At 39.9% G+C, this 72,089-nt stretch overlaps 4 protein-coding genes across 4 annotated transcripts; 2 read left to right on the top strand and 2 right to left on the bottom strand.

Annotated features, from left to right (window-relative positions):
• Nucleotides 1-15,810: 15,810 nt before the first annotated feature.
• On the top strand, nucleotides 15,811-22,907 carry LOC128718338 (uncharacterized). The gene is made up of 5 exons (XM_053811968.1): nucleotides 15,811-17,913; nucleotides 17,950-19,095; nucleotides 19,207-19,419; nucleotides 19,549-19,893; nucleotides 22,896-22,907. The coding sequence occupies exons 1-5, from the start codon at nucleotides 15,811-15,813 to the stop codon at nucleotides 22,905-22,907; spliced, it is 3,819 nt and encodes a 1,272-aa protein (XP_053667943.1).
• Nucleotides 22,908-23,837: 930 nt separating this feature from the next.
• LOC128718337 (uncharacterized) lies at nucleotides 23,838-27,720 on the bottom strand. The gene is made up of 4 exons (XM_053811967.1): nucleotides 25,027-27,720; nucleotides 24,374-24,573; nucleotides 23,998-24,244; nucleotides 23,838-23,879 (listed from the first exon to the last, which is right to left on the bottom strand). Exons 1-4 carry the CDS (start codon nucleotides 27,718-27,720, stop codon nucleotides 23,838-23,840), a joined length of 3,183 nt encoding a protein of 1,060 aa, XP_053667942.1.
• A 14,854-nt stretch (nucleotides 27,721-42,574) lies between these two features.
• LOC128718336 (CLIP domain-containing serine protease HP8-like) lies at nucleotides 42,575-43,806 on the top strand. Its single transcript, XM_053811966.1, is given in 4 exon segments — nucleotides 42,575-42,623; nucleotides 43,061-43,482; nucleotides 43,484-43,741; nucleotides 43,744-43,806. Coding segments are annotated over 4 exon segments (792 nt in total).
• Nucleotides 43,807-57,288: 13,482 nt separating this feature from the next.
• On the bottom strand, nucleotides 57,289-66,585 carry LOC128718335 (uncharacterized). Its single transcript, XM_053811965.1, has one exon. The coding sequence runs from the start codon at nucleotides 66,577-66,579 to the stop codon at nucleotides 57,289-57,291; it is 9,291 nt and encodes a 3,096-aa protein (XP_053667940.1). The 5' UTR covers nucleotides 66,580-66,585.
• Nucleotides 66,586-72,089: the final 5,504 nt, after the last annotated feature.

The following is a 72,089-nucleotide window of genomic DNA, read 5'->3' as shown; positions in this document are numbered from 1 at the left end:
GCCCCGAACACGGTCCAGCCAAGCTTCGTCTTTGTGGCGAGCGGTTCACTACTTCTTCCTTCTGCATACTTGAGGGGCCTCCCTAGACTCCAGTTGTCCACTCCAATCAATATGCGTGGTCTCGCCTTACGATACGAGGCAATGGGCAGTCCCTTCAGATGAGTATACCTCTCACCTAGCTCTTCCATGTTTAGCGATTGTTCTGGAAGATACAAGTCATTAATAGAATGCACTATTTTTGGGTGAAATGATTTTGACCCATCGCGCACGTCTGCAATGCGAAGTGCCGCACGGACTGAGCCAACTTCCTGCCGAGTTGTGCCTCCCGTCCACCTCAAGCTCAATGGATCCGGTCTGCTTTCAACACCTAACTCGCCAATCAAACTATGTTCAATGAAGGTCGCCGTTGACCCTTCATCGAGGAGGGCGTATGTCCTCACCTCCTTGTCGTTGCCGTAGAGGATCACCGGTACATAGCGTAGTAGGATGTTTGCATCTGTGCTTGAGTGTGTGTTACATTGTTTACCGTTACGTGTGGCGCCTTGTTTAGTTTTGTGCACTCGCGGCTGGTGGATGGTTCAGATGTGTGTACGGATACGTGAGCGTTTCGAGTTTTCGGCAGCCAGTTCGATTCACGACGGTCAATAATCGGCCCTCGTTTCGATGGTTTCGCCATTAATCTGGCCGCAGTTGCGATCTCTCCTATCCAAGTGCCAAACTCGCTGACTGTAGCCTCCGACAATTGTAGCTTGTATCGTGCCCACTCTAGTAGACGCTCCGGGGGTAGCTTTGCCTCCATCTCTTCGAGTAGTGCGACGTCGCAGTTGTATTGCCGCATCCCCGATATCTGGATCGTTGCGCACATCTTCTGTACGCTCTTCCCGAAGGCTGCTATGGTCTCCAAACTTTCCGCCCTAGGTGCGGGCATCTTCCTCACCTTCTTGATTAGACTCTCCACAATGAGCCCCGGCCTACCGTATTCGGATTTGAGGATGTCCAGTGCCTTTTTCAGTCCCGACGGCATTAGCAGAATGTGGTCGACCGAATCCAAGGCTGGACCTCGCAAGGCTCGTTGTAGCCGTAGTAGGTTTTCCTCCTCGTTAAAACCACAAGCTGCAGACGATCGCTCGTAGCTGGAGTAAAACATCGGCCATTGTTCTGGTACCCCGGAAAAGGTAGGCAGCTCTCGGCTTACAATCTTTCGTGCCGCCTTTTGACGAGCTGTTAACGTGTCATCCTCTGGGGTAACATCCAACGGCCTTGCTACCTGGAAAGAAACATCACGCTCACCTGCTGTCGTGTTTCCGTGTTTCTCTTGTTGTCCGTCCTGCGTCCCACGGTGCGTTGCAAGGGATTCATCGACCGCGCGACGCCACTCCGCGTATTCCTGGTCTGCTGCTGCGGCTTCATCGATGACCAACGTTTGGTCGTAGCATGGCGGTGATGCGGCTATCGCGCCCTCGAATGGATGCCAGCGCCGTTGGTTGACCGCCATCCTGTTGCTGTTTGGTTGCGCCATTCGCAGTAACGCCAGAATGTCCTCGGGTGAGAAGAAAAACGATCTTGAATTCGTGTTACATAAGCATTGTGAAGCCTACGATTATGAACACGGTAAGCACTTGCCGCATATTTATAAAGGCGCAAATAATAAGGATTACGGTTGCGATGGTATAGATGAAGTTTACGTTTTTTGTCCGATTTTAAAACTCTCAACGATCTATTTGACCACGGGGGATAAGGGCAAGACCTTAGGAGAGGGCAACATAAAGGGAATGCCGCAACGGTAACATCACAAAACATGGAAACAACCTCATCAATATCGCGAGCTTCTTCAATGAACGACCAGTTGGAGGATTCTATGATTTCCGAAAATCTCCGAAAATCCATCCGTTTAAAGTTGAACCGTAGATGACGGTAAAGGGCTGCGTGTTCCCTCGGTGGTCGGGGAGCCGTAGGAATAGTGAGGGACACCTCAAGCACAGGGTGATGATGATCCAGCGGGAGCAAAGGCAGTGTTGAACAACAAACGTAGGGACGAGTCTCAATCACAGCCTCAACAGCAGTTAAAGTACAAAAATTAAACTTTTAATCCCATTCATTTGAAATAAGAGTTAATGTGTACCCCGTGCATATTCTGCTCGTATCGTATGCTATTTCGAAATTCTACAACGCCGGAGCACATGTTTTAAACACAGCGCTATTGTTCCACATACTTTTTCTTTTGAAAGAAACTAATTGTTCTGCTGATTGCTCCAAATCGGGCGGTCCGAAAAGACCTCTATGTATCAAAAGATGTCGAAGGAATGTCTATCGATGCTGATTTTTCGTCCTTTTATAAAAAATGTACTGCCGCTCCTTACCGAAGCCAAATACCTGTAGTTGATCTTCTATCGTTTCTAGTTATCGACTAATTTAGTATAAAAGGAAATGCAAAATTGCTTACCAAATTGATCACGATGGTTTTTTGGCTGGTTATTTTCTGTCAAATCGCGTTTGACAGATGTTTGGAGTGTGTTTGCAGACCTTTCTGTATTTAGGACGTGCGCTGCCGGGCTGGCGTTATGGTGATGTTGCCCGGTTTAGGTGTGACGAGATAAGAGAGCTCTGTGTGGCGTACGCAACTTATTTATTATGTATCCTAACACTAATACTAGATTCTAATTCTCTATACCTAGTCAATTCTATTCCTTACCTATACATACATATTAACGGATGCCATAAAATTACTTAGCTACAGGGTGGCTCTTACCACACGCCTAACCTTTTTTTTTCCTTTTATATAGTTTGATCCTATTCTTGTGCACCATTTCGTTTTTATTGTTAATTTTCACTATTACATTTTCATCTTGGATTTCTATTAGTTTGTATGGCCCATGATATTTCGCATCTAGTTTACCTGCAACTTCGTTTCGTATCAGAACAGTATCTCCTTTGTTTAAAACTTTAACTTTACATTTCCTATCATACGACGTTTTGCTTTTCATTTTTCTTTGCATTTTTTTCTGACGAACGTCTTTGTGTACAATATGCAGTTTCGCTTTCAGGAGATTAGCGTAGTTCTCTAAATTGTAATCAATTCTAGAGTGTTTGGTACTATTTACTACGTGGGACGGTACATTGGCTTGTCTACCGTAGACAAGATAGAATGGTAGTCGTAGAGTGTACGGTGTTGTTGTATGCGAAATCGTAAAATTTCACCCATTTACACCAGTCTAGGGAGTTATTGTTACTAAATATCCGCAGAAAGTTCCCTAATATTTTGTGTGAATTTTCCAATGCTCCAATGGTCTCGTGGTGATAGGCGGTTGAGTTTAATTTATCTATCCTGAGTATCGTACAAATATCTTTAAATAACGATGACATAAACTACTCAGTACCACGGTCTGTACAAATACACTCTGGCACTCCATATTTAAGTATAACGTTTTCTACGAATGCTTGTGCAACTGTATCAGTTTGTTTGTTTTTTATAGGAGTTGCGGTGATGAATTTTGTTAGGTCGCATTGGGTAGTTAAGATGTACTGAAATCCTTCTGAATTAACGAATGGCCCTACAAGATCCAAGAATATCTTCTGCATTGCTTTGGTGGCTATTGTGGTTATCTTTAGTGGTATTTTCGGTTCATTCACATGCCTATATCTTTGACATTCGTCGCAATTCTTTATCATCTTCTTAACATCCTGATCGATCCCTTTCCATGTGTAACGTAGTTTAATTGTTTTCAATGTGCGTTGGATCCCGGCGTGACCCACAGTGGGCAAAATATGGTAATCATTCATTATTAGTAGCTTCTTCTGTGACTCATTCTCTGGTATAACTTTTACATCCTCATTCAGCACTAGAATTTTGGGCATTCCTTTTAACAGGTTGGCTGATAAGTCTCCGGTCTAACAAAGAAAAACACATTTTTTTTTTGTCAAAATTCGTTTTTATTATTCAACATAGTTCCCTTCAAGAGCGATACAACGATTATAACGACCTTCCAATTTTTTGATACCATTTTGGTAGTACTCCTTCGGTTTTGCCTCAAAACAGGCCTCAGTTTCGGCGACCACCTCTTCATTGCAGCCAAATTTTTTCCCTGCGAGCATCCTTTTGAGGTCTGAGAAAAAGAAAAAGTCGCTGGGGGCCAGATCTGGAGAATACGGTGGGTGGGGAAGCAATTCGAAGCCCAATTCATGAATTTTTGCCATCGTTCTCAATGACTTGTGGCACGGTGCGTTGTCTTGGTGGAACAACACTTTTTTCTTCTTCATATGGGTTGCTTCAAAAGTTGCTTGACAAAAGACGCTCTGTCTCACAAACTAATTAACATACAGACGTCCAATTTTGACACGAATCATTTGAAGGTTGGTACTATATAAAAATAATATGCATTTAATACTAGCGGCGCCATCTATGTGTCAGACCGGGGACTTATCAGCCAACCTGTTATATTGAGTGTTTTCATTTGTTTCATAAACTCTGTAGTATGTTGATCTTTTTTCCTTACAATTAAGTATACTTTCTTCTTCAACTCTTTAACATGACCTTTCATCTGCGTCAAGATTCCTCGTAAGCGAATCAAGCTATTGATGTGAGGTACAGTTATTTTATCTTCGGTTATTGTAAGGTTTTGTGTATTGGGACTCAGTAGTAATTCAATGTATTTAACTTTACTAGCTTCAGGCTGATCCGTAATCTTTTGATCTTCTTGATCTTCATGGTGTATTTTTGCTCGCGTAGTTATTAATGCATCTGCGCTCATATCTTTCAACTCCTTCACTGTTAAACGTGACAATGTGTCAGCTACAACGTTCTCCTTCCCTTTTTTATAAAAAATTGAAAATGAATATTCTTCCATAGCTAAGCGAAATTTTGTAAGTCTGCTAGATGGGTTTTTCATAGAAAACAGATAAACGAGTGGTCTATGATCGGTATATATTTCAAATTCTCTTCCATAAAGATATGGTCGATAATGTCTAATAGCCCAAACAATTGCTAGTAGCTCTTTCTCGATTGTTCCGTAGTTTAGTTCAGCTTTGTTCAGAGCCCTGCTTGCGAAAGAAATTGGTTTATTGTTTTTATTACTGAGGACCGCACCGATGGCTGATCCTGATGCATCGGTATGCAATATGAAAGTATTACTTTCTCCAAAATCGGGAAAATCTAGGATAGGTGGATTAATAAAAAGATTTTTCAAAATATCGAACGATTTCTGGCAAGCTAGACTCCATCTAAATGGGATGTCTTTTCTGGTTAAATAATTCAATGGCATACAGATTTCAGCAAAGTTTTTGATATGTTTGCGATAGTAGTTTGCAAAAGCTACAAAACGTTTGACTTCTTCTGCATTTGCAGGTGTTTGCCAATTTTGGATACATTGTATCTTCTGAGGATCTGGTTTGACGCCTTCAGCTGAAATGCAATGACCTAGATAGATCAATTCTTGTTTTAGAAAATGGCATTTGGCTGGATTTAGTTTTAAGTTAACGTTTCGTAATCTCTCAAAAATACATATCAAATTTTTATGATGTTCTTCGATTGATCTCCCAAAAACGATAATGTCGTCTAGATATACAAGGCATTTTTCAAGGTTTAAACCAGATAACGCAACAGTCATCATACGTGAGAAAGTAGATGGACTTATGTTTAGACCCATTGGTAATTTTTTCATTTGGTATTGGCCGGTAGGCGTAGTGAAGGCAGTTATTGGTCTGTTTTCTTTTTTTAGTTGACATTGATAATATCCCTGGGAGAGATCCAACTGGGAGAAATATTTCGATCCTGAAAGAGAATCGATTACCTCATCTATATTGGGTAATGGGAATTTATCATCCTTTAGAACAGTATTAACTTTTCTATAATCGATCACAAGCCTCCATTTTTTAATATCGGTTGATGATTTCTTGGGCACTAATAAGACTGGGCTGTTCCATTCGGAACATGCTTCTTCAATTATTTCATCCTCCACTAGTTTAGATATTTCATTATCTAGTTGAGTTCTTTGTGCATAAGGCAGTTTATATTGCTTGGAATAGATGGGTAAAGTGTTATCGCGAACCTTCAATGTTGCTTCATAAATGTGTGTTGTGCTTAGTTTATCGTTTTTTAGGCAAAATATGTCATTATATTTTACACATATTTCTGAAATAGCAGATTTATCACTATCAGAAAGGTGAGTTAAATCTAATTCCTTTAATAATTGGTTAGAATGTGCACAATCACGTTGAGGCGTATTTATTTTAGTAATAAAGTAATTGGTTGCAGGTTTGATAGTGGGTTTTAACGATTTAATAGTAATGGGATGATTCCGAAAATTGACAACACGAACCGGTATTGTACAATTGGACGGATTCAAAATTGTGTTAGCTATGTAAACGTAGGGTTGAATGGCTTCATTTAGCACTACACATGTATCAGTGAACGTAGTAGCAACATGTACAATAACTTCTGTTCTTGGTGCTATAACAAAAGAATTATGATCATTCATAGAAATAAATTTCAAACTGTTTTCATTAAAATTCAGAATTGCTCCATGTTCCCGTAGAAAGTTAGCTCCAATTAATCCGACTATGTTGGATGGAAGAGTGTTTACGATATGAAATGTTATAGGATATTGTTGTGAAGAGAATGTTATGGTTGTTTCAACGATCCCTAAAGCTTGTGTTTTTCCGTTCAGACCATTAATTTTTAAACGTATAGAATTATTTATGGGGATATTAGACGGCAAGTATTTTTTTGTTAAGGATGCAACAAGTGGCACCTGTATCTACAATAAGTTCAAAATTCTTATTGAAAATTGAAAAATATGCCTTCACACTTTGATTTGTTTGTGGACTAGCGAAATAAATGTCCAATATCGTTTAAATTATCTGAAGTTTCTTGGGTTGGAAGAGTCTCGGAGTGAGGTGTATCGGCCAAATTTATATTATGAGTGTTATTAGCTGGTTGATTTCCTTGCCGATAATCTCTTGAATTTGTGTGATAATTGTTGTTATACGATCGTGTTCTATAAGGACGTCGAGCTCTATTGGTGTATGTCCTTGGACGCGATTGGTACGCATTTCCTGGTGTTTGTATAGTATGTCTGTGTCGTGGATAATTCCCATAAGATCGATGGTTTGGTCTATTGTAATACAAATCATGTATCATGTCAAATAATCTCTTCGGTATTAAGTTTGGCACCAGAAAGACGAATCATTATTCGATATTTTTTCACTCGGCTCGCACTCTAAAGCATCAGAAACTGCTTTGTTTAGCGTAGTAGGATTTCTCGCTTGTAGAAAAAATCGAGTATTAGGATTTTTCAGTCCATTTACAAAAGCTCGAACCGCTATTGGTTCTACAATGTTTGTTGCGGCTGCTTCGCTGGAAAAAGTACCGGACAAAACGTTTGCTGCTGCAAGTTTAGAAGCAAGTTTTTCCATTTCAGAGCCAAATTCGGAAATAGATTGTTTTGTTTGCTTTTGAGAATCAATTTCCTTTTCGACAGCAAGCGGTGTTAATTGTATTCGGAATCTATCGCGTAATAACCTAAATGCCTCTGCAATAGTAGTAGCACGGTCAATCGTTCCATGAGCACTGCCAATTAAAGTAGTTTTAAGAAATTTAAGAGTATCTGTTTCGCTTACTCCTTCTGAATAATCTTGTAATAATTCCACTTCCAATATAAGAATTCAATTCAAATGCGGATCCATTGTAAGGTTTCACGATTTTTAATGCTAAATTAATATCTAGCTTTGGAGCCATTTTAATTTCTTCTTCAATGATGGCGGGTATGCAAAGAGGTTTTGTATTTCCTCTGCTAGATGTTCTGCTCGCTCTTCTCATAGGTAAAAAAAATTTTCTTAAAATGGCGCTTCAACACTTGCACTGATAACTTACGCACATTTAATCACGCAATACACATTTTTAATAAATCATTAGAAAAAAAGAATAAATAAATAAATTAATAAATTAACGTAAAGTATCTCAATAAAGAATGAGTAAAATTCAGTGGATGAGGAGCAAAATTTAGTAGGAGACTTTGCACTATTTTTTTTTCTTCACGTGGGACGCATTTGCGCACTGTGTAAATCACTGGCCTTTGGCAAATAAATATCTTTTAGAAAGATTTTTTTTTCACATGGAATACACTCTACCTAATATAATTATACCCTGCTTTCACAGTTATTCTGATATAACTACAAATTTTTTTTTTTTTGTTACGCACACACATGCTCACTCACCGGGATTGCAGCATTCAGTTGCCCTTTAGTATCTGGTCGGATGCAGCTGCGATGACAGATTTTCGGCGTCGTTCTCTGGACACAATACGGTTGCCCTTACGAGGATTTCTTCATCGGGTCATCAGGCTGCGCTGGGTTACTGCTCTTAATTCGTACGTTTTGCCTCGTGCGCATGTGGCTGCGATGTCGGATCTGCGATAGCGGATCGGCGACGGCGTTCTCGTGATGTCTTCTTTGGCGTCTGTTCGAAGTTCACTGCGCTGGATCGGTGGTTTGATTTCGTACCATCGTTGTTACATCAAAACGGACTGGGATGGCAAATCTTTGACGGTGTTCACTCGATGCTACACTATTGTATTCTCGACACTAAATTCACTGCGCGTGTCACTTGTTCTGAGGTCATACTTTTTTTTAGTGGTGTGCCATCTGGAGATAACGTTCTAGAAGCTTCGGCTGTTGACCTCCTGGCAGGATCGCCATGTAGTGTGTTTGCAGACCTTTCTTTATTTAGGACGTGCGCTGCCGGGCTGGCGTTATGGTGATGTTGCCCGGTTTAGGTGTGACGAGATAAGAGAGCTCTGTGTGGCGTACGCAACTTATTTATTATGTATCCTAACACTAATACTAGATTCTAATTCTCTATACCTAGCTAATTCTATTCCTTACCTATACATACATATTAACGGATGCCATAAAATTACTTAGCTACAGGGTAGTTCTTACCACATGTTAACCAACCCGTAAAAAGACATTCAACATGACCAATTCTTTTTTGCCATCGGATGGTTTTTTTGGATGGATGGATGGTGTCAAAGTTTAAACTGTGTGTAAACATCCACTGTTTGGTGTGGGAATCATCGTCATCATCAGGCCGATAATTTCAACAGTGATGCTTCGTTCAATTAGATGTGAATGAACCATGCTTTTTGTTTTAGAAATAAATTAATGACAGAAAAAACCTTTGTGCCAGGCTCAATGTATTACACGGTCCAGGTTGAACTTTGCGTCAAAGTGCGGATTTTGACAGAAAATAACCAGCCAAAAAGCCATCATGTAATACGGCCATAAGCGTCCTTCATAGCGCAGTGATTTGGGTTAGGGAAAGCCTTACAAATGTTTGCAGCGCTTGCAGGATGATTGCGTTGATTGTTTGGCCGCTAATTATTAAAGTTATGAAGAGTAAAAAGCTTTTCCTTGTAAGAGGCAATATTTAGGGATATGTACTGAACAAATATATCAAACATTCGGATGTCAGGTAGAAAAAAATTAATGAAATCACGCTATTTTCGGGGATGCTTCTAGCTATGGCGTTGTTTTGTTTGGGTTGTAAGGTTCTCGGATGGATGAAAAATATATGGTTTTTTGTCGAATTGTGCCATGAAACTGACAGTAGTGATCAAAAAAATTATCAAAATAATGTTCGTAAAGCCTGGGTGGTGGAAATCTGTCGCGAAAGCGTGATCTATTTGCATCTATTTTGATGACGACGTTACTAGCAAGGGAACAGTGGCGACACCAAGTGGATGATGGTATAAAGCTGCCCAAAAGGTCAAAACAGTAGCGCCACGTAGTGGTCAAGGGCATGAAGCTGCCTCCTGAGTCATAAACTGGCAAACTGTGCCGCTAGTGAAGGTGAAACTGCAGATAGCGCATGCGAAGACAGAGTTCATCATCATCTGCAGCCACAAGCAGATTCAAGTGGCATCAATCATGGTTGGTGCTAAGTGCATTAGATCTGTCAGACACCTAAAGTACCTTGGGATCACCATTGATGACCGCTTGAGATTTGACGAGCATCTGAAGCGGGCCTGTACCAAGGCATCAAACGCATTCGCGTCATTTATGCCTAACATTGATGGTCATAGCAGCAGTACGAAACGCCTCTACATCAGCGTAGCCACCTCAGCACTGAGGTACGCGGCGCCAGCATGGGCGCACATTCTTGCACAAAAACAATATCAAGCTGCTGCCAACAAGGTACTCAGGATGTTGGCAATGCGCGTCGTAGGTGCTTATAGGACTATCTCCTATGACGCGGTGTGTGTGATTGCTGGTGTGCTGCCTATTTGCATCACCTTGTCGGAAGACTCAGAGAGCTACTGGAACGCACGTACGGGGGAACCCAGCGTGGGGAATGCTAGGAGCACTGCGAAGGAGGACGCCATGAGAAAATGGCAAGCGGATTGGGATAGTTCGGAGAAGTGGCGGTGGACCCAGTCTCTGATCCCCAACGTGGCAGACTGGGTAGGAAGGAAACACGGAGAAGTTGACTTCTACGTCACACAACTTCTCTCTGGACATGACTGATTCCGAGCCTACCTGCACCGGTTCCATCATGCCTCATCACCCCGTTGCCCGTTGTGCTCCGATGAGGACGAGACAGCAGGACATGTGCTGTTCGTATGTCCAAGGTTCATCACAGAGCGCCAGCAGCTGAACGACAAGTGTATGTCGTTGTTGCTGTTGAGTGCTGACGTTTGGGAAGCTGCAGCAGATGCAATGCAACAAATCGCGTCGAGGCTCCAACGGCAATGGAGGAAAGATCAGCGAGAGGGAAGCATTTGAGCGAAGAGATAAGTGTTTAGTGTATATTGTCGTAGTGTAATGTACTGTGGCGTACTTTCCTGTTTGTGCGTGTTATGTGCCGACGGCACATACACAACATGCCGACATGTTGTGTGTGCTACAGATAGAATAAGTCCAGCTCAGAGCCTCATCTGTGAAGTAATACCGCGAGGTGATCCCGGGGATGGTGGTTACAATACTGACTGGTTCAACACCAACTGAGTTCAACACCGAGGTTTGCTGTTTGGTAAAGGATGGTTCGCTTTATTTTAACTGCTTGCTGTGAGGGTCTCAAAAAAAGGCTCATCCAATTATTACGTAACGCTGGTAGGGAGGGGAGGGGGTTAGTACCAGCGTTACGATTTGTTGCATAGGGGGGAGGGGAGGTTTAACTTTTTGTTACGTAACATACAATAAGATGAATCTTTGATTCCCCGTAGTTTATGTATCAAAAATTTACTTATTTAAGGAATTTTTATACCAAATCCATGTTATCTATCTACTTGTTGACGTTTAAAGGACAAGATTCTCTTCAAGGTCAATAGAGTCTGCTGATACCCACCCATTGATAATTTCTAATTTCCACTCAGATCGTGGTTTTGGATTCAGGTGTCACATAATAAGCATCGTCGACTCATAAAAACAAATCTCGAGCTAGAAGAGCTCTAAGCAGTCTCAGAATACTCTTGTGTTTAAACATCAATTTTTAAATCAACTGGCATATATCCAACATATTGCTCAGAATTGTAAGTGCATTGCCTTTTCATGCATCCAAGATATCTGCTGTCTTAAAGAACTTCGGTTTTTATCATACGTCAGTTCATTATTCAATATCATACCGTGTTCGGACGATCATTCTCGGAACAATGATCAATTTTCGATAGCTTGATCGTGCAGCATCATGATCGGTGCTTGTACGGCCGTGTTTGAAGACACCATACCTGGTAAAACAGTTAATTTTAATGTTACTGAATTCCACGATGCTTATCAATTCAATTTAACCGTATTTTTCCCATCAAATTGTAATTTTTCATTGACATTCTAAATTTCTAATGTTATGTGTTCATGTGCTCTAATGTTCCTTTGGGTATTAAATGACAGAAATGAAGTCACTAAAACTACATTATCAACCTATCATCTTTTTTTTAGAACCTTAAAATTTTTGTTTTATATGATCTGTGAAGTGGTGTGAGTAGTAGATTTAGTAGGCAGTATGTTTGTATCATTTTACATATGTCCAAATACGATGGGAGCAAATGGATTACCTAACCCGTTAACTATTCAGCCCGTAGAAAGTAACGGGATACAAAATCGTTCCACTGAACGCGATAGTTGGTTTGTTGTACTGGGTCAAAGCAGTACACCATTTTATTTGATTCACGTTAAAAATATAGGGTTATGTAAAGATTTTGATTATCTAGATGTTGATTTATCAACATTGAGTTATGCTCGAGGCAAATTTAATAAATGGGTGACAATTTGAGGACCGAGTATTTAAAAGGTTAGCACAACGGCCAAAGGGTTAGACAAATTTAAAGTTTTTTTTTAAGCGAAGGGGAGGGGGGGTAGACAGTGTTACGTTTTGTTACAATAGGGAGGGAGGTGGTCGAAATTTGGCAATTTTTACGTTACGTAATAATTGAATGACCCCTAAGAGAGCTATTTCTTAATTCTAAAGTTGGTTTACAAAATTGTGGAAGAAGGATGGGAAGATGGGGAGGTCATGATGATACCCGACAGTACGTGACGTATGGAATGTGCATTGTCGGCGTAATGTCGGTGGTCCCACGGCCAAGGTGGTCTCTGCTTGCACCCTAGCCTAGCTGACGTTCGGAATGTATCCCACGGTCAAGGTGGTATCCTGTTGCTCCGTAGCTTAGCAGACGAAATGTGAATCGTCTGCTGGTGTCCAGTTATCAAACATTCTGCATGAATGTGCAAGCATGTTGCAGAATGATAACTCGCGCCCGTCTTAGCGCTTACCACACACATACGACGACTTTACGGTCCATCCCACTTCTGACGCCAAATGTAAGAATGTTCGATATTGGATAATAACTGTTCCGCACGGAAGTTCACAAGACTCGTTATTATTGTTTATTGTTTTTATAGAGACTTTGATCTGGGCAGCTTCATTCGCCTCTTATTTTGTATGTGATCAAAAAGAGTCTTTCCAGCTGAGTTTGTGTTAGCCCAGTCCGAAGCTCTATTACGAGCATTGAAATCACCACAAGTAATAGTGCTAGTTTATATCTAGGTAAGCTCGTCACATCTGAAAAACAAAAATTCATATTTTTGTTGGTACCTGTAAGATACGGCATTCCAATTGGATGAAGGCTATCCCTAGTCAACCAAATCTACTAATCAAAATTCTACCTGCTTATGGTCGGTTTCAAATGTTCCTCATATTTTTTAGCCGGCATGACAGTTTTTTTTTCGTTATTTTGAAATTTGACATTTTGCGCGGTACCTTTGCTTGCATGGTCCAACCATGGCTTAAATTACTTCCTCATAGCTGTTAAGGTGAATTTGGCCGTGGTGAATTGTTACTTGTGTGGGAGTTTCCCATGATTTGTGGGAGACCAAAATGACAGGAACATAGCTTACCTTTAATAAATGCTCGAGCTGGGGAATCCTCAACGAAAGCTCTTATGCGTACGTATATTTTTATATTTTTTACGTACGTACGTTTTTTATGGTTGATATAAACTCCATTTTCTAAAACATGGTTCATATCTGTTGCTAGGGGTCTCAAATACTCTTCTACGTTATTTGGCTTCCCCGTGCCACAATATGTCCCTATCACCATGATAGGAACTTCCGGCAACTCGTGAGGCTGGATCATTATCGGTCATAGTTGAGTTGGACCACTTTGATGCAGTGGAAGACCATCTACGAACAAGTTAATTGAAATCTCATTCACTGCAGGAATGAGAGATCTGAAATGAAACGTAACAATAATGTAACTGTTATAAATGTTGTATAGTTTGAAACCACCAAAACGCTTATCAGTACAAAATATTATCTAAAATGGTACTACAAAGATTTTTCAATCCCTTCGTTCCAAAGTTGGCCACCATACGCCGTAGACGGTGCCTTCCCAACATCAATGGACATTTTCAAAAAAGTCCTTGAATCTTTTGGAACAAAATAGTCCGTAGATTCACGAACAATCGCCAACAAGTCGTTTAGAGCGGTATGCCGTATACGATGCGATAGAGCCCACATTCGAAGTTTTTTTCCGAACTTCTCGTTTCGCTGAGCTTCATCATCGTTTCTGAAAGTAGGATGATCTTCTTCTTCTTCGTCGCTCTCCATAAAAGATTGTTCCAGCCATTCTTCCTCATACTCGTCGTCCTCTGGTACACCAATATCGTCGTCCAAGAAAATCTCCTCCACAGAATCGTCAACAGGAACGGAAGGATCAGGACCTATAAAAAAGCAAAACGAAACACTTATTACACTCAAAAAACTACAACAGAGTCACGAATGTAACATAAATGCTATGTCCATGTCCATAAGATAGCTTTCGGGCTGTTTTTCACACTCGAGACCTAAACCACTCATTTATCGTATAGCTTCAATGAAGTAGCCTTAATACAGCCTTTCGGCTGTACAGCTACATGCGCAAAAAGTACATTACATGTTGATTCGTAGATAAGTTAAACACGAATGACCCAGGCATCACTGGTATATCTTGGTCACGGTGATCTCACTACACCAAGACATTATCTACAGAATATGTACGCACGAACGGGTTTCCACTACAGATAGGCACAACACATATTTGAATATTGAAGAAAATCGCTGGTTCACCAATCAAAACCACAGATCAGTTTTATGCAGAACACCAACTAGTCACCACAACCATTGAGAAACTACACGAATATTTCAAGCCAGACAATCACATCATGATTATTTTCGGAGTCTTTTGGATTACCTACCTGTTGGCGTCTCTTGGCGTCCGCTAGTTCCTGGTTGGTTTTCTGCCTCCCATTCGCGTTCGCACTCTTCCCTTATTTTCCTGCCCAGCTTACTGAGCATTCCACTTTTCTTCATACGTCTCACATTTTCCATTTTTCTACAATTGTTTAAAAACAGATCGTTAAAATGAATAGAACTCAGAACACTTGCTTGAACTCAGATTGCTTGCTGGTTGCTTGATGGTGTAGATTTGTTTATGTTTACAGTTCCATACTGTCATAGCATAATTTCTCGTACTTTCTCTTTCTTTCTATGTTCTTTCTCTTTTTCTTCACCGTTCAGCCACAAAGTTGGGTGATTTTAACTCAACATTTACCCCAGACTTCAGGTTTCCACATTTTTCATACCCTATTTGTCCACAAGATAGGTGTCAATCGTTACTTGTTACGTTACTTGTTCTGTGATAGTTAACAGAACAAAAAAAAATTATCGGTTATCTTACAAGGAAAGGTAATGATTTAATGATGAGGTGTTATACTATTTTAACGCTATTTGTGATGTGGTGAAAGTTGAGGATTGCGAAGAAGAGAAGAAGAAGATTGCACAATCTGTATTTCAAATGTCCGTCAAGTTACCCATTGTGCAAAACGCCATCTGGGGTTTATCTCTTTTGATTCCTGTATTATTTTCACTGGTCAATCTGCTGTCATGTTGTTGTTATTTATTGTTTTTATAGAGACTTTGAGCTGGGCAGCTTCATTCGCCTCTTATCTGCTATCATCAGAGGAGGAAACTGTGAACAGAAACGCAAATCCGCAAAATCAATTAACATATTTTGTATTTCTAGTAAATCGGTGAACCAACAAAACATAGATCGTAACGTAGCATCTTACAAAGGGAACCGAAGTTTGGGATCTAAACGTTAAACTTTTTTACAAAGTTTAGGTGAGTCACAGCTTCATTGTCCGATTTATGATATTACTGTCGGCACAATTGCTCTTGTAGTTGATTTCTAAATACTATTTCAAATTCACTTTTTCACTATTGTCATGTCCTAATTAGATATTGTGCGTCTTTAACTTTAAACAAATTTATTGTTTTAGATATAAAATGATTCGAAAAGCCGGTAGTGACAGTAGTCACGAACAACCATCGCTGCCAAGCGTAAGCGCAAACAACAAACAAACATCAGCGCTAAAACGATTTGACCTTGAAACACGTACACATAATGCCGAATCACCATTATCGGATCATGTAAGTACCGGTGAAGGAAGGTGCACAATGCATGGTGAATCGTATGCACTGCGATTGGGGTTGGTGATCATATTACGAGGGTTCCGTATGTATCAGGAGGACCGTGGTTTTGAGTTTACGGTCGGAATGGAGGATCCAGTTGGAAAAGATTTCGATGACATCATGTATCACTACGGTTCGTCATCAAAATCAACAGGTACCGTCTGTGTACAGGCAAAACACAAACGGAACAAAGAGTTCATACTTACGGAAAGTATGCTACTTCGTCCTGCAAACAGCAGTAATTCCGCGTTTTCGATTCCAAAATACTTCCGTTCATTTTTGGAAGTTGACGAAAAACTAAAAACTGACACCCACACATACGTTTTGTGTACTAATGCATTGTTGGATAAAAGATTAGAAAAATGGTTAATGGTGAAACGAAATCATGTAGACGGTGGATTACAGTTTTGTGATGACATTGAGGCAACCTGCTACCAAATCAATCGCAACACAGCACATGCGATATTAAAGGCAGCTATAAAGAAAACTGTATCCAAGCAAGATAATGAATCATTTTGTTCTGCGATTTCCCAAGAAGAAAATTTAGACAGTAAACTAGAGAAGTTCTATGAATCATTCGTACTTGTTTGCAATTCTCTTAACGACGATGAAGTTTATGATAAGGCAATCGATTTGCTGCCTAAGTGGTGTAGCTCTGCAATAATTATAGACAGGTTGCATACGTTATTGTTCGATGCAATGAAGAGTATGAAAACAATCCCAATTGATATTGCAAAATTAAAGCAAATGTTTGTAGACAAAATCCTTTACGACAATACTAATTGTGCTCGATGGAGCAGTTCCTCAAAAGAATACCTTGAGTCGCTACACCTTAAATATTCGGCAATTGAAATAGATACGCAGAGATTAGCACGTTCAACATTGGCTGCATTCCTTGGGGAGGTAGATACTGACAAAGTGTATGAGTTTAACAGTAATCTTGATTTAACAATAAGCTCTCTTATTGTAGCTCAAACCTTATTGTTATTTGAATGGGAAGCATTATTTGTTGATAGTACAACATTTGATGAAAATCAAGATTTAATCGATACTCTGCAAGATTTGTGTTCGTACATTAGCGATGTTAATCATCCTACTATCAAAGTGATAACGCTCGTAGGAAAACCAAACCGAAGTTCAATCGATACAATTAAGAAATTATCAAAAAAATTTAACCAAAAGATCGTTATTGTAGAGAAGATATCAGAAAACCAACAAAAGGACAATAACTGTGCGAAATTTTTCGTGCACGATCTCACGCACGAGGCTTTGCGTCAAGTGTATGAAGGTAATAAACAAAGAATGATATTTGGAACTAATACCCCACTTAGACAAATTTTGGACGAATCCGATGATTTGTGCTTTTTGCTAGCTTTGCTAGAAAGTTATAATCAATCGAGTGACAAAAAAGAAAATCTAAACGAATACAACTATGAACAGATTAAACACTGGTACATTCATCGTCATTACGAACCCATTGACAGTGAAATGCAGTTACAGAACATGGCACAACATATGAACCACAATAAAATTGATTTCCCATATTCTGAAAACGAAGGTGTACCTTTTGAAGAAATGGCCAAATTAATCGATTATAATAGTAGCACTTTTTCAGAGGTACATCGTATCTTGGATATGAGTGAGGAAGATCCCATTCCACCTGGTTTCGAAAAAGATGATATTGGCAAAGTTTTTATTTTCCTAAACGATGCAGGTCATGGGAAAACATCCTACTTCACATGGTTAGCCTGGCGTTTGGCGAAATTGGATCGTGCTCTATATGTGGTTAAATTGAATGCAATAGAATATATGTCCGATTTTGAACGGTTGGAAAACATTGGCGTACAAAACATTGACGATACAGGAATCGTGAGACTATTGTTCCGTCTTGTTCATCTCGCACTGTTTGTTCGAAGTGTAAATAAACGAACAATGCAGGAAACCGACGATCAGCGTAAGAAGGCCGATAAGTGTGCGGAACTGTTGACATTTTCTAATGGCAAAATAGTATTGGATGAGATTAAAACAAAAGAGCTGCCCATGAGACAGCTGATCGAGTTGCGTTTGTTTCGAGCGAAGTTTAACGAACAGCAGTTTGTATTAATTTTTGACGGGTATGATGAGATTGCACCAAATCATGAAGATGTGGTTATGCATTGTTTCGCACGATTTGCTCAGTTGGAGAGAATTCGAAACATTTTTCTTTCTAGTCGACATTGCGATTTTGAGAAAAAGATTAGAAACACTTTTAGCAGTTGTAACATTAATCGCTTGAAGCCATTTTCTCGTGATAATGTAATACTTTCGCTGCACAAATTTCTTCTCAATAATGTAACCGACTACAAAGACTGTGAAAAGGAACAATGCACGTATGTCTTGACTGTGCTGTATATTGTTATTGTCAAAATTCTAAGTGAGTTAACAACTGTTCCACTGCTGTTATGTCTAGCGCAAGACAACCTCTTATCCACGGTGAGGGAGCATATAAATTTTAAGTTGTACACAATATCGAAACATTGGTTGGCGAACGCAAAGCTTGACACTATGCAACTGGTGGAACATTTCATTGATCGCAAATTGCACATTTTACACACAGATAAATCTGGTACGACTGATACGGCTATTAAGACACCAGCTGCAAAGCAAAGTGAAGAGTGTTCAATCAAATTCCTGAAACATCGCCACGTTCTGTTGGCCATGTGCGTTATTTTCGACAAAGCCGATAGGGAAAAATTGCTGTCCCCCGAGGAACAGGAGTGTGTCACAGAGTTCATCGAGGACGTGATAAAAGGGGACGAAAGCACAGGCATTATCGAAGGGATTAGAGACGGTGTGCCTCATTTCGTACATAGGATATTTGCCGAATATTTTGCCGCATGTTGGCTTAGCAAAAATAGGAAACGCTTTCGAAACGAGAGCGTTTTTCGATCTCAAGTTATTTGGACGCACTCTTTAGAGAAAATGCGCGATTTTTTCAACCGTATGATACTGCGGGAAAGCGATGGTTGTGATTTACACTGGGCAGTATTGAACCAATCCTCCCAACAATTTGGCACAATATTGCGTAAAAACCCTAACGCGGTTCATGACAAGGATAAAGTTGGTCGCTCTCCGTTGCACTTACCACATTCATGTTTCATGTATCAAATGTTTTTTCTTAATGAAGCAAGTATTCTTTCAGATCTTGACCATGCTGATGACCTTTTCCAGTGGAATGCTTTAGATTATGCATTTATTTTGAACGATGGTTTGGCAATAGAATATTTGCTGAAATTAGGCGTACGGTTTAATGAAGAAATCTTGTTCAAGCAGTTGTATTCCAATGATGTAGATAATTTATACTATCAAGGAACTAATTACGCCTACTTCCTAGAACATCAGGGAAAACAGTCTGATGCGGCCAATGCAATGCGCTCACGATTGGTAAAGCATTTAATTAACGATCGAAAGCTAAATATTTATTCACCTCGTAAGAAATTTGAATCATTATCTATGCTAGAATTTAGCGCAGCTTGGAATTGTGTAGACATGTTTCATCAGCTAATTTCACAGTCTGGTCAACCGGTGCATGTATTGGATGGATTGGTTGATCGTTTGTATCAGTTGGCATTCGAGAGAAAAGCTCACGATATTATAACTTATCTTGCTGAGCAATGCAGCTTTCCCCTGCCTTGGATTAGCGACACGTCAGGCGTTGTCAGATGTGCCAAACGTGCAATAGAAAAAAATCAACTGAAATTGTTTAAAACAATCTTTCAACAGTTATGTATCCGATATAAGCTTGAACATGTTGCAGAAAGCGAAATTATAGATGAAACTGATGCGCTAAAAGAAAACAATACGATTGAAATCGAGAATTCATTCGAAAATGATTGTTGTGTATTAAGCAGCAACAAGGTAAACCTGTCGGTACCGGAATATTCATTGTTGGATGACGTTCATGATAATATTGCTGAAATAGTCATAGAACATTTCTTAACCAGAGCGATCCATGTCGGTAGTGCCCAGATAGCCAGTTACATACTGCAAAAGACGAAAATGCCCGTTACTAATCGATTGATTGTTACGATTATGCGATTATTCCCGAAATCACAAGATGTGTGTCACAAAAAATCTATGCCAGCGTTCAGGTATCTTCTCAACAAAACGGTCGATTTGCGCAGTGTTGATCAAGAAGGACGGAATTTATTTCAAATGGTCGCTCAAAATGGTTGCCTCTACATGTTACCTTGCTTGATTGCTCACGGCTTTGATTCAAAGCAGATCAATGTTCTAAATCATTGGAATGGTTTTCATTATCTTGCGTCCTGTGCGGATAAATTTCGTATGCGAGTGCCCAAAGCATTCGCTTATTTTCAACATTTGGAATATGTGGATGGTTTTGAAACTTTAAGTATGGAAGGTGAAAGTGTTTTTGATATTGCAATTACAAATGAGCATTATATGGCATCACAAATGCTAGTTCAAACACATTACTATAATTTTTCCTACTCGAGAAAAGTGGATGCAGTGATGAATATTTTACAGCGAATGCTTTTAAGGTATGACTCAAACCTTGTTTTGTGTGTTTTATATACTTGGTATAATAACTCAACTTATAATAATCTAACCAAAGATCAGATGTGGCATGAAGTTTATTTCGATATCGTTTCTTGTATACCGATTGTTTGATGTGGTTTTGTGATTGGGATAATTTTTGTTAGTAGTACGAACATTTGTAGCATGTTTCAAGTGGCACAATAAATATTACATGTCATTCGATCCTGGTCGATCCGCCGTAGGAAGGACTGGCTGGCTATCCGGCTATATGGTATAAATATAAATAGAAAGCCAATGATAGCAGGCAAAAGTGGTGTTTTATGTAATGTAGAAGAAAAACATATTATTTGTATGCATATAAAAAAGAAAAAAAAAACGCGTTTTTTATTCGTGGTGATTGTGCAGTTAGTGTTTTTAGTTATTAGTTTTTTTTATAGTATGAACAACCAGTACTAGTGTACTATTAAACCTATGTTGCGAACACTTTTACGAATGTATTAGATTTCCTTGTACTTAATAAATGTTTTGAATGCTTATTGTTATAAATTTCTGCAATTTTAGTAAACTATTGTGGTACGACTGAGTATGGTAAATTGATATATTTTTGAGTACGTAGCCAGTAAAAATTAAGTTCAATAAATGTGTAATAAAAAGCTTGCTCTTATGCTTATGTTGCTCTTATGTTGCCGTAGTTGATTACATTGCTGGTAGCAACGGTGTCGAATATATTGTTATTTTATTATTTTGGAAGGTTCTTTACTTCTCCCAGATCATCAAGTGCATATTTTTCCAGATTTGATAGTGAGATTGTTATTGGTGTTCCAGCAACTCTTTATCTCTTATTGAATATTTAAAATGACTTAAGCAAGGCTGTGCAGAATGGTTGCAGAGCGGGACAAAAATGTTTTGTTTTTTTCGTTTTTTGATAATCGGTACTCGCAGTGTTTTAGAATTAAGGTATATAATTATACATTCCGAAAGCCAAAAAAAAAAAAAATTAAGCCCAGTACCGTCGGAGTAATTTTTTTCCAAGCTCACGACATTTATCAAATTAATGCAACAAGTTTGAACGATAATATTTCCTAATACATGTCGGGACGTCAAAGTCTCAGGTTATTTTAAATATCATGCCTAATATTTTGTTAGCTCGTGAAATAATGTCATCATGGTGTTACGCGAACTTCAACTTTGTATGATGTCGTCATTAGGCGTGTAATTTATTTTCACACGAATACGAGTACGAGAGAACGATACTACAAAACACGTTTGAACAAAGATGCCTAGCTTATTATGACTAAACCTTTTACTGAAGACGTTTAGAACATTTTGTAGATTAGAAAAATGAGCTTCGTAACGGGGAAATAGATATTCGATCTCTTATACTTAATAAGACATATAAACGATGATTTAAAGAAAATTCGAGCTACGTTGATTTTCGAGAAACGTCGATTTCTTTGAAACGCATTATCTGCGTATTTCGGGTATTGACTGTAGAGTAAAAAATTAATAAAAAAAATCTTTTGAAAATACGTTTTTTTTAAATGCGCTAAAAATGTTAAAATATTTCGAGTTTTGTTTTATCTAAAAGGCATGAGGCGTATTTCGTTGGTTCTTTAACTTTAGCACATTGTTGTCCACTGACCCGACCAGAACAATACTCCGGCTTTTTTAGCTTTTGATTTGCGTTTATTTTAGAAATATATACGCTCCGTACAAATATGCTGCGCTAAAAATTCGTCCGCTTCGTTGGCCGGTCGGGATCAAAAAGGAAGCTCCTTATCAGTGACACCTCCTGAACGTCATTCTTCGGGTCCTGGCCGAAAGCGTCCGAAGTAGCGCCATCTGCGGGGAGCTAGCGCAACTTAAACTCTAGCGTTCTAGCGTTCTTAAAACGATCGCGCGGTCACAAGGTGACAGTCCACCAGCGTTTTGACGTAGTTAAAAGGAATTGCTTGGCGCGACGTTTAATACTACAACTTTTACTACTGGCCTTTCTAGCGTTGTTCCTCGCGCTATCTTCACTATGACTCGACGGACGGCTCCGTCCCTTGATGGTATGACTCGTTCTACCCTTCCTCTCGGCCAACAGTTTCGTGGGCAGTTCTCGTCTACGATTAGGACAACGTCTCCGGGTTCGATCGGTTTGCTTGGTTCAAACCATTTTGTCCTCCGTGTTAGCGTTGGAAGATACGTCTTGATCCATGTCTTCCAATATGCGTTAGCCCTTGCCTGCACAGCCTTCCAATTATGTTGCAAGTTTGCGGGCGAGTCATCGTGCTTAACCAACGGTTTCATTCCTGCGGAAGAGCCTAACAAGAAATGATTGGGAGTTAATGGTTCTTCATCCTCACCATCAACAGGAACGTGGGTGAGCGGCCGTGAATTTAACATATTCTCGACTTCGATGAGAGTAGCCGTTAGCACTGCTTCCGTTGGATGCCTCTCCATGAGCGTACGAGCTAGCATTCGCTTGACCGATTGAATCATTCGCTCCCAGGATCCGCCAAAGTGTGGGGCTGCCGGAGGGTTGAACTTCCACGCTGGATCGGGAGGACCGAATTCGCTGAGGATCGCTGTGTTAACACGTTCTGCTGCTTCTTTTAACTCTCTATCGGCACCTACAAAATTTGTGCCCCGGTCAGAGATGATTTCGGTTGGTATTCCGCGACGCGCCATAAAGCTACGAACAGCCATTAGACAATCGCTTGTACACAAAGATCGCACCACCTCGATGTGGACGGCTCGGACCGTCAGACACGTAAACAAAACGCCCCAGCGTTTTTCCGTTCTTCTACCGTTCGTCACCAACAGCGGACCGAAGTAATCGACTCCCGTATAAGAGAAAGGTTGTGAAAAGGCAGCTAGTCTGGCAGCGGGCAGTTCGCACATTTGCGGCGTTACCGGTTGCGTGTGTAGTAACATGCAAGTTCTACAATGCGAGCGAACGCGTCTACACACCGATCGAAGCGCTGGTATATCGTATCGTTGCCTCAGCTCGTTTACTACCGTTTCCTGGCAACCGTGTTTGTATTTACGATGGATATCATCTACTATCAACTCTGTCACATAGTGCTGCCTGGGTAGAATGATAGGACGCTTCGTCGACGCATCCACAAAACGGCAACGATCGATCCGTCCACATAGCCTCAGCAGGCCCTCCTCGTCCATGTAAGGGTTTCGTTTAAATAGGGAGCTGTTTCGGGGTATCAGACCCTTCCATGACGTCACAGTAGGATTATCCCTATGTTTTTTCAATAGTGCGTACTCATCGGGAAACACGTTTCTCTGTACGTCTCGCACGATCACCTTTTCGGCCGCTTGTACTTCTTGGTGAGTGAGTGAACCTATCGCAAGAGGATTAGCGTTGGTAACAATGTTTACATACCGGCACACATAGGCGACTGTCCGCACGAGACGCGTCCAACGTGAAAATCTCTCGTAGGCGATGAACTCCTGACGCACTGTTTGAGTTCCAACTAGCTTCGGTAGCTTTTTCTTCCGCATCTCTTCGCGGGTCTCCGATGGCATCCGTTGCGGGATGTCCCATTCTGCTTCAGGTAGGTGCAGGAACTCAGGCCCATGGAACCACCGCTTCGATGCTAGATGATTCTTCAGGTTGGTCCACTTGGTCGCTTCGTCGGCTACATTCATTGTGGTTGGGACCCATCGCCATTCGTCCTTGGAAGTCGTCTCCAGCACTTCAGCAATCCTGTGTGCGACGAAAATCGAATACTTGCGATGGTCCGCGTTTATCCAGTCAATCACATCGGTCGAGTCCGTCCAGAAACGATAACGTTGGATCGTCTGTCGATGAGCATTTGCTATAGCTGTAGCTAACCTGCATCCCATGACAGCGGCCTGTAATTCTAATTTAGGTACCGATAAGTATTTCAGGGGTGCGACTCTAGCTTTCGCTCCAACCAGGACCACTTCTATTTTTCCTTTATACTCAAAGCGGAAATATGCAACCGCCGCGTATCCATCGGAACCCGCATCAACGAACACGTGAAGTTGAAGAGACGACTCATGTAGTGGCACCTGTCGATAACACCGAGGTATTACGATGTTCTCGAGCTCCGGCAGTCTTTCCATCCACGATTCCCATTTAAACCGAATTTCGTTTGGGACTTCGTCGTCCCAGCCGAGCTGACAGCGCCATACTTCCTGAAGAAGAACTTTCAAATAAAATAACACACTAGCAATCAGGCCTAGAGGGTCGTATATCGACATTAACGTTTTTAGCATTTGTCGCTTGGATAACGGTTTATCTCTGCGTGCTAATTCAAGGTGTCTTACGCGGGATAGCTTGAAACTAAAACTGTCTGCTGTGGTGTCCCACCACATTCCCAGCACCTTTTCGGGTTTTAGGCACGATTCAAAATCCATCTCCTTTCCACCTTCCCGATTGCCTTTTACTGCTATAACAACTTGGTTGCTGTTGGAAAGCCAATTATGCAGGGAAAAACCGGCATTTGAATGAATGTGGCTCACCTGATGCGCAAGTTCGGTTGCTTCTGATTCCGTTTCCACACTCGTTAGCAGGTCGTCCACGTAGTGTTCCTCCGTAACGCATTGTACTGCTCGAGGATATTGCGAGCGATACTGCTCGGCATTCTCGTTCTTTACGTATTGTGCTGTACATGGAGAGCACGCTGCACCGAATGTCATTCTTAACATGACATATTCCTGCGGTTCCACGTTGGTGTTTCCCCATCGCCACAAAAAACGCTGGCTATGTATGTCATCGCCGTCGATTTGCACCTGATGGTACATTTCCCTAATGTCAGCTGCCACGCCGATTTTGTATTCACGAAAGCGAAACAGCACAGCTTGCAGTGGGGTCAGCAGATCTGGTCCGGTCAGCAACTTCTTGTTAAGTGAGACACCCCTCACCTCAGCAGCAGCATCCCAGACCAATCGGATTTTCTTCGGCTTGTTTGGATTAGTGACGGGAAACACAGGCAAATACCACTTCTTCGGATAAAACGTCTTAAGTTCTTCATCCGTTACTTGTCGCACGTAACCCTTCGTTACGTAGTCCTTGATAATTCTATTAATTTCCTCAGCTAGATGCTTATCCTCATTCATTTTTCTTTCAAGGCACTTTAGTCGAGACAGTGCCATGTGGCGATTTTCCGGCATGAATACGTTATCGGCTCGCCAGAGCAAACCTGTCGTGTACCGCCCATCGATATGTCGAGTGCTGGTTTTAAGTAACGCCATTGCCCGTTGATCCTCCTTTGAGAGTAATGGCGGTTTTGCAGGACCATAACCTTCAACCTCAAAATACGCTGCCATCATACGATCTGCCTTTGATGTGACTCCTTGGCAATCACAGATGTGGTAGCTTGACTCAGGCTGCACTATATTCGCTTCGTTATCACGATCTGTGCACATACCGAAAATGAGCCATCCCAGTCGCGTCTTCGTTGCGGTCGGTTGTCCTGACTTTCCTTCTATCGTCTTCAAAGGGCGCGTTAACCTGTAATGGTCAATACCAATTAGCATTCGAGGTGAAACATCTTTGTATGATGGTGCCGGAATCGCCTTCAGGTGTTCAAACTTTTGCTTGAGCTCGTCCGTGTTCACTGATTGGCTAGGCAGTGATAGCTTGCCGACTGTACGCACGTTGGCCATCGGGTAGACAGACGCACTTGCTTGAATACCGGATACCTTCACCGTCACTCTTTCCAATTCACGTTCATCTCGTCGCTGTCCGGCACTGTATTGTAAGCACATTGGATCGGGAACGCCGTGAACTCCCATTTGTCGGGCCAGCCCCTGCTCCATCAGCGTCACCGTCGACCCTTCGTCCAGCAGCGCGTAAGTGTAGATCGGACCCTTCTCTCCATGTAGCTTTACCGGAACGTATCGTAACAGCGTGTGGTCCGTTCCCGTTCCATGATGGTTCACTTCGGCTTTCCGCTCCTCACCGGTAACGCGATGCAATTTACGGTGATGCTTTGCAACACATCCTTGCAATCCACATTCGTCGTGTACGTGGCAAGAGCCGTAATGCTTGCCTAAACACCTTTTGCATAGTTTTAGACTACGTACCTTGTCCCACCTAGCTGAAACACTCAGTTTATTGAACGCCGTACACTCTCCAATCGTGTTACACGAGTCACTGTCGCAAATCATGCATGCACGAGGTTTACTGTTCTGGACCACGTGGCTCTCCACGTGTTGCGCGTGAACCTGTCGCGTGGACGCTTTCTTCTTCGGCTGAGGGGGAGTGACCGCCATTGCTCCATCAGTTGCCTTTTGAACCCAGGCGCTGAACTCTGTAAGCGTGATGCGCTTTAACTCCAAACTATGCATGCCCCAGCTCCAGCGAAGATAAGCCGGCATTCGGTCCACCAGCTCTTGCAACAACGACGCGTCGTAAAGCCGTTCAGCGTTCCCGCTTGACTTAACCGTCGCGCAGATTTCTGCTACCAACTCACCGAATTCAATAAAGCTATCAAGTTTCTCAGTTTTTATCGGTGGCGCCTCACGAATCTGTTCAAGTAAGGTGTTAACGAGCACGTCCGCTCGTCCATAAGCCTTTTCCAGCGCGTCAATTATTTCATCCAGGTGGTCCGTGTGGCGGAGACGGCTTTGCACCATGCGTAAAGCCTTTCCGCGCAGGGCCGATTGCAGCCGAAGGATGTTTTCGTCTTCGCTGAAGCCAAACGTTCGGGTAGACCTTCTGAAAGTAGATAAGAATAACGGCCATCCCTCGGGGTCTCCACTGAACGTAGGAAGTTCGGATTTTACAGCTTGGCGGGCTGCTATTTGGCTCTGGCTCAGTTCACAATCGTCGGTCACTGAAATCCGTTTCGCCGTTGAGCTTGGAAGCGGTTCCCCTAACGAAAACGAGGTTCGCTCACGGCCGTTACGAAGCCGAGCTAGTTCCGCATCCTTTTCCCGCAACAGTCTAACCGCACTTTCCGTAGTTGCTTTGAGAGTCTCCATGTCCTGCCTCAGGCGCGTCAATTCGTCCTCCGTCGCATCGTTAGCCACTTTGCACTTCGCGTCACAACCTGGACACCACCATGCCCTCGTTTCCGCCATTTTGTCCACATTCACGCACTTGTAGTGAAACCACTTATCGCAAAAGTCGCACTGTATTGCTGGTTCATCGTTAGACTTTGCGCACGTCGCGCAGGTAACATTTGAAACCGTTTCACTAACTTGTTCCATTACGCACTACGTTTCGGATACTTTGTGTAAGTGTATGCTTGTGTGTGTAGCTCTTACCAAGTTCAAGTCCTTTGTTCGTCACCACGTGGTTTCACGATGCGATGTCAGCACGAGATAATTAACGAGGAAAGTTTTAATAATCAGTTACGAATTTTTAGAATGTTGTCCACTGACCCGACCAGAACAATACTCCGGCTTTTTTAGCTTTTGATTTGCGTTTATTTTAGAAATATATACGCTCCGTACAAATATGCTGCGCTAAAAATTCGTCCGCTTCGTTGGCCGGTCGGGATCAAAAAGGAAGCTCCTTATCAGTGACACCTCCTGAACGTCATTCTTCGGGTCCTGGCCGAAAGCGTCCGAAGTAGCGCCATCTGCGGGGAGCTAGCGCAACTTAAACTCTAGCGTTCTAGCGTTCTTAAAACGATCGCGCGGTCACAAGGTGACAACATCTTAAAACTATCCGTTGAAATGACAAACGAAGTACGATTGATCGTACAGCAGTGAGTAAAGTAAAAAACGTGTAAAAATAACAGTTTTGAAGAAAACGCAATAAAATTTAAACAAAAGCTACCATATTGCTTGGGCACACACGATTGTACTATCTTTTTAACTCTAATATAATGAAAAGAAAAACATTGTTAGAATATAAAAATCGCCCTAAATTATGATTAATATTAGTTTACCTGTGACATTTTTTTTGCGTCCAAACTATGAAAACATTCTCTTTTTATCTCACCGTTTGTATGTGTTGTGTCGTCACTTTCGTAAAAACGTACTCGCAAAATTACTCATTAAAACTCGTTTATTACACTAAAAGATAACTAACACGATAACGCAAAAACGACTGTCTCCAGCGGACGCCCAAACGAGAAAGAAAGCGTAAGGATCGCGAGAGCGATCGAGTAGGGCACGTGCGAGCAGTTCTCGGCACATCGGATGCTGTCGGTTCCCAGACAGCAACGAGTGATTAACTGGTTGCGTACGTGATCAAGGTGTACACAACAGTATGGATTGCGTTCAATGTGCAGTGTAGTAATTTTGAAGTTCCCTTAAAAAAAATCTTACGTTAATTTTCCGGTCATTCCATGTTCAAATGTTAATCACATGGGGGCGTCTAGTTTTTCTTCCAATCAAAATAGAAGTCGATATGCACTACTTTCATAAACTGCACTGGTGAGCTCTCCACTCCATTCATGAACTCCATTTATTCGCAATTTGCACACACTGGTACTAAAAAAATCCTAACCAAATCAACCTGTATCCTAGAAAGTTGTTGTATACATACTTCGAGACATCCGAAAACGTCAAACCATTCATTATTGTATTGAGCACATCATTAGTCTCTTCGTTTTACCATTTGATGCCTTCCGTGGATACATCACAGAGCTTTATCATGATGATGATGATAATGATTTGATGACGTCGCTAAGATAAGTAAATTATTTCTCTCTTTCTTTCTCCCTCTCTCTATATACATATATGTCTCTATCTCTCTCTCTCTCTCTCTCTCTCTCTCTCTGGCACTTCTGGAATACTGGACTTAATTTTACCACGTAGCCCGATAGTCAGTCCTTGCTACAGGGGTTTTGGTCTGGAAGGGGTTTTGGACCGGTCCTGTCGTGTGAAGACTGGCGCCGCTACCAATACACTTCCGAACCGTGCCGAATGATTTAAATGATTTAATAGGCTCATTATTCGTTTCTTATTGAAATAAATGCTACAATGAAACTAAACCATTGCTGAGTATCCGAAACCGTCGTTAGTGTGTAACTCATAAATAATATGTGTAAGAGATTGCAGTGGGAGCGTGAATAGTGCTCGCATAGTGCATCTATCCAACCGTTCGTGTATAGTTGCTGATGTGTACATTTTGCGACAAGGTAATAACAGAGAATGTACTGCAATACAACAGCCACAATTAGTGCCCTAATTGTCGGGTCCCTAATACGACAAATTCCACTTTAACATTGCCTCTTTCACAATGACTTAATTATTGGTGATGTGCTACAAATTAACAGCATCGACCATCAATGCTATTTGCTATGTTTACATTGGCTTATACTGCGTCATTACAGATGCTCAAAGTAATCACGTGCGCGTATATATAACTGCGTTAAGAGTTTAAAAATTACTCATTTCTTTTTATGTTGCATGCGCAAAATGAGATATAAAGCGCTGTATGATTTTGTAGTTTCGATAACATTTTTCAATACACAGAAGTAAAATTCGAAGGTCATCGATAGAGATTTGCTCTTATTTAACAATGTGCCGTATGGCAAATGAAATTTACAACAATGTAGTCTAGCCGTTCCTGGTGAAATAAAAACGACATGGATAAACATGGTTATTTTAAATAAAAAAAAATAAAATTTTTCAAAAATTCACTTAATTGAATGTTAATCTTTTTTAAATAACATTATAAATAAACGCTTATACGAATTACTTGGAGACAAGCATGGGTACAACAAACACTGCTGCTGCACAGGTTTGCATTCTACTGGTGTTTCGTGTATGATATGTTTAAAAAACCAAGAGATAATGATACCAAAAAATTTAATGTGCGTGATGTGTGGTGCATTAGCGTGATTTTTGTCATTTAATAGAAACGAAATGTTTGAACTATGTATTGCGTTACAGCTGCAGTATACAGAACATAAAACGCCTATTGTCACCGTGTATTTCAATACAATGCAAGGTTGGCTTAGTATATCTGGGCAATGGTGGCTGTCTTCGTTTGACTGTCGTTTGTTCGTACTTCAAACGCAATTTCGTTAATATGCATACGAGGAGGAAAATCAATCCTGCGAACAGGAAATAACCCACCGGATTATCCGTTATCCGATTATCCGGAACCAACAACGCAGTGCAATTCAAATGACAAAAAATATTCTTGTACTCACAACGAAGTTTCGATAAATGGTAATGGGTTATTCGACGGCATATCTGATGTTTCTTAAACGTTTTACAATCCCGAAAGCTGTCAAAAGCGGTTTGTAGCATCAACATGAAGCATAACTACAGGCCCTAGAGGTAGCGGCGCCGGTCTTTACACGACACGACCGATCCAAAGCCTCACTCGGACCAACCCTCCGTACGCAGGACTGACTATCGAGCTACGGGTAAATAAAGTCACTGAAAGCCAGAAATGGCAGCCCTAGAACTCTTGAGGTTGTAGTTCCGACATCGCCCTATGTCATATGCGTTGTTTTGTAATTTCATTTAGAACGACCTTGGTTTGGACTTGGCCTAGTTCATTGGCAACAGTCGTCTTTGTTTGTTGTATTAAACTTTACATTTATTATATTCTTATTAATCGTTAATCAGCAAAAATCCCTAAATAGATTAACCAATGTCCAAAACCAATTAATTCTAAATAAGCCTATTTTTATCTTTTTTGTGTTAAAATCATTACAACAGGGTTGTGATATCGGATCAATGCGTCCCAGAAATAGTTATGTGCTTGGACGAACGAACGAACCTGTAAACCTAAAAGCAAAATAAAAATCTGCTCTAAACTGGGTCATAATGGGATTGGGGATTCAGGTGAAATACATACATTGCACTTAACCGGTTCGATTCTATGATAAACAGAATGGCAAGGAATCTTTGGGAGAAATTAACCACGGGCCAATTTGAGAAGTAAACTTCGGTAATTGGGTTCAATAAACGGTAATGGCTTATGCGACGGCGTATCTAATCTTTCGTAAACGTTTTACAATCCCGAAAGCTGTAGCATAAACAAGATGCGTAACTACAGGCTTGAGTTTATCTCTATATTTGATAATGCATGTAAGTATGTAATATGTATGTAATGTATGTATGAACGTGATAGGAAATTCAGTGCATTATTTGAGTCTTCGACAGCTCAGTCTCGTTGTTCGTTCCTATTCCTTTCTCTCTTCTTTAAATGTGTGTGGGACAGGTATGTAATCAATTTGAAATTCATCTTGGGAACAATTTAACACGTTATTCATTATTTTTGCACAGCTTCAAAAAACCATTTTATTAATTTCGAATCAATTTGTATTACGGTATACATATGGGTGCAGCTTGTAACTGCTGCTTGTGATTTTCCTTCTTTGCCGGTATCACAACCTCTGGAAGTCTAAGACTTTCACTTGTTCTACTTTATTTACCCATAGCTGGATAGTCAGTGCTACGTACGGTGGATTGGTCAGGATGAGATTTTGAAGCGGTGTTGTTGTATAAAGACCGGCGCCGCTACCAAATACACCAATGGGCTACTCAAAGCTTGTAACTTTACTGTCATTTATTTTACCAGAATGTTGAAATTGGAATTTTTGTACCTGCCATAAATTTTATCTACACTTAAAATATTATTTAACACGTTTAGATCGATCATGTACGTGCTATACGCGATTTCGCACCACGCGATGTTTTGGAAAAATAACAGCTCAAAGATAATCAAAGGAATTCTGCAAACGGCAGTTCCAAAAACTTGGACACCCAAAGAAAATATAGAACAAATGGAAAGTTTACTAGTTATTTTTGTAAAAAAATATGAGAAACACGCGAATTCCTCTTAGTTCCACGCAATGTGATTGCGAAATTTTCTGTGACCTATTATACATGTCTATGTCTTAGAAAAATTGTTTATGGCAAAAATTCGATATACGCTAAAGCGGTCCCAAACATTAGCGTAAAGCGGGGAGCTGCTGTATTTGCATTGTTGGTCATGGTTTTTTCAACGTTAGGTTTTAACTTATTTTTATTCGAAGCCGATCCCGAGGTTCACTATCGATCAGGCGATCGCGGATCGATCGCTTGATGCAACCAAAGTCCAGGAATCGATCATAACCCACCGTTTTAAGCAGGACAGGTGGGCCAAGGGAAGTAAGGTAAGGAAAAGCCTACGAGGTAATTATAGGTGTGGGTTTTCAAACTAACAGGTATCGGCGACCTGGAACACAAAACCATTTCGGCAGTCTGTGCCGAGGCATCATAAAATAAATGTGTAGAGTGAAAGAATCGAGTTGTGTATTTAGTGTTTAGCTGCTAGTGAAATATACCTCCAAAACCGCTCATCTCGGTCGGCTCCTTATACAGTGGGGACGTTGCAACAGCAACACTTTTTTTTTTAAAGTAAATATATAGTAATAAGTCGTGGGGGTCTCTTTTATTAAACCAGCTCTTTATACCTTTAAGATCAGATTCGGACTGTCTGTAAAAAAAACTTACATGAGCTACTGAATTGTAATTAAAAGGGGCCAATGGCTCTTGCGTGAATTTGGGCTTGTGCTAGGTATCAACATGTGCCACGTTGTAGGATAGAACCACACAGAATGTAAGTTGCGCTAGCGCCCAGCAGAGGGCGATAATTTGGACGCTTTCGGCTGGGAACCGAAAGGTGACATTCAGGAGAAGGCGCCTACGACTAGGATCTTCTTTTGGATCCCGACCGGCCGACAAAGCGGACGAATTAGTACGCTACTTTTTCCAGAAGCCCCTCTAGCATCTGGAGAGGGTTAAAGCGGCGCTTTTCGGGCCCATTTCTGTCACAATTCATACAGTTTTTCCTATTAAATAGCTTCGGGCCCCCTACACTGCGGGGGGCCCTAGTCGGTTGCCGCCTACCGTTAGAACCGCCACTGGTGTTAATCATGAAAGCCAGGTGTTCTGTTCATTCGACCTCAGTTGCTCCGGAGTTTGCTCCGTGTGCGACAATAACACTACTAACTAAATACCGCCATCGCGGCCAATGGCCTGGTGCACCCTTTTCGGGATTGTTACTAACTGCTCTCCTCTCTTTCTCTCTCTCTCTCTCTCTTTCTCACTCTCTCTCCCTCTCTCTCTCTCTCTAACCCTCGGTCGCTCTTTCTTCGGATTCGCACCGCACAGCACAGCAGTACCCCTTCTAATATTTCATCTCATACATATATAGAAAATCATCGAGAACTCAGCACGAGCAAGGTAGCTCGGTAATATGCTAAAACTATTAAACACATTGCATTCGTGTGCACTGAACTCGCACGTAAACTTATCCACATCCTAATGCACACTTTAATGTCAATGTAAATGCTAACTTCCACTGTGGATAGAAAATATAGGATGGTTAATACTTGTATTCTGCAAAAAGTAACTAAAATATCTAATATAAAAAAATCTCTTTCCGGAATTACAAACGTACCCATGTTAGTTGAATACTGCCGGTCAAACTAATCGTACAACTGATCCGTACCGCTAACCAACTATTGGTGGCTATGAGAAATAAACGTGCTGTAAATCCACCACCTTCATTTGAAACAAGTGGACCTGGTTTTGCGGTCCACGGGTTGTTTTGGGCAGTGTTGGATGTGAAACACAAAACAACATTCCATTGACCAGAATGTTAGTTTCATGCTCACGGTGCACTTATCACGGATGCACTTTGCCAGGACACGTACACTAGTTAACAGGTTCGGACCAGAACGGTTGGGACAATTTTCATAAAAAAATCGCTGTTGAATGGTGCATTGTTAAAGGTGTCTATATCCGTAGGTAAATTGTACACAAACCGCTTCGGTACATGATGTGATAATGCTTCCCTCTTTTCAACTCAAAAACGCCGTGGTAACGGAACCTTTTGGTCGTAAAATATCCTTTTGCTAGTTGAACTAAGGCTGAACGCTATGGGATTTTAATTGTGGTAGATTCTGCTAGATGTGGGAGGCTTTCGGGAAAATGTATTATTTTATGCCTCCTTAATTTATGAGGCTCGGTGAACGACGGTCAACCGCCACCGTTTGGGACGGTTTTACATTGTACAATCAATCGTGTGCGCTAATACAGCATCGTGATACGGTAACCAAATGCTCCCTTTGGGCTTATTTATAAACTATATTAATCATTTGATTTTTAATCGTTATATCATTGTTTTAGTTACATTTTACTTTTTATTAGTCTGACGGCTGTTTGCCTTTTTTCCAACACCTTTTGCATTGAGAATTGTACAATTGGTACAAAACATTTCCTCCTTGTAATATGCCTTACCCTGGGTACACAGTGTGTACCTTAGAGGTGGGCAAAATGAACGTGAACCGAATCACTCACTCAGTTCATTGTCGTGAATGAGTGAGCTCGTTCACCAAAAATAGGACTGACGATTCATTATGATCAACATTAAAATTACGTGTACGTGATTTTAAATGTACGTGAAATATAATTAAATGTACGCGAAGAAAGATAATACGCAAGTGTAACAAGTTTTGATAATAATGCCTGACTAACCATACCTTACATAAATACCTTTTATCAATAAACACACTTACACTTACAGAAATGAAACAGAGAGCAAATAAACATTCTACACTGAAAAGCCAACCAAAACGGAGACCTAACGCCAAAACGAGTAAGCGAGATGCAACAAGAGAGAAAATGTTTCTCTCAGAATAAAGACTGACCGTCAGAGAGATAGCACAGTTCATGACCATGATCATATACTCTTGCTTCATAGGCTTCATATGACCGATTACTGTACGTGAGAGAAAGGATGAACGGTATTCAGAATGTGAACTAGTTCTGACTCCAAATGAAAGAGTAGCAAACGGTTCAAATATGAACCGTGAGCCGTGAACCGTGAACCGTGAACGGATGTAGTCGATCACATATTCACTATAGGTATGACAGAGATACATATAGACAAGACAACACTTTACAGATACTGCTACGTTCGTGTGAAGGAGTACGGCATACTAGCCTCAACTTGCGCTATTCACGATATGAACTATTGTGAACTGATAGATCAGATGATCCTCTGTCGGTTCAAATATGAACCGTGAACGAATGTAGTCATCACATATTCATTGTAGGTATGAAAGAGATACTAGTTAGAAAAAGCAAGACATTGCTAGGTATGAGTAAAGAGTATGGGAAGTGTTGAATGCAGATGTATATATTTTCGTTTTTGTTCGAGATGGTTAATTGAAAATGTATCGATTTCGGGCAAAAACATATCATCAAATCGTTCTCGTTGCGAAATTTTTTCTTAGCATTGTTGCTGGTACCGTTTCTGTTTTAAGGTATTGTAAACAAATCAATTTGACAGCCGGAAATTGACACATGCGGCGTAGGCGCGTAAAATACAGCGTATGTCAAAATCCATACTTTCTTAGAATACACCGTTTAACGCTCGAGCGATTACCGCTACCTTAACCGTTTTACTCCTGCGAAAGCAAAACGAACCCCAACAAGTCGTTTCAAGTATTCCACAAGTTTCGAAAATTTGAGTGATCTGCGAGGTTTAAACGAGGTAATTAATATAATAATTGTAAAAAAAAAAAATATTTGTTTGTAACGTGCATTTCTCGAATACAGTGCGCTGTGTACCATTTCGTGTACGATTTGTGTACCATTAATATCGTTCAAGATTACCTCAAGAATTGCAGCGTTGTCATCCGGACATATCAAAGGATAAAATAAAGATTACAATAAACTTTGTTAACGTAGAGTCTGCAGCAGGTAATGAGAGTATTACAGGAATCGAAAGGAGGAATAATAACGTACGGGATTTTTTTTCAGTTCTGATAATGGCCTCGACGAATAGTGGAAAGAGTGCTATTTGGGATCATTTTACACAAATGAACGAAGGAGCCAAATGTCGTTATTGTAGCAAAGTGTATGCTTTTACAAAAGGATCTACTTCTAACTTACGACGGCATTTAAATTTGGTTCATAAAACAGTGCCATACGAAAAATTACTACCACCAATCAACATAGAAAACGAAGCAGGTCCATCACACCAAACAGGATCAATACAAGAAGAACCACGGCAATCAGCATCACAAATTGGAATCGAAAGTTACTTCCACAAGCCTTTGACTTCCGATATGAAATCTTTGCTTGATAAAACTCTACTTGATTTAATTTGTAAAGATTGCCTTCCTTTCGATATGGTGGAAAGTGAACATTTTATCAAGTTTGTACGGATGTTGAATCCCAACTATACACTTCCAAGTCGAAAAAAAATTTCAAATTCTTTACTACCTATAGTATACAATGAACAAGTAGAAATAATTAAAGATAAATTTGCAGCTGTAGAGGCCATAGGTATAACTTGTGATGGTTGGACTAATTCTAACAACACAAGCTTTTTAGCTTTAACCGGACATTTCATAGATAGAAATTTTACATTAAATTCAAATTTAATAGACTGTTCTGAAATTCAAAATACGCACACTGGAAAGAATATTGCTGCCTGGATAAAAACTGCTTTAGAAGAATTTGACATACAAGATAAAATCGTTGCAGTTACCACTGATAACGCCTCTAATATGAAGGCTGCAGTTAATGAGTTACAGTTCAATCACGTTACGTGCTTTGCACATACTCTGAATTTAATAGTGCAAAGTGCTATCCAGGAAAGCATCAAGACAATTGTTGATGAAGTAAAAAGATTGGTGATGCACTTTAAAAAAAGTGCTAAAGCTTCGCAAACATTAGCAGACATACAAAAACGATTAAATCAAGATCAGCTAAAATTGAAACAAGAGGTACCCACAAGATGGAATTCTACCTTCGATATGCTGAATAGATTTTTTAAAAATAAGATATCATTGCTCAATTGCTTTGATACCCTTAAGATAAAAACTTCACTGCAAAGTCAAGACTGGATATTAATAGAACAATTTTTATCCGTTCTTGAACATTTTAACACTGCTACCAAAATAGTATCTGGCGAAAAGCACGTGACTATTTCCCATGTAGGTCTAATTTGTACTATTCTTTTGGAGGAAATGACAGATCTGTCTAATAATTCAGACATGCTTCCTGAAGCACAAACATTGACAAAATCCCTTCTTAAAGGAATAAACGAGAGACTTGTTGTTTACCGCAGTAGTGAAATAGTTTCAAAAGCAATGTTACTCGATCCCAGAATTAAAAAGATAGGATTCCAAAATAATTTATTAAGTTACCACGAAGCTTATGATAATATTATAACAGATCTCATTCCACTGCAAGCTCCTATCATTGATGTCACATCTTCTGAAGTACAAAAAACAAAGAAAGATACCGATATATTTTACAAGAAACTATTTTCATCCAATACAAATCAGCAAAATGAAACTCCAAGACAGTTAGCGTCACATGAATTAGAAATGTATCTTAATTTAAACAATATTGATATGTCTCAGGATCCGCTTCAATGGTGGAAACAAAACCATGTTAAATTCCCATCGTTATTTTCGCTAGCAAGTAAAATTTTATGCATACCTGGCACATCGGTCCCGTGTGAAAGATTATTTTCTAAAGCAGGTCAAATTTATAACCAGAAACGTTCTAGATTGTTGCCAAAAAAATTGAAGGAAATATTATTTGTTCAGCAAAATTTATAAAATCTTTTTTCAAAATTATATCCATAGTTGTCATTAGAATAATTAAATAATCTATGTACGTATATTGAAGTTCCTTTATATTTTTTTACTACGAAGTTTTTAATTGTTATTTAGAATTTATAAATTTGTTACTGGTTGTTAAATATTGGTTTGTTAGAAATTAGTACTCATCAATCATGTTATTTGAATTACTTTCTTCGAGTTATTATGCGTTATGTTAGAACAAGTCCTATTACGAATTATGAAAATAAAATAAGCATTCATACGTTATACAACTGCAACAAATATCGTAATAAAACCGATTTATTCATACTTATCATGACTATTTTGAAGACTATATGAAAATCATCAAACTTGATGTTGATAAACAACATCAGTTCGATTTTTTTTAATCAAATTAATTTTAATCTAAATTTATGCGTACTAAAATTAGTGTTGATGCTGGATGCCAATGGTCTATGACAGCATATCTCTAATTATCTGTTCTAGTAACGTGAGCGGAAGAACCGCGTTCACGATCAGTTCTTTGGGCTAAATGAACCGATTCACTCAGTTCATACAAATGAATCACTTTGCCCACCTCTAGTACACACTCGGTTGTGTTTGAAAACGAGATCAATTGGAAAAATATATCTAATATCTGTAAAATTGTAATTGTTGTAGCACGGAAGTTTTTTTTTAAACGTAATTTATTATTATTTTTTATTTAATTTCCAGTATTACGGCTTTTGCCGTATGATGAACACCACTTGTATTGAGTATATTACAAATGGTACAAGGCATTTTCTCCTTGCACTTTGCCTTATACTTGCCTTATGCTCGGTTGTATTGGTGTATTTCGATGTCGTACTATTGTTGCTGTTGTTCATGTATGTCCTTTTGCTTAGTGTGATGCAAATCCGATCACCCATCATGATCCGGTGCTAGTGCTGTACTTGTCGTAGTGGTTGTTATGACAGCACTACATAAAACAATTATCGACAAAGACAACACAAACACAATGGCTAGACTACAAAGGGATATGGGAAAAAAGGACATTAAGAATAAAAGTCAAAGGATGAGCCCGTTATCTAGAGCAAAGCCGGAAATGAGTCTCATGAGCTTGAGGTCCATACAGCCCAAAATACCGCATATTGGAGTACCCGGCAGTCTTCCGATTATCCTGGTCGCATCTAACACTCAAGGTCTGGCGGTTTCAAACTCCACGCAGGACCACAAAAGGTGGTCCACATATTGAAATCCTATACCGCAGCCACATACCGTTGATGTTGCCAGATTAATACGTTGTAGGTGTCCTTCAATTCGAAATGATTCGACATGAGTCGAGACATCATCCGAATGAAAGCACGATCTACAGAGAGCCCACCAAACCAATGCCATATGAACACTTGCGGAGAGATCGAGAAAAGGAAACGCCCTAATTCGTCCGCTTCCCACATGCTCTTCCATCTTGATAGGAAAAGGTGCTGTGATTAACGGAGCAATCCTAAGGCTGAGATAGGTCTGTTTTGACCAGTGAGGTTGCTTTCTCATTATCAGAAATTCCGGAATGATAAGGGACCCAAATTAATGTTAAATATTGAACCTAGCAACTCAACAAATTTAAATACTAAATAGTATTGGCTCTAAACAGCCATTGAATTCTTCAGTGCTTCTAGCGCTGAGACTATCTGTAAATATGACGTACTGATCTGGATGTAGTGTTGTTAATTTGGTAGTAAGCTATATTTACTATGCTCTGTAAGAACTTTCATGTAATTTTTTTCAGTTATTTTTGCTAAGCTCCATTTCTTTCCTAACTCCACGGTGGTTAAACATTTTTTGTGCTTGTAAAGAGAATTTAAGTTTCTTTATTGCACGTCTTTAAGTGATATTGCCAAAAGAGATTGTATATTAGAGATGGTTCAGTCTCGGAGTGTATTTTCAAATGTGGCCGTGTATATGTGTGTAACTGTAATAGTGTGTAAAATGTGTGTGCAAAATAAACTCAATAGTATCTTTCACACAATGTTCGGTCACCGGACGGTGTAAAGATTTGTTAACATCTTTCAGCTCACGGAAAGCTTATGGTCCTTTTGATCTGCAATGATAGCGAGTAGAACAAAAAAAAATGCCTGTCCTTAGAAAAGTTCAAAATGTGTTTGAAAGATTTACTACAGGGAATCCGTAAGTAAGCGAAACAAAATAAATTGTTTGAATGTAATCATGTTCGATTGTATTTTTTTCGTTAAAACGGCCAGGTAGTATTGACTTATTTTATCACGCAGCCGGATAGTCAGTTTTAGCTACGAGGGAACGGTCCGGATAGGATGCCCTGTCGCGTGAAGACCGGCGCTGATACCAATACTAAACCCGACCGCGCCAAAGGTCGACTCGTGCTATTTTGCAAACTCGTTTCAAACAAATTTAATTTGTTGTAAGTGCTTCAATTTTTAAGTTTTGATGGATTTTTTGCTTTTGTGTACACTTCGAACGTACACATCATCTTTTTGTCTTTTTAAGGAGTTTTTTTACATGTTTTGTTAACATTTTTGATTATTTCTTTGTTGAGCTCTGCACGTGGGTTGGTGCCTTTTCTTGGTTTGGTTTAAATAGAACTTAAATATTCCGTGTTAGGTATGGAATCCTTCGCAAAATCTGGGTCTTGCTCAATAGCAAGCTGATGCTGTTGATGCTGATGCGAGCTAAGCTGTTTCGACTGATGCATTGAAAATAGCCGTACGGCAATAGTTCCGTAGGCTCTATCAAGCACTATTCTTTGCCGTGTCCTTATGCATGTACTACGAAAGCAAAACACTGAAAAGTATGTATCGAGTGGTTGTCTCATAGTGATCGTGTTAGCAACAGCTGTGATTCATTGCATTATAATTTATGTTTCCTTATGGTGTTTTGTCAGTGCCGGTGAATTGCCAACGAACTTCCAATCCAAACGCCTTGGCGAGTGTATCACTTACCACTGGAAAACTTACTTCTACCGCTTCTTGACCACCCCCTAGTTGCTTTTCCAGCAATTCCAGTGCAAATGTGTCTGCGTTGGTTGGGGTAATTCAGAAAACTTAGTTTTAACTGGCTTCTGCCGGGGTAGCCATTAGCTGCAGATAGTTGTAACGCTGGGAAGGTTGACCATGCAAGGAGTGTTTTCATAGTGAATGGTGGAAGCTAACACCCAACATAAGGTGTGAAACATAACAGTCCAGTCAAAAAGCAGTGTACGTGTTAGTGTGTTTGTGGATAAGGGTGCGATTATACATCAGTCGCAGCTTAATCTAGCTGTAATGCTTATTTTTTTTCGTCTGGTGTTTGATCTTTCAATTACAGCGGAGCGCCGATTATCCGTGCTCATCTAGACACGACGGTTTCCGGATATACGGATATTAGGCACATGTCCTTTTTATGATATAATTAGCGTATAATGCGTATGTGCTCTTCTTGTGCATGATAGAAGAAAAAAAGGGTCACTTCACGTCACTTCATGAAAAGTCCCCATGTTTCACCTCTTGTTGTGCAAAGATGGATGCCGGGTGTTGACGTTACCTCCGACGATGAACCGTGATGGAAGTGAGGTCACGCTTCATCTTCAAATATGGCTGGGTTCTCTTTTGGAGTCGTTTTTCATATTATTGATATCAATACGTGACTCCTGTTGGTTTGACTCGCGATACATACTCTGCAGGGAATGTCCCAGTGCGCTAAATCAGCCAGCGAACTGTTCTTGATTTGTATTTTTTGCTTGAAGTGCCTGTTATCCAAACCTTGTGCAAGGAAAAAAGAAACAATTTGTTACTATTCGCTTATCGGTATCGGTATACCATATCGGTATAAAAAGTATGTTAGAAGTCCAAATTGAAACCATGCGTACTGTAGAGTGTGTTATTCTCCTTGTCTTCCTGAATTGCCGTGAAGCCAACTTAATCTTAAGTTCGGTTTTTTCTTTGTTCTTTTGCGAATGACATTACTAAGCAATTGTGTTTTAAAGACCATTGCTAGCTGGTGATAAAGCATAGCAAAAACTGGAAGGCCTTGAATCGGGTACTTCGAAAATTCACTTTGACAATATGTCACAATTGATCTCATATCACCCTTTATGAAATCTGATGAGTCGAATGATACTACTCGATCATTAGCAAAACTTACAATCTTACAAATTACCGATTGCTAAACCATCGTCACATTCTCCGAGTGGTCATCATTTGATAAATAATTTTTGGATATGCTATTTTTTTGTTCCGCTCGTAAAAATTCCCCCGCAAAAACCAGCTAAAGAAGAAATATATGTTTCATGTTACAACTACCTTCGCTAACTTTCCGTCGATCGGAACGGTCCTACACATCAAGTCTAATTCGAATCTCTACGAATCGCATAAACGTGCGTGTGATGTTTCTATCAACAAGAAAAATCTCCGACCGAGCACGAGTTCCTCTGGTTGTTCCTACTGGCTAGGCTGGCTGGCTCGCTACATTCACATTCAGTTGAACTTAAACTTCGATTATGTGCAGTTGTGTGCAAAAACAAGGCAACAATGTTTTTGATCTATTTCTTCTCACTGATCGTCGCTATTATCGCCATTGGTAAGTGCTTTTGCTACTGCCTAAATAGTGGTACTTGTTAATACAGCTTCCATCATACAACTTTTCATTGTCGTACAGGAGGTTTCGCGGTGGATGCTATACAAATCGGATGTAGCAAACCAGACGAACGATGTCTGCCGATTCGTCACTGTTCACCGGTGCTCAAACGTGTTGAAAATAATGAGCATTTAATAAAGCATTTAATAAAAATTTAATAAATGATACCTTCTTTAGGGAACTACTTAGCTTGACCTGTCTGCAGGAAGAACAGCGGGACAAGAAGACTCACAATTGCTGCCCGAGGTCCCACATGTCGTCTGGATGGAAAACGAGCTACGGGTGGTTGTGTACCGCGTGAGCGTTGTCAGAAACTACGGTTTTTTTTTATATTTCTGCTGTACAGATGCTGACTGTCGAATCATAAGTTGTGTGATCAGGCAGGACCAAAACATCAACCACATCTGCATTTCCCAACTGTGAAAGTAGAAGCGGTGTCGCGGGATCTTTAGTACCGCGAATGCTTTGCAGCGATCATCGGCGATTAGTAAAGCGCACCGATAATGATCGAGTTTGCTGCGTACCAACGAGCCCCGGACGCTTAATCGCGCACCCGAACGCAACTAAACTGGCTCAAACTAAGTGCGGTACGGTTGGGTTAATGAAAAAAATTCAACACGGTACGACTGCTCAGCGCGAGGAATTCCCGTGGATGCTGAAGTTGATTTACGACTCCAATGACGTGTGTAGTGGTACACTGATTCATCCACGATACGTACTCACAGTCCGGAACTGTATCAATGCGCAACTCGTGAAAGTTCTACTCGGTGTACAGGATCTTCCCAGGAGAGTCCCAGGAATTGCAGGACATGAATATCTCGGAAACATTTAAGCACTACTCTTACGACGTAGGTCTATTGCGATTGGCCTAATCAGCCACAGTGGATGGCGATTTCGTGCGAACGATCGGTTTGCCGATTTTTTCGTCCCTCCGTATGTATTTGCCCCCTACGGTCACCATTAGTGGGTGGGGAATCACGGGGACAAATAAGGAATCAGGCATGCTGCTGAAAGCGAATATACTGGTGCTGATACAAAATGTCACACAAGATGACATAGAATGGACTATATCGTCTGTGTCGATGGTGTGAATCACTCTAATCAATGCCCTGATGTTTGTGGCTGACCGTACCAAGCGCATTTCGACTACATGTTTATCATGCACATGTACATGTACACATAGCCATTCCCAATTGCTTAATTTATGATATAGAGGTAAATTCTGCAAATCCAATTTGTTGGGAACACTACAACAGCGGAAGAAATGTCCCAATGACCTGTCAGGCAGCGCCAGGCATAAAGTAAAGCAGCATATCAAAGGAAGAAGAAAAATTATAAACCGATCGTAGGATGCGCTTGCGATCTCTTTGAAAAACGACACGTGAAGAATAAAGACCAATTTTTTGGCACACGTTATAACCGTGTCCGCCAAAAAAGTCTTATTCTCAGTAAATTAGTTAGAAAACCAGTAGTTTTCCAACACACTTTGAGCAATAGCCATTTAGTATTACAGGGTCTGGCGATAGATAATTAGTGGCGTGCCAAACTTATTGAATCGTGCAAACGAATAAGAAAAAACGGTGAGATTGATAGTGAAACACAAACCACTTTACGGTATCGCAAAAACTGGATATGGAATCGCGTGCATAATTAAGTGACTGCCAATTCGGCCAGGCTGTTTACGTGGATTTTTTCGGGTGTTTAGCGGTCCGCTATAATAGCGTATCTCGGAGACTGCCTGTACGTATTTAGAAAATAATTTACACGTTCGCCTTTTGAAGTTTTTAAGAAATAAAACGAAATTTGTTGATAATGCGTTCCGTTGGGTGCGCTAATAACCTCATTATAGGAGGTAAATGTCTTTTTAAAGGAATATACAAAAAATAACAGTCAAACTTTATTGCGTTAAAATCAATCCATTCGTGCGCTGAACTAGTGAAAGTACGAAAGTCTATCAGACTTGAGGAAATAAAGTAACTGTGTTTTGTCGCTTGATATTTATTATTTGGTAAGTATAACTTTATTTAATTATACAGTAAACTGTAGAATATTAGTACAATTTCCTGAAAATTGCAAATCATCTCAAGGGAAATATTTTTCTCTCTTTTCCATATATATGGTGCGTTCATTTTGGTGTTGTGATATGTAGTGCTTTGGGATGTTGTATAGTTTTCTCGTATATATGTATTATTCACATACATCTTTTATAGAACTTTTTAAAAGAGAGTGCAGAGAGTTTCGAGTTAAAGATGATGAAATTTTGCAGTTACTTATGGTAGATAATAGAGCTAAAGAAGATGACTTACAGTAAGACACAGAAGCAGTACATAGATCAAGATATAGAAAACGGATTCGATGTTGTTGAAATTGAAAATTCTGTTCAAGAACAGACAGATCAAACCTCATTACCCACCTGTTCAGCTACTTTAGAGATTATTCCTGTTTTCAATTGGCGAAATAACTCATACGTTCCTCACGCACGCATTCAATGAAAGTGAGTATGGTTTTGGGCGCATAAATACATTATCTGACTGGCATGGCATGTTGTTGCCAATAGACTTTTTCATGGAGGTTACACAAATGGATCTAACTGGACATGGACACTAACTGTTCCAATAGTATAAGAAAATATCAAATTTAATACGTGCAACAAAATGGAAGATCTTTTACAATAAGTTTGGATTAAATGAAGGCATTTTTGGGCATGAATTTTGTAATGAGTTATGATATGTTACCAACTCTCAGGACTTACTGGTCTGCTGATGAAGACCATCGCGTTTGCAACAGCTAATGTTATGCCAAGTGCTAGATTTGAGGAGATTCGCCAAAATTTACACTTCTCTGATAGAACAATCAGTCACAATCAAGTGATCGAGCGTACCAAATAAGATCTATTGTGCATCATTTCAATTTGTGTTTTCAAGCAGCAATGAGTAACTCACAAACGCAATTCTTTGAGGAACACATGATCAAATTCAAAGGACGCAACATTATGAAGCAGTATATAAAAAATAAGTCTATAAAATGGAGTTTCAAGGTGTGGTGTAGATTCTTCAACAGGATATTTGTTCCAGTTTGATTTATAGACAGGAAAAAACAACAAAGAGAATAATTTAGGTGAATCAGTAGAACTGATCTGTCAGACGGAGCAGCTAAACGGTCTTGGCTGTGAAGTACACTTTGACAATTTTTTCAACTCGCCTGCTTTGCAACATAACCTTATGATGCAGGACATCAAAGCCTGCGGCACTGTTAGAACGAATAGAAAAAAATGTGCCAACGTTATTACCAGGAGATGAAAGTATGAGAAGAGGAGACATCAATGCCATAAGTACAAACGGTATAACATTCGTAAAATGGATAGATACCAACGAGTGAACTGTTCGAGCTCTATCTTTACGCAAGGCACGGAGTGTTGAATCGGATCAGAGTGAGAATAGGGGAATAGGTTATTCGATGGGACAATACATAGAGAAAGCTACGAGGGCTGACAATAAAGCAAGGTCTCCAATTTTATTTTTCTTAGAAAATGACATTTATTTACAAAAAGCGATACACCGTTTAAAGTTTCCACAACGAATCTAAACTCGTTGGGAAAGAGCCAAGACAGGAGGATTTACCGTCCGACTTGGCGAGAACAGTCAAACGCTAGTTCTTGTTGAGTTCTGGTTTGAAAGTCGCTTTATTAAAGAATTATTCTAGCTTATATACTAATTTTCTGCTGACCGATCGTGGTCAGCAGTTTTATACAATTTTCAGTTTTGCTTAACTTAATGCTGACCGATCGCGGTCAGCAGTTTTATACACTTTTCAGTTTTGCTTAACTTAATGCTGACCGAATCGCGGTCAGCATTTTTATCCTGCTCGATATCGTTTGTTTTTTAAAGTTGTCTTGCATGCATTTTGTTCCGTCGACCGGCCGTGTTGACCCAATCATGCGGTGCTGTCGTCAACATCCTGACCCCCGTAATTCCTCGTAGAGGGGTTACTACTTTCTGACGGTTTAAATGGTGGAGGGCGTAACGCGTACCCTTTAGCTCGTATTTGTTTGATAATTAGTGCCACAGTTAATCCTAATATTAAAGTGGAGGCGCAGGCTATACCGCTTGTAATTATTATGAGGTGAAGTTGATCAGAATTCGTATCTTTGTTTTGCTCTAAGTTTGATTCCAATATTTTAACCAGTGGTTTGAAATACATTTTCTTTCTACTGTTTCTATTTTCATAGTTGGCTGGATTTCTATGTTCTTGGTCTGTATTTTACAGTCTTGACTAAGTGTTATTACTCCAGCTTGATACGCGGGTTGTGTTAGCGTTTTGTTACAATTAAAGTATATATCGTTAGGTTGAGACGAATAGTACAGGATTTTGTTCGGCTGGGAGAGTTTCATAAATTTAGTTATTGGGGTTTTTATTGGTTTTATACCACACAAACGTTCTGTTTTTATATGTCTGAACGATGACGATACACAATCCAAATCCCTCCTAACTATTAAATCGGAGGCTACGTGGTGAGTGCTATTATATCGCGCAATGTCTGTTGGGTATATGTAGTGTATATCGTTTATAGCTATTACGTTTTTATCTAAGTCCAGAGTTGTAAGGTTCTTTAGGTTTGGTATGATGCTGATATGGAATACTTCGAATCTCTCTTGCGAGACGATGACGTTCACGATACGCACTATTATTTCCCCTTCGCAAATCTCTTTGTTCGTAATTTGAGGGTGGTCTAGAATTATAAGTCCGTTGGGTAACCTTGATTGAATCTTCTCGGTTATTTTGTTTGATTCAAATATACTAAGGGGGTGAATTTCTAACTCGAGATATTTTGTGGTAATGTGTTGTACTATGCTTTCAGCTAGCATTATTGTTTCTGTGACATGTTTTATAAGTACATTTTTTTTGTTTTCATTGAAGCTGTTGTTTATACTCTTTATGCCTTCATGCATGTGATCTATTTTCATATATAGCTCGCTTCTAAGCATATCACCTTGTTTGATTTTATTCGTCATTTCTTCTGATATATGTCTTAGTTTCTGGTCTTCAGAGGCCCTGAAGACGGCTAACTGCTCGTCAATGTCGTCCTCTCCAAAAAGAATACCTTTCAAAAATCCGAATATACCGCTAGATCGTTTGGTTCGTCTTTTTACTGCAGTCTGTGATAGTTGAAGTGCGTGTTTAATGTTTTGTTGTAATGTCAATTTCATGTTTAGAAGGTTAGCGTCCATGTCGCTCAGTGCCTTGAAGGCAGTGATCACCTTCTTTTCCAACGTTAGTAAAGTCTGTGTGTCATTTTCAGGGTGTATTTTGGTGTGGAAGGCTGTTTCCCACACACCCCTTTTCAGGAGAAGCGTTCCTTCGTGGTCGAAGAATATACCAGCTTCTTCAATTTGGCGGACCGATAGATTACTTATCGGGTGTATTAGCGTAATTAGAACGAACAGATAGAGGACCATTGTAGGGTCTTATGAAATGCTTCCTCTTTTTTGCAGAAGGAGTTCTTAGGTGATCAGCTGATTGTTTAATGTAGCTGTTAACCGGTCTTTTTACTCCCCACGAAGGTACGCTTGTATTTTTCTCGTTCCCTTTTACTTCTAGCACCGCTAAATTGATAACAGGGCGTTTATATTCGCCGTTTTCAACCTTAATCTTTGCTGATCTAACTTGTCCGTCTTTGGCGGGATAGACTTCTACTACACGTCCCTTTAACCACCTGCCTACGCGTTGTTCGTCAGGGAAGACTACTATGTCATCTGGTTGTATTGGGTTCGAGCGTGCTATCCATTTCTCCCTTTTCGCCAGTGTTGGGAGGTACTCCTTCAACCAACGTTCCCAATATTTTTGAGTGATAATTTGCGCCTTCTTCCAGTTGTTTCTGCTAGCTTCAGCTGCTGAAATCCCGGATGGTGTGGGTTCGGCCTCTCCGGAACACCCTATCAAGAAGTGAAACGGTGTAAGAGGTTCATCGTCTTCAGTTTCGAGAGGGATGTGGGTTAGAGGTCTGTTATTGAGGATAAACTCAATCTCGATAAAGGCTGATCTTAGTACTTCTTCCGGCATACTATCATTGTTTGGCAGCAGGCTCTTGACCTCTCTAACCATTCTCTCCCATACACCTCCAAAGTGAGGCGCAGCCGGGGGATTAAAATGCCATTGGATACCGTCGGTTGCACATCTTTCGATTATTTCCGTTATTTGCCTGTTTGCCCCAACAAAGTTGGTACCATTGTCACTGTACATGTGACAAACCTTTCCTCGCCTATGCTGCATATTTTTTAAGCACATTATGAAGCAATTTGCGGTCAAGTCTTTAGCGATTTCTAAATGTATAGCACGTGTTGTCATGCATGTGAATATCGCTCCCCATCGTTTTTCTATTCTTCTTCCGATTGTCACTTGCATAGGTCCAAAGTAGTCTACACCTGTATGGGTGAAGGGTTTTTTGAACACAGCGGCTCGGCTTTCGGGAAGCGGAGCCATCATTGGGGTAATGGGGCGCGCGCGTTCGTTTTTGCAGTGTTGGCATTTGCTGATCACGTTTCTTACCATGGCACGGAGGTCGATTACCCAGTACCTTTGTCGAATCGCCGCAATAACTGCTTCTGTTTTTTTGTGCTTGTAGCGCTCATGATATTGGCTTATGATTAATGCTGTCACATGATGCTTCTTAGGCAGAATTATGGGCTGTTTTACTTCATCATTAAGGTAACTAATATTCGCTAATCGTCCGTTCGCTCGTAACAGTCCATCAATTTTTTGCGGGTTCAAGGATTTTATAGAGCTATTTTTTGGTATTTGACCATTCAACGATAGTTGTAAGAGATCATCTCCGTACATCTCCCATTGAGCCTTTTGTAGTAGAAGCTTCTCTGCTTCGTCAAGATCAGTTTTTTGTATAATAGGTACAAATTTGGTTCCTCGGACTTTGCTTTTTAATAAATCAATGAACTTTAGACTGATTGCAAGTGCTCTTTTTAGTCTATTCCAATTAGAGCACCATTCGGTTTTTATAAATTCGAATGATTGTCTTTCAACAGTTTGAATAGTGTAGCTTGGACGTATTTCTTCTTGTGTGACAATTGGCGTTGGGTCTTTACTCTCAATGTGTTCTTGTTTTAAGAATTCTGGCCCATTCAGCCAAATAGATTTCTTTGTTGTGACTTTAGTAGCTTCATCTGCAGGGTTTTTATCGGAGGGGACCCATTTCCATTGATGAGCGCTGGTGCATTCTAGAATTTCTCCAATGCGCACAGCCACAAACTGTTTATATTTTTGTGGGTCGGCGTTAATCCATCCTAAGACGGTTTTGGAGTCTGTCCAATAGTAATCTTGTTCAGTTTTGATTCTCATCTCCTTTTTGACAGTTTCAGCGAGCCTAGCTCCGAGAACTGCTGCTTGCAGCTCCAACCTTGGAATGGAAAGTGGCTTTATTGGTGCCACTCTGGTTTTTGCTGCTATTATATTTACGTCTATACCTGTTTTGCTCAAGGTTCTCAAATATACTACCGCTGCGAACGCCTTCTCCGAGGCGTCAACGAAAGTATGCATTTCAGTTTTTTGAACATCGTTAGATTTCGAATAACATCTTGGAATTTGTATGCCCTCCAATTCCTTTATTCTTCCCATCCATTGGAGCCATTGTATCATTATGCGTTCTGGTACTGGGCTGTCCCAATCCAGTTCTGTTTTCCAAATTTCTTGAATAATTACCTTTGCTTGTATGGTAAAGTTTGAAGCTAGGCCTAAGGGATCGTATATCTTCATCACAAAGGCAAGCATCTCCCTTTTGGATAGGTTGATGCAAGGGATGTCTTTGATTTTATACCTCAATACATCGCTCGTTTTGTCCCAGTATTGTCCCAGAATTTTTTCAAAATTCGTCTCCTTATTTGAGATCTGGAGTAACTCTTGTTGTGAAGACCTGTTTTCCGGTATATTTTTTATTACCTCGTGACAATTGGAAACGAAATTTCTTATAAAGAAATGCGCGTTGTCATGTATGAGGCATACTTCGTTGATGGTTTGGATTGCATCATTAATAGTACGAAAACTATCAAGATAATCGTCAACGTAGTGATTTTTTAAGATTGCTTCCACTGCTCTAGGGTACTTATCCTTATATTTCAAGGCGTTTTGATTCTTAACAAACTGGGCACATGCCGGGGAGCATGTTGCTCCAAAGGTCATTACATTCATTGTATAAACTTGAGGTTCATCGCACGGGTTGTCTCTGAATAAGAATCTTTGAGCAACCTGGTCTTCCTCGCGGATCCGTATCTGATGAAACATTTCCTTAATATCTCCAGAACATGCAATAGGGAATTCGCGAAAACGTATTAATACTCCAAAGATAGAGGTAGTGGTGTCTGGTCCGGATAGAAGGGTAGAGTTTAATGAAACTCCTTCATTTTTTGCGGCTGCATCAAAAACTAGCCTAGGTTTTGGAATGGGTTTGTTAAGGTTGACGACTACAAAGTGTGGAATGTAGTTAATCTTAGAGCTTGTTTCTAGAAGTTCAAACGGTGTTAATTTGCGAGCGTAATCTTTCTGAATGTAATCGGCTATTTGTTTTTTATACCATGCTTTCATTTCATCATTATTTTTCACTTTGCGTTCTTGACTTTCGAGCCGTTTTAACGCCTGTGCGTAGCTATTTGGAAGAGATACATCGGAGTCTTTCCACAATAGACCAATTTCGTATTGTCCTCTTTTATACTTTAAGGTGCTGCTCATTATTCTGAGAGCCCTTTCATCATCCTTTGACTTTGGTAAGGATTTAGTTTCTCTAACACCAAATTCCTCCGTTGAGAAAAATCCTTTCATAAGTTCTCTCAGCGATTTCTCTTCTTCTTCTTTCTTTTCTTGCACGGTGAACAAGTGATGTCGCCCTGTTGTATCTCCATGATTGCATTTTCCAAAAATGACCCATCCAATGCGTGTTTTATGCGCCACTGGTTCATCGGGTGTTCCTGCTTTTGACTCAATAGCTTGAGTATAATATGCATGTGGGAGGCCTAGCAGGACGGCGGGTTTAGCGTTTTCATAGCCTGCTATGTTCACCGCCTTTAAGTGAGAAAATTTTCTCTTTAGGGCACTAACGTTCATGCTCTGTGTTGGGAGATCAAGTTCATTCACAGTTCTAATGTTTTTGATGCAGAGCATCCTACCATTAGGTCCTCTTAATTTGAGCGCCACTGACATGCTTTCAGCTTCCACTTGGTGGCAGCCATTCGTCCAGGAAAGCGTTAGAGGTTTTCTTGGTCCGTAGACGTTTAGTTTACGCCTCAAGTCCTCTGTCATCAGACTAGTGGAGGAACCAGGATCAATTAGCGCGTACGTCTTGATAGAAGTATCCCCACTATAAACGGTTATTGGGAGAACTTGGAACAGATATTGTTCGGAATTTTGATGAAAGTTTAAACGCCCCCTTGAAGATACCCCAATCTGGTTGGATCTTTCCTCATGTAATATGACGTGGTGCCGTCGGCCACAACCGTCAACTGTGCATTGTGGATTTGACCGACAGTTGATGGCTGTATGGTTGGTGAACTTGCAACAGTTAGTACACACATTCTTTCCCTTCAAAACTTTCCATCGCTCATTTACAGGAGCATTTTTTAGTTTATAGCAAGACGTCGTTTCGTGCGGACGACTGCAAATTAGGCAACCCTTGGAATTTTGGCGACTAGTTGAAAAATGAGCATTTAGTCTTGTCGATCTTTCCTTTTGCCCTTCCATAGCGACGAGCGTAATTGCTACGTCTTCTGTTGGTTTTAGCCATTTGGCAAAATCTGCCAAATTTTTAACCTTGCCACCTTCATCGTTGAGGGACTCTCGAAGCCACCGAGTTTTAAGTTCAGGAGAAAGCTTCGAGATTAAATCCGTAAGAAGCCTCTGATCCATCAAGTACTCCTTTTGGTTTAACATTGTCATGTTCTCAACCATATTGTTAAGCGCATTACAAAGTTCTATTACCGTGGCTGGGTTTTCTAAAGATACCCCTTTAACTGCCATGAGGTCTTTCAATAGAGCGTTAAAGATACTAAGTGGATTGCCGTATAATCTTCCCAATCTTTCTAAGATGGCATCCACGTTATTTGGGTTCAGCATAAGTCCGCTAACGGACTTCAATGCTTCGCCCTTAAGGTGTGTTTGGAGCCGGGTGAGATTTTCCAAGTTGGTTAATTTTTCGGTTCGAGTAGTTTCTTCGAACAGCAGTTTAAATCCGGGCCATGTTCGATAGTTACCATAAAATTCCGGTAGTTTTAGAATTTTACGCTTGCCTAGATTTTCCACCTTCCCTGTTAATGTCTGTAAGTCGTTTTGTAAAGAGTCGGTTTGATTATGAATTTCTTCATTTCTTAGGATGTCTTCTAATCTTTCTATTTCCCTTTCATACCTTTCCTTTTCTTCCTTGGATCTTTTTTCCGCTTCAAATTTTTCAGTTAGGAGCTTCTCTGCCTGCATTAATGCCTCCCTACTACCCTTGCGTTCCTCAGCTATAGCGAGGCATTTTGGACACACATATTTTTTTACGGGCCCTTCCAATTTCAGGCATTTGAGATGTAACCATCGGTCACATTCAATACAGTTAACCTGCGTGTCCCACTCATCGGGGTTCTTGCATAGCTTGCAATTCCCCTTTGGGTTACTTTTGAATATGATATCCATACTACTCACTTTGCTGGTACTGGTGGATATGATGACTTGCGCGGTCGTTGGCGGATGGACAGAGCTGTGTCGTCGTTGTTTCCCCTGCTCCTGCTCGTTCTGCTCGAGGTCGTCTTCGGATGTTCCTCACCAAATCGTCAGATCCCCTTCCTTCTGGTCGCCTTCAGATCCGCTGCGTCGGTAATTCTGCCGTCGCACTTCTTTCGCTGGATAGTCGGGTCTTCTCAGGGCAGTGACTGTCAGGCAATGGAGTTGCCTGCCGATGAACACACTTCAGCAAGCCGGACGCGTTCTGCACCAATAACTAGCAGAGTACACGTGTCGCTCAATCACTCGTGCTCTTTATCAGAACCTTAGTTCTTCTAGTTCGCACTTTTTTCGCAAAAAAACACGTTTATGTTCGTGGTTTCTCGGGACGCCGGAGACGGCTTAGCTTGGGGATGCACCTCGTGTATGCTCGCCCGCGGAGTAGCTGCTGTTTCAATTGGAGAACACTGCTAGTTCTTGCGGTAGCACAGCGTTAACGTTCATGAACAGCGGTCGTTAGCGTCTTATGGCCTTTTCACTACGTACTTGCTGCGAACGTATGCCACACGCATAAATTGTTAAACTGATGACACTTTAATAATTGTTGATCTTGGTTCGATCGTAGTGTTCTAACGTCGTTCTTCGCCTTTCTGCACTTGCGCTTCACTGGTGCACTCGATTTGCTTACGAGCCTGTGGTACGGCCGGAACAATATCGCGAACGTCGGCTTTACCAGCGTTTTAAACACAAGCACTATCGGTGATCGTATGTCACCCTTCTGATATTGCCGTCTCTGCACTTTGCACTTCTTAGCACAAGCACTTAGGCACCTTTCTGCACTTTCATAGGCGTTCTCACACTCGTTCACTTTTCGGTATGAGTAGTTATGCCTTTGCCGACAATTTTTAGGCAATCGCGGTTTTCCCTGTTTTTACAGGGCGTCGAGCCTTCCTCCGTTGGAGCGCCGGTAGAGTGCGTTTCTTGGTGAGGTAAGCGTCAGGTAACAACACTTCCTCTCTGGAGCCACCATAAAGTTTCCACAACGAATCTAAACTCGTTGGGAAAGAGCCAAGACAGGAGGATTTACCGTCCGACTTGGCGAGAACAGTCAAACGCTAGTTCTTGTTGAGTTCTGGTTTGAAAGTCGCTTTATTAAAGAATTATTCTAGCTTATATACTAATTTTCTGCTGACCGATCGTGGTCAGCAGTTTTATACAATTTTCAGTTTTGCTTAACTTAATGCTGACCGATCGCGGTCAGCAGTTTTATACACTTTTCAGTTTTGCTTAACTTAATGCTGACCGAATCGCGGTCAGCATTTTTATCCTGCTCGATATCGTTTGTTTTTTAAAGTTGTCTTGCATGCATTTTGTTCCGTCGACCGGCCGTGTTGACCCAATCATGCGGTGCTGTCGTCAACACCGTTGGAAAGGCCAAGGTCTTGGCTACTTTCCGCACGATAAACTTGTCTATGCCGGCAGAATACCACTCTCCGTCCGCCTCGCGCAGCCAGGTGTTGACCTCTTTCTGAACCTCCGCGTCACTTTCAAACTTCTTCCCTCCGAGATGTTTTTTCAGGGCGGGGAACATGTGGTAGTCACTTGGGGCCACGTCGGGACTATAGGGAGGGTGATTCCTAAAAGAAAACCAGCCAAATTTCTTGAGCAGGTCAAGGGTAACGTTGGCTGTGTGCGGGCGCGCGTTGTCGTGGTGAAATTTCACTCCTTTGCGCGCCGCTTCATGTGGTCTTCGGTCAGCTGTTTCGGCACTCATCGGGTAGAAACTTTGTGATACTGCAAGTTGTTCACAAGGATTTGATGGATTGTTTCGCTGCTACACACTCCTCCAAGCTTCTCTTCCAAGTCCCTAATTGTCGCACGGCGGTTTTTGAGCATTTCTGCCTCCACTGTTTGAACAATCGCATCCGAGACCGATGGTCGGCCACTTCTCTCCTCGCCGTGAACATTAGTGCGCCCGGAATTGAACTCGCGGCTCCACTTACGCACGTTTTTTATGTCCATACACTTTTCCCCGTAAACTTCAACTAGTTGACGATGGATTTCAATAGGTGTCACCTTTTTCGCACTCAAAAAACGTATTACAGAACGCAATTCGCACTTGGACGCTGACGCGAGGGGTACCTCCATCGTTGACGGCTGCTCAGCCAAGACTGAGCGGCCTCACCTAGCAGCAAAGTGGTAGTGGGGGAACCAAGGAACACGGCGGTGTTGCCTGATTTCGCCTAGCGCGTGATCCGGCGAAGTTGCAGCGTTGGAGACCTTACTTTATTGTCAGCCCTCGTACTTTTACAGTCGCGCTAAACTGATCTATAGCGGTGTCCAGATGACCAGTCGTTATTATCTATGTCCTCGCTAACAACTCAAAAACAAACTTGCAAAACTGAAATCTGCGTCTCGGATTGGTATCATCATGAGGATGTATTAATGAGACATTGAGAGCAAATTCTAAAACAGGGTGATGATTATCGAGCCGGAGACAGAGAAAATGTGACTGACGTAGCAGAATGCAATGCAGATTCATTTATAAAAACGGGATCTAATTGTATATTTAGGATTATTGGGCATTTGTTGGATATTTGTCGTAGGTTGTATTCATTCATCCCATCAATAAAATGGAATGTAGGAGAAATCAGGAGAAAAATGATCATCAATTGGTAGTGTGAGATGGTATATTAAAATCACCGCAGTGGAGCATAATATTAATACCTTTGATGCGTGAGCTTATGTGAGTAATGGAAGATACTAGATCGTATGTTAAAGGAACATTTCCGATGAGATTGGGCTCCGACGAATACTCCGACGTTGGATGTTGTTGTTGATGAACCGGTGTAGTTAGAATGTTAGCTAAAACTGGCACTCCAGGTGTGTTAGTTGTAGTAATGGTGATCACAATCACAATCCAGTCGGTGCTCGTGGTAGTGGTAGGATTTGTAATGCACGAATGGATTCCGTAGACATTGTATAGCATTTTGATCCAAATAGGATGCTAACACTGCATTTTGAGGACTTCAATGGTCGACAAACTTCTACGGCCAATTGGTCACATCAAACGATACAAAGCTTTTTCACGATATTCCAACAACATACCGACTTTAAAAGGTGAATCAATTAGGGTGTTGGCGTCTCGCTTGGCTGCCACCAGTTTGAAAAGCGAGAACATCGAAGCCAATTTGGTCGTTAATGAATGGTCCTAAATGAAGCCATAATGGTGGCATGATGGTAGCGGCGCCGGTCTTCACACGAACGGACCGAATCAAAATCCCATATGAATCAATCCCCCGTAGCAAGGACTGACTATCCGCCTTCGTAGTAAAGAAAGTCGTCACGACTGGGACGTTCTAACGAAAAAAAGCCATAATCTCCAGCTGGGTGGCCTGGAGGCCTACGTTGCTCAACATTATGATCCACGTTTAAATCACCAGTTACCACCCAACGTAACTTGTGTTGGTATTGTGATTGTTGCAAGACGATAAGAAACAGGTGAATGGAGTTTATTCCGTTCAAGTCATCACGTCACACTTTCAGTTGGCATTTGTAACCTTTCAGGTGGTAGGTAACGATTAGTAGGATAAGTAGTAAAGTGAAAAACAGGTAAAAGCAGGTTAACTATTAATAAGACTATTGTTATATTCTGACTTAGGTGTGACACGATTGGTGGTCCAGTTTTATTTGATATTTATTTATTATATTCAACCTGCTTACAGCTATACGTAACTTGGTAGTGGTAGACTACTCCATGTTCCTCAGAAGTAGTATTGCAGTTGTAGTAAAACTCTTAAAGCCGCTATAAAATGAAATAGTTAAATATGTCGAGTGTTTTAACTGGTTGTTTTAAATTGTTGTATTATCATAATTTGTTATGTCAACAAACGATGAAATTTTATTTGCTTTAAGCATCAACCAGATATGAGACAATATCATGTGCTTTGCTTTCAAATGCTATTTGCAATAAACGTGTAGACTCTTCTGTTGAAAGCAACCATCGAAAGTTCATTTGTAATGAGAATTGTTGAAATAAACCACTCATATTACGTTTCGTACAAAATTCCAACACTGTTACTGAACCAATGTCTTCATGAATAGAAAAAATGTCGAGATGTTTCTCATTCAGCAAGTGTTCCACTACTTGTTTATATAGTTGTTTCGACATTTTGTTGGAGGTATTATGAGAGTTTAACCATACTCCATAGTCATGTGCATTAATCATCAAATTATTTAAATCGTTGGATAGTATTTGTTGTAGCAAAGTGTCCTCATTCACTGTCGCTCCAATGGCCAAAAGGTTTTGAGATGATGTGTCGTACCTCATTGCAAATGCGTAGTCCAAAGCGGTCCATTGGAAGAGTTCATCTTTCATATTTATATTTTGGAAAGGCATTAAACCGGTCAATATTTTTTCAATTGCTCTTGACGGGTAAATAACTGCCAAGTGAAGGGGTAGTCTACCAACAGCATCCTTCACAAATGCAGCTGAAGGATACTTCAAAACTATCTCACGAACTTGCTGGACTGATTGATTGATTACAGCCATGTGTATATCACATCGTTCACTGTCTCTTACAATCATCCTATTGAGAAAGCTTCGAGTACGATGAACCCTTCCATTCCAATATGTCCATGATCGGAAGAATCTCTCACTTCTCATTCGATGTTTGTTTTCGTAAATCCAAGAAGCCGCAAAATATTCAGCTATTATTCGAAGAGTGAATTGAGGATTGTATGCTTGCATTCCTTTTATGAAGTCAGACTTCTCATTACCTTCAGCCACATCTCGCATGCATTGCGTAGCTTCCTGCCACTCTTGGTCGGACAACATGTTTGCTAAGTCCTGTTTCCTGAATATGGCAAACATGGCCAACAGAGCATGTCGTCGTTTGTTAAGCTTTATGGTTTTTCGGGAGTTTTGATTTGTCATTGGGTAGTTCGATTCGTTGTTGGAAGCTTCAGGCTCATTTGATTCAACCAAGCTATTCATGGAATCAAACCAATTCATTCCACAATGTTTCAATAGGAACTCCAATATTTTATCCGAACGATCTTCATCCGCATTGAAGATAACATAATGAAACACATTTCGTCCATTTGATGTATTGGTCACTGTAGGATCAAATCCTTTGGTAATCAAACAATACAGCATGAAGAAACAACCATTTTGAGCAGTCACATGAAGCAAGTTTCGACCCTCAGCGTCGGAAGTATTGCGGTCGGTTGTTCTGTCTAGTAGGTATACAAATGCAGACATTGACTTCTCATGGCAAACCTCTTCTTCCTTCGGTAACAATCTCATGACCTTCACAATGAGTCCATTAGTAACGACCAAGTTAGTCTTCTGTGTGATGTATTTGACCATCTGTAAATTTCCCTCATGTACTGCTTTAGCAAGAAGTGCTTCGATCAGGTAACCTTCATGGAGGATATCTTTTTCATCGTATTCAGGCAACGATAATTGAACAACATCAGAACTCCGCACACAACAAGCCTTTGGAAAATCATCTTTGTCTAGCGATGGTATATTGTCATTACTGGGATCAAGAGTGTCTTCGACAATTTCTGAATCGTCTCTAACAAGAATTTTGAGTTGTAAGCAAAGTTGTTGAAATAAAACTTTAAATGGAGTTATTTGTTTTTTGCCAAAGGCTGATTTAAGGACAGCAATAAGTTCAGCAGTATCATTTACTTTTGGAAGCATCATTTTGCACTCATCAATGAAATATAACGTTGTATCATGTGCTTTATTTTCTAACGCTAATTGAAACAAACGATTCGATTGATCGGTTGAAAGATTTCGTAACAGTTCTGCTTGAGACACAAGTTGTTTTACTATACTGATCATATTATGTTTAGTGCAGAACTCTAGGACTGACAAGGAGTCAAGTTCCTCGCAAGGAGAGAAGATGTCAAGTTGAATTTCATTGAGCAAATACTCTACCAACCGAACGTGCAGCTGGTTTGCAATCTTCTTGGCATTTTCGCGAGAGTGTAATTGTATTCCATAAGTATGCGCATGATTTAGTAAAACTTTTAAGTTGTTTGATAATATTTGTTGGAGTAAGGTGTCTTCATCTACTGCCGCTCCAGCAGTTAGTAAGTTTTTGGTTGTAGTATCGTAGCTCATTGCAAATGCGTAGTCCAAAGCAGTCCATTGAAAGAGTTCATCTTTGGAATTAATGGATTGAAGCGGCATTTTATTTGTAAGATAATCTTCAATTGCCCTTGACGGGTAAATAACTGCCAAGTGAAGGGGTAGTCTACCAACAGCATCCTTCACAAATGCAGCTGAAGGATACTTCAAAACTATCTCACGAACTTGCTGGACTGATTGATTGATTACAGCCATATGTATATCACATCGTTCACTGTCTCTTACAATCATCCTATTGAGAAAGCTTCGAGTACGATGAACCCTTCCATTCCAATATGTCCATGATCGGAAGAATCTCTCACTTCTCATTCGATGTTTGTTTTCGTAAATCCAAGAAGCCGCAAAATATTCAGCTATTATTCGAAGAGTGAATTGAGGATTGTATGCTTGCATTCCTTTTATGAAGTCAGACTTCTCATTACCTTCAGCCACATCTCGCATGCATTGCGTAGCTTCCTGCCACTCTTGGTCGGACAACATGTTTGCTAAGTCCTGTTTCCTGAATATGGCAAACATGGCCAACAGAGCATGTCGTCGTTTGTTAAGCTTTATGGTTTTTCGGGAGTTTTGATTTGTCATTGGGTAGTTCGATTCGTTGTTGGAAGCTTCAGGCTCATTTGATTCAACCAGGCTATTCATGGAATCAAACCAATTCATTCCACAATGTTTCAATAGGAACTCCAATATTTTATCTGAACGATCTTCATCCGCATTGAAGATAACATAATGAAACACATTTCGTCCATTTGATATATTGGTCACTGTAGGATCAAATCCTTTGGTAATCAAACAATACAGCATGAAGAAACAACCATTTTGAGCAGTCACATGAAGCAAGTTTCGACCCTCAGCGTCGGAAGTATTGCGGTCGGTTGTTCTGTCTAGTAGGTATACAAATGCAGACATTGACTTCTCATGGCAAACCTCTTCTTCCTTCGGTAACAATCTCATGACCTTCACAATGAGTCCATTAGTAATGACCAAGTTAGTCTTCTGTGTGATGTATTTGACCATCTGCAAATTTCCCTCATGTACTGCTTTAGCAAGAAGTGCTTCGATCAGGTAACCTTCATGGAGGATATCTTTTTCATCGTATTCAGGCAACGATAATTGAACAACATCAGAACTCCGCACACAACAAGCCTTTGGAAAATCATCTTTGTCTAGCGATGGTATATTGTCATTACTGGGATCAAGAGTGTCTTCGACAATTTCTGAATCGTCTCTAACAAGAATTTTGAGTTGTAAGCAAAGTTGCTGAAAAATAATTTTAAATGAGTTCATTTGATTTTGTTTGATGGAAGACTTTAGGGCCGAAATAAGTTCTATTCCATTATTTTCTTGGGGAAGTATCATTTTGCACTCATTCATAAGGAATTCTACAATATCATGGGCCTTGTTCTCCAATGCAATTTGAATCAAACTCTTAGACAAATCGGATAAAAATTTTCCACGAATGTTCATTCGGGCTAAGAATTGTTTAAAAACCCCGATCATATTACTTTTCGTGCAGAACTCTAGGACTGTCAAGGAGTCAAGTTCCTTGCAAGGAGAGAAGATGTCAAGTTGTATTTCATTGAGCAAATACTCTACCAACCGAACGTGCAGCTGGTTTGCAATCTTCTTGGCATTTTCGCGAGAATGCAACCTTGCTTCATAAGCGTGTGAATCAATCAGCATAACTTTTAAGTTGTTTGATAATATTTGTTGGAGTAAGGTGTCTTCATCTACTGCCGCTCCAGCAGTTAGTAAGTTTTTGGTTGTAGTATCGTAGCTCATTGCAAATGCGTAGTCCAAAGCAGTCCATTGAAAGAGTTCATCTTTGGAATTAATGGATTGAAGCGGCATTTTATTTGTAAGATAATCTTCAATTGCCCTTGACGGGTAAATAACTGCCAAGTGAAGGGGTAGTCTACCAACAGCATCCTTCACAAATGCAGCTGAAGGATACTTCAAAACTATCTCACGAACTTGCTGGACTGATTGATTGATTACAGCCATATGTATATCACATCGTTCACTGTCTCTTACAATCATCCTATTGAGAAAGCTTCGAGTACGATGAACCCTTCCATTCCAATATGTCCATGATCGGAAGAATCTCTCACTTCTCATTCGATGTTTGTTTTCGTAAATCCAAGAAGCCGCAAAATATTCAGCTATTATTCGAAGAGTGAATTGAGGATTGTATGCTTGCATTCCTTTTATGAAGTCAGACTTCTCATTACCTTCAGCCACATCTCGCATGCATTGCGTAGCTTCCTGCCACTCTTGGTCGGACAACATGTTTGCTAAGTCCTGTTTCCTGAATATGGCAAACATGGCCAACAGAGCATGTCGTCGTTTGTTAAGCTTTATGGTTTTTCGGGAGTTTTGATTTGTCATTGGGTAGTTCGATTCGTTGTTGGAAGCTTCAGGCTCATTTGATTCAACCAAGCTATTCATGGAATCAAACCAATTCATTCCACAATGTTTCAATAGGAACTCCAATATTTTATCTGAACGATCTTCATCCGCATTGAAGATAACATAATGAAACACATTTCGTCCATTTGATATATTGGTCACTGTAGGATCAAATCCTTTGGTAATCAAACAATACAGCATGAAGAAACAACCATTTTGAGCAGTCACATGAAGCAAGTTTCGACCCTCAGCGTCGGGAGTATTGCGGTCGGTTGTTCTGTCTAGTAGGTATACAAATGCAGACATTGACTTCGCATGGCAAACCTCTTCCTCCTTCGGTAACAATCTCATGACCTTCACAATGAGTCCATTAGTAACGACCAAGTTAGTCTTCTGTGTGATGTATTTGACCATCTGTAAATTTCCCTCATGTACTGCTTTAGCAAGAAGTGCTTCGATCAGGTAACCTTCATGGAGGATATCTTTTTCATCGTATTCAGGCAACGATAATTGAACAACATCAGAACTCCGCACACAACAAGCCTTTGGAAAATCATCTTTGTCTAGCGATGGTATATTGTCATTACTGGGATCAAGAGTGTCTTCGACAATTTCTGAATCGTCTCTAACAAGAATTTTGAGTTGTAAGCAAAGTTGCTGAAAAATAATTTTAAATGAGTTCATTTGATTTTGTTTGATGGAAGACTTTAAGGCTGAAATGAGCTCTGCACCATCGTTAGTTTGTAATAGAGGCATATTACATTGATCCTTTAGGTATGCCGCTATGTCATGCGCATCGCTTTCTGATGCTAATTGCAATAAGCTGTTTGATTGTTCTGTTAAAATTTGTCTGCGTATGTTAATTTGTGTCAGAAATTGCTTAAACACTCCAATCATATTATGTTTGGTACAGAACTCTAGGACTGTCAAGGAGTCAAGTTCCTTGCGACTTGAGAAGATGTCAAGTTGTCTTTCGTTTATCAAATTATCGACTAAGTTAAAGTGTAGTTTTCTTGAAACCATCTTGTAGTTTTCATGTGCGTTCAACCAAATTCCATAGTCATGTGCGCCAAGCATCAAATCCTTAAGGTTATTAGCAAGTATTTGTTGGAGTAAGATGTCTTCATTCACTGCCGCTCCAGCAGCCAATAGGATTTTGGTTGATATGTCGTATCTCATTGCAAATGCGTAGTCTACAGCAGTCCATTGATATAGTTCATCTTTTAAATTGATATACTGGAGTGGCATATCTTTTGTTAGCATTTTGTCAATTGCTCTTGAGGAATACATCATCGCCAAATGAAGGGGTAGTCGACCAGCATCATCCTTCACAAATGCAGCCGAAGGATTAGTCGAAAGTATTTCACTAATCTTTCGTTCTGATTGATTGATTACAGCCATGTGTATATCACACCCTCTGCTATCTCTTACAATCATTCTATTAAGGAAGTCTCTCACTCGATGCAGCTCTGAGGTCCAAAATGTTCGTGATCGGAAAAAGCTTTCAGTGGTCATAGTTCGCTTGTTATTATACAACCAGCATGCCGAAAAATATTCAGCAAAAATTCGATGAGTGAAACGAGGAATATCATTGCGTACTTCTTGAATAATGCCAGTTTTCTCGTTACCTTTTGCCACATCCTGCATGAATTCCAAAGCTTCTTGTTGTTCCTGTTCAGACAACAGACTAGTTCTGACTCCTTTATTGAATATAACTAGCATACCCAAAAGATTGTGCCGTCTTTTTATTTGTTTGTTTGCTTCGTCGCTCTTCATTCTTTGTACGGGATACATTGAAACGGAGTGAATGGTTCCCGCTTTCTCGTGGTTTAGTATTTTTAATTTTTCTTCTACAAAATTGGTTATAACTTGTAATTGATCAAAATTTGTTTCTTGTGTTATTGTTTGTTGCTGAGTTTTTATATGGTTTTCAATTTTTGATAGTGAAACTTTTGAAGCCATGTGCAAAAAGAGTGGTATTATTTTTAAATCTTGTATGCTATCGATGGTGAGAGAGTACATATTTTCCAAAATTGAAATTCGTTGATTTTCGTTGCAAATTTTGAAGTCATCTAAGTTATGTTCGAGATAGTTTATTAAAAATAGTATTCGATCTCTCTGGGAAAACGGTTCTAGTTGCCATAACTTACAACCAGGGAATGTTTGTTTTAACTCAACTCTAAAGTTGTACGGTCTAGTCGAAAGAAACAGATTTCTAACACCTGAAAAGTTTGATAGTCTTTCAAAATATCTCATTACAAAATCCTTGTAGTATGGCGCAATCTCATCAAACCCATCCAATAAACAAACAAACAACCTTTCATTAAACTTGTGTTGAAACAATCGAAGTTCCAACAACTGTTCCAGTGGTAATTTAGACATTTCAGATTTTTTCTCATCAAGAATAATCTTCCCATTCGAAACTTGTAAAAGTTGTGCGGTTCGATTGGCTTTATGTCGCTCCACATCAACCTCCGTATTTGTTTTATTGTGAATATTACACACGAATAAGGTAAGATGCAGAAGGCGATAGAGAATCCTAACTACTTCTGTATCGTCAAGTGTTTTAAGATCGAGTGCTTGTAATTGAAAGAAATCTGTGGAATATTGCAAAGCATTCATTCGTATGACAAACAACGAAGGATTATCGTTCGATATAGCCGCTGCCAACCATGTGAAATAAGTGGTTTTTCCATGTCCGGCTTCATCTAAAAAGATATGCACTTTAGCATTATACTCGTACTTTAATACATCCGGAAGTATAGACGTTTTATCTTTCAAAGCAAATATTGCTTTTAGCATTACCGCAGTGATTTTGTTTTCGAGCAAAAACTGTTCAGATTCCAGTGTAACCTCCGAGTATGGAACACAAGATCGTGGAATATACCACCGCTTAATTTTTACAAAGTTCTTTAGGTTAAGGTTTTCACTATCATGCACTTCGGCGTTGCCATATTTTTCCAAAACATTAGACAACAAGCTCAAATTATCATTTTCTCGTACTACGTTGCTGAGGGCTACTGTCGTTCCAAAAAGCTTCAAGTTTTTGTACTGTTCAAATAGCTGCTTCCTCGCTTCGTCGGTAAGGTCACAAACGAATGAACAATCTTCAGACAGATCTTCTTCGGCTGGCTCTTCAACAATGATTATTTTCATGTTATATGCCTTTGCGTGACTCTTAACGTCTCTAAGAATTGCTCTTTCCAATTGTCCAAGGATCGTGATAATGTATTCAGTAGAGATATCCACAGCAGTAATGAATTCCATTAACTCACTAACGATACATGATATATTAGCTTTAACTTTAGAAGAAGTACTATTCACAAATAAACACTGAAATTGACGAAGCGCTAAGGTATGTGATACAATTAAGGAATTCATTTTCATATTTGTTGTGCTCCGATACCGATATATCCCACAATGTGATGAGCGTCTAATAAAATCATTCAGTTCAGTGTCATTTAAACAGCATGGCTTTACAACAACGTGACGATATTTATCATGCATAGAGCTAAGATATTCATTCGTAAACGTTTGAACCTTGGTAAAATTGTCATTTACATTTGTTTCTAGAAAAAGTTGTTTAAGATCCTGCAAACTTATAAGCAAGCGAGTCTTTACCATACCATTAAACAGCATTTGCTGCAGATCGTTGTACGTTCCTTTCGCATTATTTATCCAATTTGGCATTATTTCCAAAATCTTATTGTACATTGCTGTCTCATTGAAGGATCCACAAACTAACAGGAATTTTTCATAAAATTGTTGAATGACTAAATCAACTGTTTCGAAATACGAATTTTCCTCGGATGATAAATGGATAACGTTTGAAATGGCTTCTGCAAAAGGCTGATCTATCAGAATTTTAAATTCTTCCCAGTTTACTTGGTTAATGAGTTGATTTTGGGGTTTGAAATATTCTTGCACAAAACTGTTTCTCAATTTCCATAGAAGCGTATTTTCTTTTGGATCGCGAAACGTTTGAGTGAATTGATATGTCCCTGACACATTTTCTTCTACACAAATAGCTATTAAATCCATGAAAACGTTGAATATAGCAATATTACGTTTCATCAACTTTTTATACTTGACGTGTATCGCAATCATTTGCCCTAATTTTTCTAAACTAGCACTTCGTAGTTCATTATGAAGGGTTTTAAATTCTGTGCTATTAAGAGTGTGACACGTTGCACCTATTTCGTCGTAAAATGATAGTATGTGATCAATATCGTGTTTTCGTGCTACAACATATTTTTTCACACTTTCATCTATGCTTGCGTTGGTACATAAAATGTAAGTATGAGAACCGTTCAAAGATAGTACATACATGTCAAGGTATGAGATAAAGTACATGGGAATCGAAAAAGCGTTCTTCGAGTTCCAATTCGTAAGCAATGCACCTTCTTTGATGGAATTTGGAGTAGTCAGTTTATGTTTGGCCTGTATGTAAACATAAGCAAAATCCTTCGGTGTCGATGGCAGTGAGTAGTGAAATACGACGTCGTCAAATTTGCCAGCATCCGGGTTTTCCATAGTAATTTTAAATTCCGACAATGTTCCATTACGGTGTAGATTGAAGGCACGTAGAAGTATCACCATTGCCATACGCAGATGGTAAGAACTACCGTGCATGTTAGATCTTCCTGCAACACATTTATTTGTTGACAATTCTGAAAATTCATTGGTGGGTGATTCACTTGCAGTACTTGTTTGGTTTTTGTTTACGGATGCTGTTGTTGAACTTTTTTCTGGGGTTTGCATCTTTGACTTAGCTGAAAAATGAAAGATGAATGTAGTTAACATTAGTTAATTTTGTATATTACATGAAATTATAGGGCGAAGATATTGATGGCAGGACTAAAAGCACCATTTATTTTTAAGGTTGCAAAAATGTTTGTAAGAACAACAGATTAGTTTTATTTGATTTGTTTTATGGGATTGCAAGTGATGCGTTTTATACATCAAATACAATTTAGACTGTTCTTTAACGTTGTAATATGTTCATTCCAGCTAAAAAAATTAATAAAAAAACGTTAGAGCTCCATAAGAAAGCTAGCACTAATCTAATGAGTACAGTTTTGTTCGAATATTACTTTCGTTTTAAATATCTCTTGGTTTATGTAACCGTATCTATGTATTAGAGCAGATACGTATAAATTACCTGATTAATTAACCTGACCATCTTCGTGTAGCATATGCGTTACATGTTCTATCGTGTCTGTATGATATATAGAGATTAATAATACTTACTTGAAATCAATTGACGTTGGATGATGCGACAAAATTGTTATAATGTTTCTGCTCGAATGGAAAGTAAACCTGTTAGGAAAGATAATTATAAACGGTCACTTTAAATGTTTTAACGGAATCTGTACATGAGTTTAGCTTTTGAATACGCCAAAGTATGTTTAGCAAATAGCATTACCATGTCTGGGTAGATAGGAATTTCCATTAATTGCCGGTTTGGTTATATTAACTTGTATCTATACGAATATTACTTGTATATACATACATATTACTTGTATCATACATTTCATATGATGTGTACATATTACTTGTGATGCTTTTTTCTATCCGAACAACCAAGTAACAACTTCCTCGTCTCGTAATAAACAACTTTGTTTACACCTGACCATAGCATCCTGATTCAAACAAAAAAAAAAAACAGGTGATCAGATATGTGCATATTTCTGTACGACTGAGCTGATTTTGAAGCAATTTGAACACTGTTGGACGGTGGCAAGAGGGCGTTCTAAGCAGTTTGAGCGCTTACGCGCTTACGCTGGTACCTTCGTTTATAAAGGTGGGTTTTATGGCAAAAATGTTAGGATAGACATCATGGTATGATGACGGACCCCCAAGGAGTTTTATCTTGGGGGCAGCATCTTTCTATACCCTTGGTGCTCGTAACCTTTACTTCCTTTGTACCTCAAGCAGTTACTTTTCTTGCGCAGCACTTAATACTCCCCTGGTCCAGGTTCAATACTAACTGCCTTCAAAACTGCTATGTCTCATTCTCATCGTAGCAATTAACTTTAAAATCTTTGCTTTGTAAAGTCTCTTGTATGGCAGGTTAGTTCTGCCGGGAGGCCTCACACGGCTTAGTCGAAGTCCTTGGTAGAGACGGACGAAATGATAAATGTCAGAAATTGATATTGGTTGATTTTTTTCGACTGTATAGCAGACCCCTACTATGAGGTTCACCCAAAACTGCATTGTCGGTGGTGCTTAAGAGACATTGAAGGGGTAAGCGGTTTTCGCCATTTATTTTCTGTCCCAAACCCAGATCATAACGCACTAAAAGAGCTTGAAAGAGCTTCGTGCGATGCTCCTTGCTGAAAGTGGTCATTGCTAGAAGACACGGAATAAAATTCGTATGAAAAATAGCTGAAACTAGTACAATTTTTAATGCTCTTCATGAATTATGAATTATAAGAGTATCAAATCGTGAGTCCTTATTCCTTACTATGTCACAATTAGTAACACTGCAAGTAATAGTAATTCTCTCAGCGTTACGTATTAAATGGATAGGAAACGAAGCGGAATGCGCTTCATTTATCCTTGTTTTTACATTTAAACCTCATTTTCGTTTTTATAATGCATGTTGTAATATTTTTGCATTATTTTGTTTATGTATAAAATGTTTATTTGACTAGTGTTATTATGGTTCAGCATGCTCCGTGAGAGGAACTTACCGGCAACTGTGACAGCAATCAGTTAGAGGTCAAAATTGCGCACGCGCGGAATGTTTTGTTTGTTCGTTGGAGTTCACTGCAGAAAGTTTGAAAGCATTGTGCGTTGTCTGTAATTTTAATGAAATAAATGTTAATTGTGGGCATAAATATGAACAGTGTTATTTTCTAGATCAATGACCAAAAAAGGGTTATATAACAAAGAACTTATGAGCGATTTTATTTTCTCGGTTAACAATATGATTTATCACGAGAATGCTTTAGTAAAAACTATTCCGGGGGCGAGTGGTTTCTACAGCTATGTTTCAGATGACTTACAAAGAAAATCATATTTATGAATATGATTGTACAATAAGAACAATATAGGAAAAGGAATCATTTATGAGTGAACTTTGTGGAAATTGGCAGCTCGTTCTATAACTACATTGTTTTTTTTTGTATGATACGAACTAGTGATGAGAAAAATTGCTCCTATCAGGGATTCTGATCCACCCGGGGATCGATCCTCTGAATCCGATCCGAATCCCTGTTTGGACAAAATGGAGTGTTTTCTTCTTTGTGATTATACAGAATATATTTATGTGCATCCCAGAGGAGATGTAAGCTGACCATGCGCACAATTTCACTATTTTCTGAAAATGCTCTGAATCTGAATCAAAAATCTGAATTGTATATTTTTTATGTTAACAAATCTCACAAATACAAATCCCGAATGATTTACATAAAAAAAATCATGTTTAGGATTCCTCGGATTCCCATCATCCTCGGACACATCCTCCGCATCCAGTCTATTGTTATAGATTTAGATCCCGGATTCTCGTCATGACAGATCCTGGATGAAGGATTGGATCCGGATGGATCCGATGAAGGATCGAATGCCAGAATTCGATCAGTTCCGCCCAACACTAATACAAACCAACGAACAAAAAGTAAAAATTGTTTCATGTATAGCAACGGAATGTAATGATCATCTACTGTTAATTTCCCTGAAACGTATCCAGTTAGGGTACGCGCTATAAATGCCGTAGAATTTGACACACAAACCGATGACCGACAACCGACTACAAAAACGTTTGCTTGGAATTAAAAAAATCGTATCTTATCAAATTAGTCTTCTTATTTTTTCTAGGCGTAACGATCTACTTGGTCATGCCTGCCATTTCTGGCATACTAGACTTATTTTACCACATAAGCGGATAGTCAGTCCTTGCTACGGGGTATTGGTCCAGATGGGCTGGTCCAGATGGTCCAGCCGTGTGAAGACCGACGTCACTACCAATACCTCACTGGGCCACTCCGGGGTCTCCGGTGGACCTTATCAAATAATTAATTATTATGTTATGTTATATGTTATTATTTAATTATTATACATTTATTATTATTATTTATTACATTTACTATCATTGACACTTGGTTTATCAATCAGTATTATCAAATGGGGTTTAATCCAATTTACAACCAAATATATGATTACAAGAATATTGCACTATATCTTTTTCTTCACAGGCAAAACAACCTCAAGAGGACTGGGCCTGCCAGCTTTCTTTGACTTTATTACATATAAATAGTTAGTGGTGCGTACGGGGAAGAAGGGTCCGGATGGGATTTTAGACCGCTACTGTCATATGAAGCGGCGCCCCAATACACCACCGGGTTGTCCCGTTAAAACTATTTACATAGCACTCAGCACATAGCCTTGACTTTTTTTTGTTGGCAGAAAAATGGCCTGGCTGTCTATCTTGTACTGTCGATTATTGCTGCGAACAAAGCTAAAGTAGAAGTGAATCCGGAAGCGTAAACCAGCTTAGCGAGAAATTGAGCGTACGCAATAAACGTAGTGTGGAGGAGCACGTGAGATTTTGTAACATGAGCTGTCAGGACCAGGAAGCCAGGAACTTTCTGTTACGTTTGGAAACCATCAAGGAAGGTAGGAATCAAACGATCTTTGATCATTAAGATTCAAAGATTTTATTCTGTGTTTTTAATTGTGATAACAATAATCCACCATAATTGTCTTGTTATATTATCTATAGCATCTGAGGTAATACTAGCCATTTACAGATTTTAATATGAGGCAGTATTAAAAATCTTTAAAATATATATATAAATCTCGCGTTTAAATCTATAAAATATCAATAGAAAATGCTGCGTCGAATTGTGTAAGATTTTCGGTGTACACACGGCTGGCATTAAATAAGGTATTTCGGTACTTTCCATGCCGACTGTGGCAAAAATTATTCGCACTTCGCTTATTGTACGATGTGATCTTCCAACCAAATAAAAAAAAAACATAGTATCCATATCAGTTTTTGGTTACTCTACTGAATAGTCAGTACTAATGAATAAATCAATGCATTCTTCTTCAATTATTTGAACATTTTACAAATAACGCTTATTGAGCATTCAACAGCGCAATATTTGAGTATATATGCATTGTATGCAATATATAGTGGTGTATAGTAATTGTTGATATATTGCCACGAAGAAATATGATTTCAAGCCACACTAACATAGCAGCTTTGAGAACATAAATTACATATGTGCCTATGTTTGCACAGGGGTTTGAGTTTATTACAACACTGTTATATCGGTTGTATCTGAGAGATCTTGGCCAGTCCAGTCAGTCTATCTTTTCGTGATTCCACAGTATAATTGGCGGAATGAACCTCTCTTCTCGTTTCAGCGTGGAGCTGGCTGTACAAGCATATCGCAAAGCGCAATGTGACGCTATCAAATACTATTCGTGCTCAACCGAACAGCTGCATTAGACGAAGTATAAGTTAACTATCCTCTAGACGGCAGTGATCTCGCATGCCAAATTTCATCTTATTTTCGAATCGCTAATAATCGAATCGCTAAATTGTAACATTTACAAGTTAATTTGTAACATAATTTATGAAAACATTCAAGCAACTGCTTTCGAAAAATTGTTGGAACAAGCATCACAGCGGAAGTATTTGTAAATTATAAGGTATTATAATATTGATGGTATTTATAAGATTTTACTTCCTCTGGAGAAAAACCAGAGCGTCTAACTTAAGCCCAGTTTAAGCCACACAACAAAACACGCATCCACAAAAACAATGAAATCAAACAATAAAATGTAAATAAAAATTATCTATTCGTTTTCCTTACAATAAAAATAACCAATAAGTAAAGGACTTACTGTATGACTTTGCCTTATTGTCACAGGAGGATAACAATTAACATGATGCCATATAACGACCTAGTTTGGTCCTTGAAGAATATGCATCAATCGGAGACGAAAATATCAATCGAGGCTGGTTGATAACACAAAATTGCTGTCAAGTAGCATATTCGTTTGCGTGGCCTTGCTAAGGTTCTTACCAACTGGCGTGAAGCAACACCGGTAGCACATCGATTGTTTTGTCTCTTACGATTTTGTTCTGTTGTTTTCCGAAATAAACCCATTTTGATATGTTATCCACC

This window comes from Anopheles marshallii, chromosome 2 (genome assembly GCF_943734725.1).
Source record: "Anopheles marshallii chromosome 2, idAnoMarsDA_429_01, whole genome shotgun sequence".
Classification (NCBI taxonomy): Eukaryota; Metazoa; Arthropoda; class Insecta; order Diptera; family Culicidae; genus Anopheles; species Anopheles marshallii.
Note: the sequence above shows the minus strand (reverse complement) of the source record. Positions and strands in the feature narration are given on the sequence as shown.

Coding starts and splice junctions, on each gene's coding strand:
- LOC128718335 (XM_053811965.1), bottom strand. CDS start 66,579: ATGCACGGTAGTTCTTACCATCTGCGTATGGCAATGGTGATACTTCTA.
- LOC128718338 (XM_053811968.1), top strand. CDS start 15,811: ATGATTCGAAAAGCCGGTAGTGACAGTAGTCACGAACAACCATCGCTG. Junction 17,914..17,949: donor TCGCACTGTTTGTTCGAAGT/GTAAATAAACGA, acceptor ACCGACGATCAG/CGTAAGAAGGCCGATAAGTG. Junction 19,420..19,548: donor ATGCAATGCGCTCACGATTG/GTAAAGCATTTA, acceptor CTAATTTCACAG/TCTGGTCAACCGGTGCATGT.
- LOC128718337 (XM_053811967.1), bottom strand. CDS start 27,720: ATGGAACAAGTTAGTGAAACGGTTTCAAATGTTACCTGCGCGACGTGC. Junction 24,245..24,373: donor GCCGCTGTCATGGGATGCAG/GTTAGCTACAGC, acceptor CGTCGCACACAG/GATTGCTGAAGTGCTGGAGA. Junction 23,880..23,997: donor AGCTAGTTGGAACTCAAACA/GTGCGTCAGGAG, acceptor CTCTTGCGATAG/GTTCACTCACTCACCAAGAA.